Source organism: Hordeum vulgare, chromosome 7H (assembly GCF_904849725.1).
Source record: "Hordeum vulgare subsp. vulgare chromosome 7H, MorexV3_pseudomolecules_assembly, whole genome shotgun sequence".
NCBI lineage: Eukaryota > Viridiplantae > Streptophyta > Magnoliopsida > Poales > Poaceae > Hordeum > Hordeum vulgare.
In genome coordinates, this window is record NC_058524.1 from 566,531,559 (window position 1) to 566,603,647 (window position 72,089).

Below are 72,089 nucleotides of genomic sequence, written 5' to 3' on the forward strand. Positions count from 1 at the left end.
AGGTCGATGTGATCGCCGTCGGCACTCTACCTCTACATCTACCATCGGGATTAGTTTTAAACCTTAATAATTGTTATTTAGTACCAGCTTTAAGCATGAACATTGTATCAGGGTCTTGCTTAATGCGAGACGGCTACTCATTTAAGTCAGAGAATAATGGTTGTTCTATTTATCTGAGTGATATGTTTTATGGTCATGCTCCGCTGGTGAATGGTTTATTCTTGATGAATCTCGATAGTGATGTTACACATATTCATAGTGTGAGTACCAAAAGATGCAAAGTTGATAATGATAGTCCCACATACTTGTGGCACTGCCGCCTTGGTCATATCGGCGTTAAGCGCATGAAAAAGCTCCATACTGATGGACTGCTAGAGTCTCTTGACTTTGAATCATTTGACACATGCGAACCGTGCCTCATGGGCAAGATGACTAAGACTCCATTCTCAGGAATAATGGAGAGAGCCACCGACTTATTGGAAATAATACATACTGATGTGTGTGGTCCAATGAACGTTGAAGCTCGCGGTGGTTATCGTTATGTTCTCACTCTCACCGATGATTTAAGTAGGTATGGGTATATCTACTTGATGAAGCACAAATCTGAGACGTTTGAAAAGTTCAAGGAATTTCAGAGAGAGGTTGATAATCAACGTGACAGAAAAATTAAATGTCTACGATCTGATCGTGGAGGAGAATATTTGAGTCACGAGTTTGGCACACACCTAAGGAAGTGTGGAATCGTTTCACAACCAACGCCGCCTGGCACACCGCAGCGCAACGGAGTGTCTGAACGTCGTAATCGCACTTTATTAGATATGGTACGATCTATGATGTCTCTCACCGACTTACAGCTATCATTTTGGGGATACGCATTAGAAACTGCAGCATTCACTTTAAATAGGGCACCGTCTAAATCCGTTGAGACGACACCGTATGAACTGTGGTTTGGCAAGAAACCTAAGTTGTCGTTTCTTAAAGTTTGGGGCTGCGATGCTTATGTGAAGAAACTTCAACCAGAAAATCTCGAACCCAAAGCGGAGAAATGCGTATTCATAGGATACCCTAAGGAAACTATTGGGTATACCTTCTATCTTAGATCCGAAGGTAAAACCTTTGTTGCCAAGAACGGATCCTTTCTAGAGAAAGAGTTTCTCTCGAAAGAAGTAAGTGGGAGGAAGGTAGAACTTGATGAGGTAATTACACCCCCTCTCGAACAGGAAAGTAGCGCAGCGCAAGAAGTTGTTCCTGTGGTGCCTACACCGACTGAAGAGGAAGTTAATGATGATGATCATGAAGCTTCGGATCAAGTTACTACTGAACCGCGAAGGTCCACAAGGGTATGCTCCGCACCAGAGTGGTACGGCAACCCTGTAATGGAAATCATGTTGTTAGACAACGGTGAACCTTCGAACTATGAAGAAGCGATGGCGGGCCCGGATTCCAACAAATGGCTTGAGGCCATGAAATCCAAGATAGGATCCATGTATGAGAACAAAGTATGGACTTTGGTGGACTTGCCCGATGACCGGCGAGCCATAGAAAATAAATGGATCTTCAAGAAGAAGACTGATGCAAACGGTAATGTAACCGTTTACAAAGCTCGACTTGTCGCAAAGGGTTTTCAACAAATTCAAGGAGTTGACTACGAAGAGACTTTCTCTCCCGTAGCGAAGCTGAAATCAGTCCGAATCATGTTAGCAATTGCCGCCTTTTATGATTATGAAATTTGGCAAATGGACGTCAAAACAGCGTTCCTTAACGGGAACCTTAAAGAAGAGTTGTATATGATGCAACCAGAAGATTCTGTCGACCCTAAGGGTGCTAACAAAGTGTGCAAGCTCCAGCGCTCCATCTATGGGCTGGTGCAAGCATCTCGGAGTTGGAACATTCGCTTTAATGAGGTGATTAAAGCGTTTGGGTTCATACAGGTTTACGGAGAAGCCTATCTGTACAAGAAAGTGAGTGGGAGCTCTGTAGCTTTCCTCGTACTATATGTGGATGACATATTATTAATGGGGAATGATATAGAGATGTTGGCGAGCATAAAGGCCTATTTGAACAAGAGTTTTTCAATGAAGGACCTTGGAGAAGCTGCATACATATTAGGCATCAAGATCTATAGAGATAGATCGAGACGCCTCATAGGTCTTTCGCAAAGTACATACCTTGACAAGATATTGAAGAAGTTCAATATGGAAAACTCAAAGAAAGGGTTCTTGCCAGTTTTGCAAGGTATGAGATTGAGTAAGACTCAGTCGCCGACCACGGCAGCAGATAGAGAAAAGATGAGTTCTGTCCCCTACGCTTCAGTCGTGGGCTCTCTAATGTATGCCATGCTGTGTACCAAACCTGATATAAACCTTGCGATAAGCTTGGTAGGGAGGTACCAAAGTAATCCCGGTACGGAACACTGGACAGCGGTCAAGAATATCCTTAAGTACCTGAAAAGGACTAAGGAAATGTTTCTCGTTTATGGAGGTGACAAAGAGCTCGTCGTAAAGGGTTACGTCGATGCTAGCTTCGACACAGATCCGGATGACTCTAAGTCACAAACCGGATACGTATATGTGTTGAATGGTGGGGCAGTGAGCTGGTGCAGCAGCAAGCAAGAAGTCGTGGCAGCATCTACATGTGAAGCGGAGTACATAGCTGCTTCAGAAGCGGCTCATGAAGGAATTTGGATGAAGGAGCTCATCACCGACCTTGGAGTGGTTCCAAGTGCGTCGGGTCCTATGACACTCTTCTGTGATAACACTGGAGCCATTGCCATAGCCAAGGAGCCCAAGTTTCACCGGAAGACGAAGCACATCAAGCGCCGCTACAACTCCATCCAGGACCATGTCCAGAGTGGAGTGATAGATATTTGTAAAGTACACACGGATCTGAATATTGCAGATCCGTTGACTAAACCTCTTCCACGAGCAAAACATGATCAGCACCATAATGCTATGGGTGTTCGATACATCACAATGTAACTAGATTATTGACTCTAGTGCAAGTGGGAGACTGTTGGAAATATTCCCTAGAGGCAATAATAAAATGGTTATTATCATATTTCCTTGTTCATGATAATCGTCTATCGTTCATGCTATAATTGTATTGACAGGAAACAGTAATACATGTGTGAATGAATAGATCACAATGTGTCCCTAGCAAGCCTCTAGTTGGCTAGCTCGTTAGTCAATAGATGATCATGGTTTCCTGATCATGGACATTGGATGTCATTGATAACGGGATCACATCATTGGGAGAATGATGTGGTGGACAAGACCCAATCCTAAGCCTAGCACTAGATCGTATTGTTCGTATGCTAATGCTTTTCTAATGTCAAGTATCTTTTCCTTCGACCGTGAGATTGTGCAACTCCCGGATACCGTAGGAGTGCTTTGGGTGTATCAAACGTCACAACGTAACTGGGTGACTATAAAGGTGCACTACGGGTACCTCCGAAAGTGTCTGTTGGGTTGGCACGAATCGAGATCGGGATTTGTCACTCCGTGTGACGGAGAGGTATCTCTGGGCCCACTCGGTAGAACATCATCATGAGCTCAATGTGACTAAGGAGTTAGTCACACGATGACGTGCTACGGAACGAGTAAAGAGACTTACCGGTAACGAGATTGAACAAGGTATAGGTATACCGACGATCGAATCTCGGGCAAGTTCTATACCGACAGACAAAGGGAATCGTATACGGGATTGATTGAATCCTTGACATCGTGGTTCATCCGATGAGATCATCGTGGAGCTAGTGGGAGCCACCATGGGTATCCAGACCCCGCTGATGGTTATTGGCCAGAGAGGTGTCTCGGTCATGTCTGCCTGTCTCCCGAACCCGTAGGGTCTACACACTTAAGGTTCGATGACGCTAGGGTTATAGGGAATTGTTATACGAGATTACTGAAAGTTGTTCGGAGTCCCGGATGAGATCCCGGACGTCACTAGGAGCTCCGGAATGGTCCGGAGGTAAAGATTGATATATAGGACGGATGGTTTCGGACACCGGAAGTGTTTCGGGCATCACTGGTAACGTACCGGGACCACCGGGACCACCGGAGGTGGTCCCGGGGGACCACCGAAGGGGGGTGACGACCCCGGGAGGCTAGATGGGCTAAGTGGGGAAGGGAACCAGCCCCTAAGTGGGCTGGTGCGCCCCCCACCCAGCCCATATGCACCAGAAAAAGGGGGAGAGGGGAGAACCCTAACTTAGGTGGGCCTTAGGCCCACCAGAGGGGTGCGCCACCCCTCCTCCCTCATCTGGCCGCCACAAACCCCATCTGGGAGGGCTGCCGCACCCCCTAGGGTGGGAACCCTAGGGGTGGCACCCCCTCTCCCCTTCCCCTATATATAGTGGGCACTTTTGGCCTTTGGAGGACACGGTTTTCCCTCTCCCTCGGCGCAGCCCTGCACTTCTTCCTCCTCCTCTCTGCCGGCGCTTGGCGAAGCCCTGCTGGGAGACCTCGTCTCTCCACGAACACCACGCTGTCGTGTTGCTGGTCTTCTTCCCCAACCTCTCCCTCCTCCTTGCTGGATCAAGGTGCGGGAGACGTCACCGGGCTGCACGTGTGTTGAACGCGGAGGTGCCGTTGTTTGGCACTAGATCGGAATCGCTGCGAGTACGACTCCATCAACCGCGTTCTAGCAACGCTTCCGCTTAGCGATCTTCAAAGGTATGAATATGCTCTCACCCCTCTCTCGTTGCTGGTCTCTCCATAGGAAGATCTGAACATGCGTAGGAAAATTTTGAATTTATGCTACGTTACCCAACAGTTGGCACGATATCTCGACGAGTTATCGGGATAGGAACATTGCCGTGGCATCATTTCCGTCTTGCCGCCTTAGTTCCCCTTTCGCTCGCCGTGGCGACATATGTTACTTTCCCTTCTTGCCGTGATGTTGTAACTTGCATGCATGTCGCAATCGTGGCATGATATATTGTGTTGCATGCCTCTTGTGTCGTAGCTCTGTTCTTTTCTCCGCGAGTTAACCGTCTAGGATGCCATGTAGAATCACCGCTTCACCCTTGCCTTGTTAACAACATTTAATATTGTCATGTAAATAATAAGGAGTGAACTAATAATCAATTGTGGAGTTTCGTTGGTATGCAACTCGTTGCATATCGAGCTTCATTTAATGTGTAGTGTTTGCGTGAGGTGAATTGCCATGCCATCCCTTGCATTTTTGTTCTGATCATGCATCATCTTAGGTTGTGCTGCATGTCATGCATTTGCCATGGTGAATATTTGTGTTGATGTTTGTTTCTGGTTTGTTCATCTCGATAGAGTTCTGCAAGCGTGTCGGAATGTGAGGACCCGTTCGACTACGTTGGTCGGCGACTTCATAGAGTTGTTCTTATTCCAAGCGGGATCTCAGGCAAGATGACCATTTCCCCAGATACCATTACTATCATTGCCATGCTAGTTTTATTGCTTCTATCGATTATGTCTCGTTGCCTACCACATGTTAAATATCAGCCTCTCAACAATTCCATGATAATCTTCAACCTGTTCAACCTAGCAAACCACTAATTGGCTATGTTACTGCTTGCATAACCCTGTTGTTAGAATTGGTAGTTGCAGGTGTAGTTGCTTCCATGTGATAACATGGGTCCCTTGTCATATCACCATATTTAAATGCTATTTAATTTAATGCACCTATATACTTGGTAAAAGGTGGAAGGCTCGGTCTTTCTAGCCTGGTGTTTTGTTCCACCTTTGCCCCCTTAGTTTTCGGCTACCGATGTTATGTTCCATAAATGAGCGCTCCTAACACGATCGGGGTTGTTATGGGGACCCCCTTGATAATTCATTTTAGATTAAAGCTGGTCTGGCAGGGCCCAACTTTGGTACTAAATTTTCCTAACAACTAATGAACTGCATAGGGAGTAATTAACCCGAGGATAATTTAATCAACCCCCGGGCGAGTGCTCCTCATGAGTGTTGGTCCAAAATGGACAGACTGCACGGCCACCACGGGGCAACTCGAGGTTTGGTACCTGTAGGCTTTTCCATCCGTTGTGTCCTGAGAACGAGATACGCGGCTCCTATCGGGATCGTCGACACGTCGGGCGGCCTTGCTGGATTAATTTTACCTTTGACGAGATATCTTGTGCATCGGGATTCTGGTGATGCTTTGGGTAATCTCAGAGTTGAGGTTTTCCACTAGGGAATCCGATGAGATCGCGAGCTTCATGATTGAGGGTTTCTATGCGGCTTGTGGTAATTTGTGATGGACTAGTTGGAGCACCCCTGTAGGGTTAAATCTTTTCGGAAAGCCGTGCCTGCGGTTATGTGGCAACGTGGAAACTTTGTTTAACACTGGTTCTAGATAACTTGAAGTTAACTTAATTAAAATATGCCAACTGTGTGCGTAATTGTCGGTGAATACTCACAACATATGCCATAGGTAGGCTAAAGTCGATGAGAACCAAAGGGACAAAGGTGGGCGCTGGGAACGAGGTTGGTACACGCATGGGACGCACGATGTACCCAGGTTCAGGGCTCTCCGTAGAGATAATATCCCTAATCCTGCCAGAGTGTCTGATGTATAGGAACAGAGTACAATGTCGCTCCTGGAGCTGTGTTGGGAGGAGGAAGAGGGGAGCAGCCGGCTTGTCTCTACCTCTCTCTCTGTGGTTGGTGAATGTGTTGCGTTGAATGACTGGTGAAAGATCGGGCCCCTCGCATGGAGGGCGACCGGGGGGTTTTATAGACGAACCCGCCGGCCTACAATATGGATAAAGGGTACAAGTGTGGGACCCGGCTGGCAGCTTCGCCGGCTCGCCAGGGGCCCACAAAGGTCTTGTCTTGTCGATGGGGGGCCCGCCGGCTATATGGTCTCGATTGCCTGTGGGACCCGCCGGCTGGCCAATGAGGCTCTCGCGTAAGGTTGACGCTGAGCACGCGAGCGTCGCCCTGCGAGATTCTTCATGGGCAGGTAGTACGACCGCCTCCACTGTTCCCCACGCCGAGTGCAGTAATGGAGTGGGAGTGTGATGGTCCGACACTATGCTAGGTGATGGATCAGAGCCGGGGTAGGTCAGCGGCGTGGTCGCCGACGCTCGTACCTGTCAGGCGCCCTGATCCAGTACCTTTGCTAACGCGTAGCTACATTTAATCGTGAGGTCTCTTCCTGACCTACGACTGATGTGACTTGTGATCCTCGGCCGGCTAGCCTGCTTGGCCAGCCGGCTTAAGTGTGGTCGCCTCCTCCCCAGCCGGCTGGCGGGATCAGGCCGGCTTAGAAGAGGAGGCCGCCTGAATTCTAGCCGGCAGGGGTTGCCTGGCCGGCCAGAAAGGTGGCCGCCTCGTCCTCTAGACGACAGGTGATGCCTAGCCGGCCAGAAGACTTGGGCCTTGGGAATCTTCATACATCCATGTCCACTGGGCCGGAAATGAAGGAATAGGCTTGATGAGCCTACCCCGGGGTTATCCCCCCGACAGTAGTCCCCGAAGCTGGCGAGGTCTGCCATCTGCGGGCGGGCGGCCTCACCGGCTTGTTGATTTATCTTGATATTTTGACCGCTATTCACGGCGAACGACGCCGGCTTCGAAACCGGGTGGCTTCGAAGCGACGCCTCGGTCTAGTCGTAACTTGTTCGGAGAACGCCACGTGCTAGTCCCCGCCTGGCGTAATGATGGTGATTACTGCTGACGGGACTGGGCCTGGGCCCTGGGTCCCGCCACGACGCCCCCTCGGCCTCCGTGCGGGAGATCCTCTGCGGATTTACTCCGCGACGGTTGGGCTTCGGGAAGCGTTACCGCCCATAATACACGGGATTAATGGGGCCCGATGCGCACCGGATCCCCTCCCCACGATGCTTCGTGGGGGTTTAAATGGAACGCGAGGGTTCCGAGGAAGCCATTCGCCCCCTCTTCTCGCCCTGCATCCGTGCTCTCTTCCTCCCTGCGTCCTGAGAAGAAGAGCTCGCGCCCTTCATACTCTTTATCTTCGCCGTCGCGACATCACCGACTACTTCGAACTCTCGCCACCCGCAGCCATGGTCGGCGGTTCTTCCTCGAAGAAGTCATCGGGGCAGAAGGCGTCCTCGCAGGGAGCCTGGTTGCGAAGCCACGTCAATGAGGGGCACATTGAGGCACTTCGTCACCATCGACTGCTGCCCCCGGCCTCCCAAGTGTTGATGCGCCTCCCCAGCTCCGAGACCGCTCCCGCACCTGCCGCGGGAGAGGTCGTGGTCTTCGTCGAGCACTTCTACCGGGGCTTCGGGCTCCCGGCTAGCTCCTTCTTTGTTGAATGGCTCCAATTCTTCGGCCTGCAGCTGCATCATCTGGCGCCGAACGCCATACTACAGCTGGCCGCCTTTGTGGTCCTGTTCGAGGGCTTCGTGGGGATCGAGCCTCGCGTTGATCTGTGGCGCAGCCTATTCTTCTTCAAGCAGTAATCCATCGCCATGGAGAAATCCGAGGTGGAGAAGCTCAAGGGGCCGTGCCCCATGACGCCGTGCGGGGCCGCGTTGGTGCATCATCGCCTGAAGTCTGGCTTCCCCTAGATGCCTCTGCAAGAATCCATCAAGCATTGGCAGAAGGGTTTCTTCTACGTGAAGAGCGCCGACCCGGCCCAGGATGCCCTCAACATGCCCCCGTTCGCCATCGCTCCCCCGACGCGGCGAAACTGGGATGCGAAGACTCCCAGGCCACATCCTGAGGTGGCGCTTATCTCTGCCCACCTCGACATCTTAGAGAAGAGCGGCCTCCTCGGTCGCAACCTTCTCGCCACCATGGTGGTCCGCCGGATTCTGCCTCTGCAGAGGCGGCCGCATCTGGTCTGCCAGATGAGCGGCCGGCTTGATCCATGCCGGCTATCCACCAAGAGGTTTACCCCGGGCGCTGTAGCGCGAAGGGTGAACCTGATCTCCACCGCCCGCATGGACGAGGGCGGGGAATGGACGTGGGGGATGTCCCCGTTCAACAGGGCTCACCCGCCTCCGATGGTAGCTTTACTCCATTTTTCTTTGTTGTTTTGTCTCGAAGCCGGTGGCGTTGCTGAGCCTTTGGTTTAATTCTTTTTCGTAGCTGTTCGAAACCCTGCAGGGGTCCCTCCGTCAGCCCGCTCCCGATGTGGAGGTGTCCGACGCCTCCGAGATTGAGGACGAGGGCACGATGGAACCCCGCTCAGACTCCTCCGCTGGCTCGGAGGGTCCCCTGGAGTCGGAAGGGACCAAGCCGTCTGGTGAGTATACGCGGCCTGCCGTAGCAGACTGGACGAACGACAACGAGGTAGCCTCATTCTGTTCTGGTGCAGCCTTCGAGGAAGACTCTCATGAGGTGGAGGAGGTCACCAGCCCACCACTGACGCGTGGCCGGCGTCAAGGTGGCGGAGCGACCGCTGCTGACGAAGCAGCCGGGAAGAAGGGCAAGGGTTCCACAGCTTCCGGCCGGCCTCTAAGCGGTCGGCGCCTGGTCCTCCAGCCGGGCAGCGAGCAGGCGGCGCCAAGAGGCGCCGTGGTGCTGGCCGGAGGCAGGTCCCTGTAGTAGCGAGGTACGGTTTCCTCCTCGTTTCCTTTGTCCATCTTGAGATGAGCTTTGTTCCTTAGGAGCTTTACTTGACAGGGAGGTGGAGGATGCGGATGAAGACACCACCTCCGGAGTCGAGCGGGCTGGCTGGGCAGCAGCTGACGCTGCCCAGACGGAGCTTAAGATAGAGTCCAACGCCGGTGGGACACGGCTACGGGGAAGGCCGCCGTGGGTCAGCCTCGCCCCAGCCGGGTCGAGAGGCCGGTGGAGAAGCGTGCGAAGGCTAGACATGACCCCTCCGCACATGCCCGTGCGGAGGAGCCAGCTAACGAGGCCGCCTCCAGGCTGGCCCCAAGGACCGAGGGGGCCCAACCATCCGAATCGGCGGCCTCGATGCAAGTGGACCTGGAGACGATCCTGACTCTCCCAGGGCTGAGGCGGCCCCCGACGCGCTGGAGCTGGACTTGGCAGCGCCGGACATGGCCCCTGACGCCCCAGGGGCGACCATGGATGCGCCGGACGCGGCCCATCCGCCTCCAGCGGAGGAGGTAGCGCCGACCGGGACGGCGCCAGAGCCGGCTGTCGAGCCGGCACCAGGAGCCGGCGCCATCGTTGTTCCTCAGCACGGCCCTGTTGCGCCAGGAGCCGAGGGCCGGGCTGGGAGCCGGCCTATGAGGACATGGCGGGCGGCGAACTTGGCCCGCGTGCGACTGCCCGCTGGCACCGTTCTTTCCGGTGTACCGGAACTGGTGACGATGTTTTCCAGCAGTCGGTCGAAGGTGGACCAGTCGGCCCGCGTGGTATGCAGTGACATGGAGCGCCTGGAAGCCCGCACCCAGGTAGGCATTGCCTTCTTTGGTTTTTTGTACTTTTTTCTCTTCTCTTGGCGTTAGTGGGGGTGCGACAGCGCACCCACTGGGTGTAGCCCCCGAGAATCAGGCGGGTTGATTGTCGACCGGTCCGAATCTCTTGGAGGCCTTTTTCCCTGCGTAGTTTTCTTTAGTGGGGGCGTGCTAGCGCACCCACTGGGTGTAGCCCCCGAGAATCGGGCTGGTTAGGTTTTTAACCAGTTCAAATCTTAATCATGTTCCCTTTTTCTCTCTTTTGGCAGGCGCTTTATGATGCTCAGGTACACGCATACAAAGAGCTACGGACCCAGCACCTGGGGGCCGATAGCCGGATTGCCGAGCTTGAAGCCCGGCTGGGCAAGGTCGCCGCGGAGCGTGACGCCCTGCGCAACACCGGCGGCCGGCTCCAAGAGCAGCTGGACCTTCTTCAGGCGGAGAAGAAGGAGCTCGAGGCGGCCGGCCGTGTCGAGTTGGAGCGGCTGCGGGCCACGCTGCAGGAGAAGGAGGCCTCCTACTCTGCCGACATGGACCGTCTCGCGTCGCTTCACCTCAAGGAGGTGGACCTCAAGGACGCCGCCTTGAGGGAGAAGGATGAGGCCCTTGTCCGGAAGCCGACGCAGCTGGCCAAGGCTTTGGAGTCTGCGGCGACCCTCCAGGAGGAAGTTGCCCGCCTTACTCATGCGAGTAAGGTGCGGGAGCGCGAGGTCCTCGAGGTCTCTCATGAGACCGACGGCGCCTTCCATCGTGGGTCTCTCTTCCGTGTCTTATGGCTTGGTCTTTTTGCCGTCTCCTCCTTTTACTGTGCTCTTACGTCCTGGTTGCCGTCACTCCAGGTCTCTTCCCCGAGACCTAGATCGCGGCCGACACCGCCGTCAAGGTGTGTCGTGAGGAGGGCCGTGCGGCCGGGCAGGAGGTAGATACCACCTCCGGCTGGAGCGTGGAGGAGATCGGGGTGGGCCTTTGGGCCCACCAGCGCGCCCTGGGCAAGTTTGTGGCTCAACTTCAGGTCGCATGCTCGTCGATGGTGGCGGCCTTGTGGCCGGAAGGCGTGGAGCCGGCTTCCATGAGTCGGCTCGCCTGCTGGCTTGCAGTGGGTGGAGAGCGCCTGGATGTCTGGCGTGCCTCTACCGCGCAGTCTGGGGCTTATATGGCCCTACGCTTGGCCAAGTCATGGTATCGGAACCTGAACTTGGGCAAGTTGGCTGCCCAGCGCGACGGCTCAGAGGCGGAGCTGCAAGGCATTGAGGAGGAGCTCCATGTGAGAGCCAGCGCCGTCGTCGAGTACGCAGCCTGGGATGACTTTGTTTTGGAGCGGAGTGAAGATGGTGGTGTGATCGCTGAAGATCTGCACGGCCTTCAGCCCTATGACGCCGAAGGCAGCTCCGACGAAGCGGTCTAGGCTGTGGAATCTGCTGCCGCCTCCAGCGTTGCGGCGTACGCCGACTCCGGTGTTGACGGAGTCGGTGGCCTCAGCGAGGGAGACGGCGCAACCACCTCGGGAGCAGCCAGAGGTGGTGATGCTACCACATCAGGAGCAGCGGCCGAGATGACCAATGAGGCCACAGTCCCATAACCGGTGTCCTTTTGTGTTTTTTCTACCCTCGGAGGGATGTAATGAACGTGGGCCGTGGGCCAACGCTTTTGTGAATGTATATATTCAGCATTATATTCGTATGCCAAGCGTGTTGTCTTATGATCCTGTCTTTTGATTCCTGGTTGACTTCTCTTATCCGAAGCCATCAAGACATAAAGAACAAGACATAAGCCAATCAGAGGCCGACTTGAATGAGATCGTATATATGATCGAGCCAGCCCGAGCCGGCGACCCAAGTGTAGCCGAACTTTGCATGTATCCGACCTGACCTGCCGTCACCTTGCAAACTGAGCGGCCGGAGGCAGCCCGCAGGTTCGTACGAGGTGACCAGGGATCAGCCGGTACACTATGTGTTCATTTACAAGGGAGGGCGTCCGGGCGGCTAGCGATCCCCCGAGCTTGTTAAAGCCAGCAAGGGGCGTGCGTTGCGTAGCCTCCGAGCTTGATTAAGCCAGCAAAAGGTTGTACGCGGTGTAGCCCTCGAGCTTAATGAAGCGTGTCAGAGGGCGTACACTGAGTGAAAATTCTCAATAAAAAGAAACATGAAGCATGTTCTTTTTATTGCATTTGTTGTTCCCTGAAGAGGGACAAAGATACATGTGCATGCTCTTTCCTTTGCTTGACTTTTGCCTTTTAGCAATAGAATGGACGAAGCAACGCCGCGTTCCATGGACATTCCGTTTCTTGGCCGGAGTCGTCCCTCTTGCGCTTCCTCGACTTTTGGGCGTCAATCAGGTAGTAAGCATTGTTGTGCAGCACCCTACTGATGATGAAGGGTCCCTCCCAGGGGGATGAGAGCTTGTGCTGGCCGGCAGTGCGCTGGATTCTTCTCAGGACCAAGTCTCCCTCCCTGAAAGAGAGAGGCCTGATCTTTTTGCTATGGTAGTATCTCGGCTTCTGTTGGTAGATGGCCGTCCGGCTCAAAGCCAAGTTCATTGCTTCTTCGAGGAGATCCACACCGTCTTCACTGGCCTCCTTCGCCTCCATTTTTGTGTATAGGGTGACCCGAGGCGATTCGAACTCGACATTCGTGGGAATAATAGCCTCAAACCCATATACCAGAAAGAATGGAGTGAAGCCGGTCGACCGGTTGGGCATGCTGCGGAGGCTCCATAGCACAGCCGGTAGTTCTTCAATCTAGCAGCCGGCTGACCTGACCAGTGGTGCCACCAGCCTTGGCTTGATGTCGGCTAGGATCAGGCCGTTGGCCCTCTCTACTTGGCCGTTCGACTGAGGGTGTGCCACTGAAGCCAAGTCGAGCCGGATGCCTACCTTGGAACAGTAGAGCGCCAGGGCGCCCTTGGCAAAGTTGGTGCCATTGTCGGTGATGATGCTGTGGGGAATGCCATATCGGACAGAGATGTCTGTGATGAACCTGATAGCAGTGGGGCCGTCAAGATTTTTGATAGGTCTGGCTTCGATCCACTTGGTGAACTTGTCGACGTCTACCAAGAGATGTGTCATCCCTCCGCGAGCCATCTTGAAGGGCCCAACCATGTCCAGTCCCCAGACGGCGAATGGCCATGATAAGGGAATGGTTTTGAGTGCCGAAGGCGGCATGTGGCTCTGTGCACTGAAGCATTGGCAGTCTTTTCATTTTGTCGACCAGATCCACGGCCTCCTCGAGGGTCGTGGGCCAGTAGATTCCATGGTGGAATGATATGGCCACCAGGGTTCTGGAGGCGGCGTGATGCCCACACTCCCCCTGGTGGATGTCTTTGAGGATCTCCTGCCCTTTTTCTGATTCGACGCAGCGTTGGAACACGCCGGTCGCACTGCGTCGCACCAGTTCGCGATTGATGATGGCGTGGGCGGCGGACCTGCGCTGGATCTGTCTCGCCTCCACCTCATTCTGAGGAAGTTCGCCGCGAAGAAGGAAGGCCAGAATGGCTTGAGCCCATGATGGAGCCGACACAAGGGTCGCCTCTGCTTCGTCTTGACTGTTGGAGGCTTCTGCAGCCCCCGAACTTGATGGTGTCTCTGGTGCTATTACTGCAGCTGGCTCACCGTCTACCTCCATGATGTCCACCCACTGGGAGGATTCGAGCCCGGACAGAGCCGGGGTTGTTGTTGTAGCTGGTGCCGCCATTGGAGTCGATTGGACCAATCGAGCCGGTATAGGATCCGCAGCCGGCGTAGTTGGTGGAGCCGATGGCGCTTGCACCGTGGATTTAGTCGGTGCCGCATTCGGAGCCGGTGCCGCCAACGCAGCCGGCGTGGGGTCCGCAGCCGGCGTGACTGGCGGAGCCGACGGTGCTTGTATCGTAGAGTCGGCCGGTACAAAGATTGATGATGACTCGAGAGATGGCTTGATAGACAGTTTATGGAGTTGCTCAAGGGAGACGTCGGCTGGAATGCCCTGTCTCGTGGAGCCGATCTTTGCCAGTGTATCAGTCGCCTCATTTTCCGCCCTGGGAACGTGGTGGAACTCACAACCCTCGAAAGGGCCGCTGAGCTACTGGATGAGGAAGCGGTAGCTCGCCATGTTAGCGTCCCTGGCGTCCCATTCGTCAGAGACCTTCTGCACCACCAAGTCTGAATCGCCGAAGCATATGAGCTGCCGGATGTCGATCTCCTTGGCAAGCCGGAGGCCATGAGCCAGTGCTTCGTACTCGGCGACGTTGTTGGAGGTGGCGAAATTGATCTGGAGAGCGTACTTGAGCTGGTCCCCTCTTGGAGACGTCAAGATGAAGCCGGCTCCCAGCCCTGTCCGCATCTTCGAGCCGTCGAAGTGCATCCACCAATGCGTGGAGTCTGGAGGCAGTGGCTCGAACTGGATCTCGGCCCAGTCGACTAAGAAGTCGGCCACCACCTGTGATTTGATGGCGGTGCGAGGCTCGTACTGAATATCATGGTCCACCATGGCGATGGATCATTTGGCAATTCTGCCCATGGCATCACGGTTACCCATGATCTCTGAAAGCGGAGGAGTGCTCACCACAGTGATGGCATGCTCTTGGAAGTATTGCTTCAATTTCTTTGCAGCAAGGTAAACACCATAACACATTTTCTGATAATGAGGGTAGTTCTGCTTAGAGGCGGACAAGACCTCGCTAAGGTAGTTGTCACGCCCAAGATGCGACCCTATCCTCAATTTGGCACAAGGGCCTCGTCAGGGCTAGAAGCGCATCTCGTCGTGTCGCAAGAATGGATATCGTTACAAGTACATGTACTAAAAAGAAGATATATATAATAGAATTGGCTTACACTCGCCACAAGCTACATCAGAGTCACATTAGTACATTACATAATCATCAAGAGTAAGAGAAGGGTCTGACTACGGACGGAAACAAACGACAAAAGAAGAACGAAGTCCATCCTTGCTATCCCAGGCTACCGGCCTGGAACCCATCCTAGATCGATGAAGAAGAAGAAGAAGCAACTCCAAATGAACAATCAACGCGCTCGCGTCAAGTAACCTTTACCTGTACCTGCAACTGGTGTTGTAGTAATCTGTGAGCCACAGGGGACTCAGCAATCTCATTTCCAAAGGTATCAAGACTAGCAAAGCTTAATGGGTGAGGTATGGTTAAGTGGTGAGGTCGCAGCAGCGGCTAAGCATATATATATGGTGAATAACTTACGAGTACAAGAATAAAGAGGGGGGATGATCTACGCATAATAGACGTGAACTATGGTTGATCAAAAGAATGATCCTGAACACCTACCTACATCAGACATAACCCCACCGTGTCCTCGATCAAAGAAGGAACTCACAAAAGAGACAGTCACGGTTACGCACACAGTTGGCATAATTTAATTAAGTTACCTTCAAGTTATCTAGAACCAGTGTTAAACAAAGTTTCCATGTTGCCACATAACCGCGGGCACGGCTTTCCGAAAAGATTTAACCCTGCAGGGGTGCTCCAACTAGTCCATCACAAATTACCACAAGTCGCATAGAAATCCTCAATCACGAAGCTCGCGATCTCGTCGGATTCCCTAGTGGAAAACCTCAACTCTGAGATTACCCAAAGCATCACCGAAATCCCGATGCACAAGATATTCCGTCAAAGGTAAAACTAATCCAGCAAGGCCGCCAGACGTGTCGACGAACCCGATAGGAGTCGCGTACCTCGTTCTCAGGACACGACGGATGAGCTAGACGTCGGGATCGCTAAACCTCCGGGTGACCAGAGTGGCGCCGGACATCGCTCAGGTGGGACCAACACTCATGAGGAGCACTGGCCCGGGGGTTGATTAAATTTCCTCGGGTTAATTACTCCCTATGCAGTTCATTAGTTATTAGGCAAATGTAGTACCAAAGTTGGGCCATGCCAGACCAGCTTTAATCTAAAACGAATTATCAAGGGGGTCCCCATAACAACCCCGATCGTGTTAGGAGCGCTCATTTATGGAACATAACACCGGTAGCCGAAAACTAAGGGGGCAAAGGTGGAACAAAACACCAGGCTAGAAAGGTCGAGCCTTCCACCTTTTACCAAGTATATAGGTCCATTAAATTAAATAGCATATAGTATGGTGATATGACAAGGAACCCATGTTATCACATGGAAGCAACTGCACCTGCAACTAGCAACGCTAACAACAAGGTTAAGCAAGCAGTAACATAGCCAATCAGTGGTTTGCTAGGTCGAACAGGTTGAAGGTTTCATGACATTGTTGAGAGGCTGATATTTAACAAGTGGTAGGCAACGAGACATCAACGATAGAAGCGATAAACTAGCATGGCAATGATAGTAATGGTATCTCGGGAAATGGTCATCTTGCCTGAGATCCCGCTTGGAAGAAGAATAACTCCGAGAAGTCGGCGAACCACGTAGTCGAACGGGTCCTCACATTCCGACACGCTTGCGGAACTCTATCGAGACGGAGCAAACTGGAAACAAACATCAACACAGATATTCACCACACGATGCACAACATGATGCACAACCTAATATGATGCATGATTAGTTCAATGATGCAAGGGATGGCATGGCAATTCACCTCACGCAAACTCTACACATTAAGGGAAGCTCGATATGCAACGGGTTGCATATCGACAAAACTCCACGATTAATTATTTAATTCACTCCCGATTATTTAACACGCAATATTAAATGTTGTTAACATGGCAAGGGGTGAAGCGATGATCCTACGTATCATACTAGTCGATAGCACGCGGGACTTAGAACGGAGCTACGACACAAGAACATGCAACACAAGATGTATATGCCATGAATGCGTCATGCATGCGAGTTCATAACACGGGCAAGAAGGGAAAGAAATAGGTGTCGCCACGACGAGCGAGAGGGAACCATGGCGGCGAAACGAGAATGATGCCACGAAAACGTTCCTATCCCGATACTCGTCGAGATATCGTGCCAACGTATAGGAAGCGCGTGTGCGGGAACGCTAAATAAGGAATGGGGTGATCCCGTATATTGGGTTCCCATGTGTCGGGGCACAACATAAGAGGGACAACGTGCAACGGTAACATACGGTGCATACATACATTCAACTCATACATCTCATGCATTCATTACACGACACGTCTCATCGGTATACCTTCGACGCGTGCGAATCGGAGCGGTTCGGTTCGGTGAAGGGGAACAACGGTCGTCGTGGACGTCGTGGAAGTAATTGTCGTCGTGGTCGTCGTGGAAGTCGGGGTACTCGGTCTCGTCGATGGTAGTCGTACGCTCGGCGTCGTGGTTCACGGGTCTTCGGCGTCGCTAGTCGAACTTGTTTCCGGGGTCGTCGGGGATGTCGTTGTACTTGCGAATTTGTTGAGACTCACGGCAGGCGGGGATGGTGCACGCGGCGACGGCAACCAGCGACAGCGGCAACACGACTACAGCTGCTACGGCATCGCTAGCATCTATCAGCAAGCCTAGTAACTAGCAACTACACCTAGCAGCAAACACTAAGCTCGACAGCAGCTACTAGCAAGCAACGACAACATCATATGCAGGCAAGCAGCAAAGCAAAGCTAGCAAGCTCGGCCAGCAGCAAGCACCAGCATGAGCATCTCCAAGCAGTAGCCCGCAACAGCAAAGCAAGCAAGCATCGGGCACACATAGCAGCTACAGCTATCAACAGCAACAGGAACAGGCACACAAGCAGCAAGAGCAGCAGCGGCATGCAGGCAACAGCAACAGCAAACGGCTGCAGGCTTCGGCTCTTCAGCAACATCAACAGGCACAGCGGTAGGCAGCCTAGCAGCAGCTCGGCATAGCAACAGGCACGGCAGCAGCGGCGCAGCACCAGCAAGCTTGGTAGCAGCAACGGCGACACGACAGCGGCGCAGCAACTTCATGAAGCAGTAGCAAAACTTGGCAGGGCAGCAACAAAATGCACGAGGAGGAGGACGGGGCCCTGGAGGTCTGGGCGGACGATGCAGGCAGGCGCGCACCGGCAAGCACCGACCGAGGGCGAGGGGAGGCGGAGGAGACCACGGGGCGGAGCTTGGCGCGTGGGGCGCTGCTGCTGAGGCGGCGAGGTCGAGGGCGGATGGAAGGCGACCCCGGCGGGGGCGGCGCGGCTCGGGAGGAGGAGGCCGGCCATTGCGTGGAGGGGCGCTGGGAGGAGGAAATCAGCCATGGCGTAAAGGGGCGCTGGGAGGAGGAAATCGGGAGGAGGAGCTGGAGACGACGACGCTTGCGAGGGAGAACGAGAGAAGAGGGAGCTGGGCTCCTGTCGCTAGGTCACGAGGGGAGGGGAGGCCTTGGGCCGGCTTGCCTAGGGTTGGGCCCCTCCTCTCTTTTGTTTTTTTCCTTTAAATAAAAAAAGAGAAGAAACATAAAGGAAGAAAAATAGGGTTTTAACAAAATGAAGAAAATGCCTTTTACTCCTTTTAAAGAAATATACCCAACGTTAAAATAGATTGACATTTTTTAAACGAATAAAAACTAAAACATTTTAAAGAATTTAAAATTAAAACCCTTTTGTAGTATAAAATAAAACCTCTTTTATTTAAAGAATAAAATTAAAGCCCTTTAAAGAGAAAAGTAAATGAGACGGTTTTAAAATAAAACCAAAGGAGAAAATTAAAGAAAATCCAAGGGCTGCCCCCGCATTTAATAAAAGGACCTTTTTAAAAGAAGACGCTTTTTTTAAAGGGGATAAAACGGAAACTTTAGCAAAACCACAAAAATGAAAAGAGAGGGGAGAGGGGCGAGAAGGTTTTTAGGTCCTCGGTGCAACAGGGTTATGAGCTTGAACTTGTTGCACCCAATCACGTTGCAAGGCCCTAAGGCACATACACACATGTGCTCACACTCAAACAACGAGGTGCAACTAGCCACACCAGACAAGCACAGATGACATGATGCCATGCATGATGCGATGATGCAAACTACATGACGATGCAACGAATAAATCTAATCACACGACGGAAACAGAAAAGAAGGGGGAATCTTCTGGGGCGTCGGCATCGGGCTTTTACAACTCTCCTACACTAGAAGAGGATCTCGCCCCGAGATCCAAGAATGAAAGGGGGTGATGAAAAGAAAGAACAAGAGGTAAAAACTTAGTCGCTTCTTTGACAAACGAGTGAAACCAACGATCCTTGAAGGTTGCAAAGAGATGAGGACTGATATGAGAAAGAAGCAAGAATTCACGGAAAATTTTGGCAGCACTTCGGTAGGAAAATGGGACAAAAAATTCGATAAGAAGAGAGAATTACACAATATTCATAACAAACAACTAAATAGAGCAAGGGAACACCATGATCTTGATAGAACAACATAATAGACCGAAAAGAGCCACAACACAATGCCTCCAGAACAATAGAATAGGAACTAGCTCATACGAAAGAAGAGAATGAAGAGAGAATGACAACTACTAACTCCAATGAACTTGGCAAACATCCTTGGAAGAAGAATTGGATGGAGTTGTTGGAAAAACAACAACGAAAATAACAAGATAGTAGTGGGCTTATGAAAATCATCTCAACAAATATGAGGTGACAACCAACCACTAAAAGAAACAAGGGTAAAAGAAAGCAAAGATATCAAAACTTCTTACACCAAGAGGATACCTTGAGAACTAGGATTTATGAGAAGCACCATGATAGCACAATCCATAGGAAAATCTTTAGGTGAAGTCCAAACCAAGATAGCTCAATGAAGAAATCATGGGTTGGAAAATGTCTCATGATCATAGAATTGGTGGATTTCATTATCTCATTCTTGAAAGGAAAACTCTTCGAGGCTCCTACACTAACAAGAATGCTATAATACCACCTCAAAGGATAAAGGAGAACAAATGCACAGAAATGCAAGAGAAAGAATACTTGAGGTTCTCCAATAAGAATCTTGAAGAACACTTTGAGAATGAATGAAATCTTGACGAACCACCAAGAAGGACCGCCGTATACAAATGAATGATGCAAAGATATGAAGGTAGAAAGGAATAAGATTGTGACCTTGCCAAAATTAAGATGAAGCCTCACAAAGAGATACTTAAAAGAACTTGGAACTCCGGAAAAGAAAGATAAGCACCTGAGAAAAGAATCGATATCATGAGCCACTCCGGAAGAAGAATTCCGATTACTATGAACAAGAATAAGAATTATGTTATGTTTATCCTTCATCAAGTTTAAGGAATGAAATGAGAGAATGATCTGCAAAAATTTGAGAGGATTGAATTCACTGAAGAGAAGCACACCTGTTGAAAAGAATTAACATGACGACTCTGGTTAACAAGAATTGACAAGACAACTGATTAAGCAAAAGGATTAGCATTCACATAAAAATATGAGAGCACCTCTTGGAAAGGTCTGAAATCACCACTTGACATTGAAGCAAAACGAACTTGTTGGAAGATCGTCCTATAAGTAACTACTTGAATTCCCACCTAAGAATGCCCGAAATAACTCGTCATGCAATCTGGTACATGGATACAAGGAGTAAAAATCACACAACTCCTATACTAACCTGTCACCTGTATCACATCCATCAACACACGACCAGAATCTCGGACCTTCATCTACAACAGACCCTCGTGATCACAACGATACAAAGTATGGCAGTACTCCCGAACAATATGCACCAGTACTAGGGACATCGGGGTTATCTCGCCACTACTAGTATTGAAGCAATTACGAACATCCTTCATTGTGAGATACTAAGAAATCTGAATGATAACGATGTGCTCAAGAATCCCCTCGAGCTCAACTCCCCTGAAACTCAAAGCAGATAGGAGGCACCAAGACAGAACTCCGTCACATCGGCATCATATAGATCTCAAAAATATCCGCGTGATCCTAAAAAAATTGAGTGAGAAGAGGAGTAGAATAATTATTACGTCAAGATTCCTCACCATAGCATAGAAGAGGAGAAAAAAGAATCCTACTCTCTGACATATAACTAGACTCAAAGTATTTTTTTCACTAGACTCGACTCGGCCAAGTTCGATCAATCAAGGGGCTCCTAGGTCGGTACTGCTCTGATACCAACTTGTCATGCCCAAGATGCGACCCTATCCTCAATTTCGCACAAGGGCCTCGTGAGGGATAGAAGCGCATCTCGTCGTGTCGCAAGAATGGATATCGTTACAAGTACATGTACTGAAAAGAAGAGATATATAATAGAATTGGCTTACACTTGCCACAAGCTACATCAGAGTCACATCGGTACATTACATAATCATCAAGAGTAAGAACAGGGTCCGACTACGGACGGAAACAAATGACAAAAGAAGAACGACATCCATCCTTGCTATCCCAGGCTGTCGGCCTGGAACCCATCCTAGATCGATGAAGAAGAATAAGAAGCAACTCCAAATGAACAATCAACACGCTCGCGTCAAGTAACCTTTACCTGTATCTGCAACTGGTGTTGTAGTAATCTGTGAGCCACAGGGGACTCGCCAATCTCATTTCCAAAGGTATCAAGACTAGCAAAGCTTAATGGGTGAGGTATGGTTAAGTAGTGAGGTTGCAGCAGCGGCTAAGCATATATATATATATATGGTTGCTAACTTACGAGTACAAGAATAAAGAGGGGGGATGATCTACGCATAACGGACGTGAACTACAGTTGATCAAACGAATGATCCTGAACACCTACCTACGTCAGACATAACCCCACCGTGTCCTCGATCGGAGAAGGAACTCACGAAAAAGACAGTCACGGTTACGCACACAGTTGGCATATTTTAATTAAGTTACCTTCAAGTTATCTAGAACCAGTGTTAAACAAAGTTTCCACGTTGCCACATAACCGCGGGCACGGCTTTCCGAAAAGATTTAACCCTCCATGGGTGCTCCAACTAGTCCATCACAAATTACCACAAGTCGCATAGAAATCCTCAATCACGAAGCTCGCGATCTCGTCGGATTCCCTAGTGGAAAACCTCAACTCTGAGATTACACAAAGCATCACCGGAATCCCGATGCACAAGATATTCCGTCAAAGGTAAAACTAATCCAACAAGGCCGCCCGACGTGTCGACGAACCCGATAGGAGTCGCGTACCTCGTTCTCAGGACACGACGGATGAGCTAGACGTCGGGATCGCTAAACCTCCGGGTGACCAGAGTGGCGCCGGACATCGCTCAGGTGGGACCAACACTCATGAGGAGCACTGGCCCGGGGGTTGATTAAATTTCCTCGGGTTAATTACTCCCTATGCAGTTCATTAGTTATTAGGCAAATGTAGTACCAAAGTTGGGCCTTGCCAGACCAGCTTTAATCTAAAATGAATTATCAAGGGGGTCCCCATAACAACCCCGATCGTGTTAGGAGCGCTCATTTATGGAACATAACACCGGTAGCCGAAAACTAAGGGGGCAAAGGTGGAACAAAACACCAGGCTAGAAAGGCCGAGCCTTCCACCTTTTACCAAGTATATAGGTCCATTAAATTAAATAGCATATAGTATGGTGATATGACAAGGAACCCATGTTATCACATGGAAGCAACTGCACCTGCAACTAGCAATGCTAACAACAAGGTTAAGCAAGCAGTAACATAGCCAATCAGAGGTTTGCTAGGTCGAACAGGTTGAAGGTTTCATGGCATTGTTGAGAGGCTGATATTTAACAAGTGGTAGGCAACGAGACATAAACGATAGAAGCAATAAACTAGCATGGCAATGATAGTAATGGTATCTGGGGAAATGGTCATCTTGCCTGAGATCCCGCTTGGAAGAAGAATAACTCCGAGAAGTCGGCGAACCACGTAGCCGAACGGGTCCTCACATTACGACACGCTTGCGGAACTCTATCGAGACGGAGCAAACCGGAAACAAACATCAACACAGATATTTACCACACCATGCACAACATGATGCACAACCTAATATGATGCATGATGAGTTCAATGATGCAAGGGATGGCATGGCAATTCACCTCACGCAAACTCTACACATTAAGGGAAGCTCGATATGCAACGGGTTGCATATCGACAAAACTCCACGATTAATTATTTAATTCACTTTCGATTATTTAACACGCAATATTAAATGTTGTTAACATGGCAAGGGGTGAAGCGATGATCCTACGTGTCATACTAGTCGATAGCACGCGGGACTTAGAACGGAGCTACGGCACAAGAACATGCAACACAAGATGTATATGCCATGAATGTGTCATGCATGCGAGTTCATAACACGGGCAAGAAGGGAAAGAAATAGGTGTCGCCACGACGAGCGAGAGGGAACCATGGTTGCAAAACGCGAACGATGCCACGGCAACGTTCCTATCCCGATACTCGTCGAGATATCGTGCCAACGTATAGGAAGCGTGTGTGCGGGAACGCTAAATAAGGAATGGGGTGATCCCGTATATCGGGTTCCCATGTGTCGTGGCACAACATAAGAGAGACAACGTGCAATGGCAACATACGGTGCATACATACATTCAACTCATACATCTCATGCATTCGTTACACGACACGTCTCATCGGTATACCTTCGACGCGTGCGAATCGGAGCGGTTCGGTTCGGTGAAGGGGAACAACGGTCGTCGTGGACGTCGTGGAAGTAGTTGTCGTCGTGGTCGTCGTGGAAGTCGGGGTACTCGGTCTCGTCGACGGTAGTCATACGCTCGGTGTCGTGGTTCACGGGTCTTCGGCGTCGCTAGTCGAACTTGTTTTCGGGGTCGTCGGGGATGTCATTGTACTTGCGAATTTGTCGAGACTCATGGCAGGAGGGGATGGTGCACGCGACGACGGCAACCAGCGACAGCGGCAACACGACTACAACAGCTACGGCATCGCTAGCATCTATCAGCAAGCCTAGCAACTAGCAACTACACCTAGCAGCAAACACTAAGCTCGACAGCAGCTACTAGCAAGCAACGACAACATCATATGCAGGCAAGCAGCAAAGCAAAGCTAGCAAGCTCGGCCAGCAGCAAGCACCAGCATGAGCATCTCCAAGCAGTAGCCCACAACAGCAAAGCAAGCAAGCATCGGGCAAACATAGCAGCTACAGCTATCAACAGCAATAGGAACAGGCACACAAGCAGCAAGAGCAGCAGCGGCATGCAGGCAACAGCAACAGCAAATGGCCACAGGCTTCGGCTCTTCAGCAACAGCAACAGGCACAGCGACAGGCAGCCTAGCAGCAGCTCGGCACAGCAACAGGCACGACAGCAGCGGCGCAGCACCAGAAGCTCGGTAGCAGCAACGGCGACACGGCAGCGGCGCAACAACTTCACGCAGGAGCAGCAAAACTTGGCAGGGCAGCAGCAAAACACACGAGGAGGAATACGGGACCCTGGAGGTCTGGGCGGACTCCGGCGGACGGTGCAGGCGGGTGCGCACCGGCGAGCACCGGCCGAGGGCGAGGGGAGGCGGAGGAGACCACGGGGCGGAGCTTGGCGCGCGGGGCGCTGCTGCTGAGGAGGCGAGGTCGAGGGCGGCTGGAAGGCGACCACGGCGGGGGCGGCGCGGTTCGGGAGGAGGAGGCCGGCCATTGCGTGGAGGGGCGCTGGGAGGAGGAAATCGGCCATGGCATGGAGGGGCGCTGGGAGGAGGAAATCGGGAGGAGGAGTTGGAGACGACGACGCTTGCGAGGGAGAACGAGAGAAGAGGGAGCTGGGCTCCTGTCGCTAGGTCACGAGGGGTGGGGAGGCCTTGGGCCGGCTTGCGTGGGGTTGGGCCCCTCCTCTCTTTTTTTCCTTTAAATAAAAAAAAGAGAAGAAACATAAAGGAAGAAAATTAGGGTTTTAACAAAATGAAGAAAATGCCTTTTACTCCTTTTAAAGAAATATACCCAACGTTAAAAATAGATTGACATTTTTTAAACGAATAAAAACTAAAACCTTTTAAAGAATTAAAAATTAAAACCCTTTTGTAGTATAAAATAAAACCTCTTTTATTTAAAGAATAAAATTAAAGCCCTTTAAAAGAGAAAAGTAAATGAGACAGTTTTATAATAAAACCAAAGGAGAAAATTAAAGAAAATCCAAGGGTTGCCCCCGCATTTAATAAAAGGACATTTTTAAAAGAAGACGCTTTTTTAAAGGGGATAAAACGAAAACTTTAGCAAAACCACAAAAATGAAAAGATAGGGGAGAGGGGCGAGAAGGTTTTTAGGTCCTCGGTGCAACAGGGTTACGAGCTTGAACTTGTTGCACCCAATCACGTTGCAAGGCCCTAAGGCACATACACACATGCGGTCACACTCAAACAACGAGGTGCAACTAGCCACACCAGACAAGCACAGATGACATGATGCCATGCATGATGCGATGATGCAAACTACATGATGATGCTACGAATAAATCTAATCACACGACGAAAACGGAATAGAAGGGGGAATCTTCTGGGGCGTCGGCATCGGGATTTTACAGTAGTAGACAGGGTGCTCCACTGGCAGGGCCTTGCCTTCCTCTTTACGCTGAACTACCAACACTACGCTGACCACGCGAATGGTCATCGCGATGTATATGAGTATGGGTTCCCTTTCAGATGGGGCTGCCAAGATTGGCAGGCTCGAGATTACCCGCTTGAGGTCGCGGAAGGCTTCGTATGCCTGGTCGTTCCACTCGAACTTTGTCGTCTTCTTCATGAGCTGGTAGAGTGGAAGGGCCTTCTCGCCAAGCCGGCTGACGAACCGGCTGAGGGATGCCAAGCAGCCGGCAAACTTTTGAACGTCGAGGATCCGAGCCGGCCGCACCATCCGCTCGATGGTGCTGATCTTCTGAGGGTTCGCTTCGATGCTGCGGGCGGATACGAAGAACCCCAAGAGTTTGCCGCCTGGGACCCCCAAGACGCACTTCTCAGGGTTGAGCCGGATCTTGTATTCGCGCAGATTAGTGAATGTCTCCCATAGGTCGTTGAGGAGGCTGAAGTGTTGCTTCGTCTTGACGACGATGTCATCCACATAGACGTGGATGTTTCTGCCAATCTGTAGCAATAGGCACTGCTGCATGCAGCGTTGGAATGTCGCACCTGCGTTCTTCAGACCGAACGTCATGGTCATGTAGCAGTAGGCCCCGAAGGGCGTGATGAAGGAGGTCTTCAGGCGATCAGCTGGATCCAGCTTGATTTGATGGTATCCTGAATAAGCATCCAGAAACGATAGCAGTTCACAGCCTGCAGTGGAGTCGATCACTTGATCTATCCTAGGCAACGCGAAAGGGTCTTTCGGGCAGGCCTTATTCAGGCTAGTGTAGTCGATACACATTCGCCATGTGTTGTTCTTCTTCAGCACCAAGACTGGGTTAGCCAGCAAGTCCGGGTGGAAAACCTCCATGATGAAGCCGGCTGCGAGGAGCCAGGTGATTTCTTCTCTAATCGTGCGTCGCTTCCCCTCGGCGAAGTGGCGCAGGGGTTGTTTTACCGGCTTCGCATCTGGTCGTACGTGAAGTTTGTGCTCGGTGTACTTCCTTGGAACACCCGGCATGTCCTTGGGGGACCATGCAAAGATGTCCCGATTCTCACAGAGGAAGTCGACGAGCTCGCCTTCCTATTTGGGGTTGAGGCCAGCCCCGATGGTGACGCACTGCTTCGGGTTCGCAGGGTCGAGTGGGACCTGCTTGGTCTCTTTAGCCGGCTTGAAAGAGCCCTCGCCGGTCGATTGGGACGGAGGAGAAGGAATCGCCGGCTGCTCGGTAGCCTGGGCCACGAGCCGGTCGATCTGCCGCTTCTCCTCAGCAATCACCAAGGCGTCGACGAGCCGGCTGCTATCTTGGGCACACTCGAGCGACTTCTTGTAGTCGCCAACAACAGTGATGATGCCCTTGGGATCCGACATCTTCATCTTTAGGTAGGCGTAATGCGGAATAGCCATGAACTTGGCCAGAGCCGGTCTTCCCAACAGCGCGTGATACGGGCTACTAAGGTCTACTACCTCAAACCATATGGACTCTCGGCGGAAGTGGGCTTTGTCGCCGAAGAGGACGTCCAGCTGGATCTTGCCGATGGGCGAGCAGGACTGCCCCGGCACGATGCCATGGAAGACAGTGCTGGTTGGCAGGACGTCCGTCTCCTTGAGCCCGAGCTTGAGGAGAGTGTCAAGGTAGAGGATGTCGATGCTGCTACCGCCATCGACCAGCACCCAGGAGAATCGGCAGGTGAGCCTTTTGGAAGCGAAGGTGGGGTCGAGGACGAGTGCGTATGATCCCGGGTTGGGCATCACCGTAGGATGGTCCACCCGGCTCCATGTGATTGGTTTGTCAGACCAATGCATGTACTGGGGAACCGGAGGGACAGTGGCATTTACCTCGCGCCGCCTTTGGCGCAGACTGTGCTTGTCGTTGCCTTCGCTACTGAAGACAACGAACGCTCCGTCTTGATGAGGATAGTCATCTGGGTGATGACCGTCATCGCGAGGCGGCGGTGGCGGAGGCGAAGCGTGGTTGGGAGCCGGTGCACGAGGCGCCGCCTGTGCACCCGGAAGAGCTGGCAGGCCATCCCCTTGTGAAAGCCTGCGTGCAAAGCTGCACTGTCGAAGGGTATGGGAAGACGGCTGCGCCCCAGAATGTATCTTGCAGGGGGCGTCGAGCAGCTGCTCGAAGGACTGCTTGGGCAGCCAGTTGGGGTTGCTCCGGTTGGGACGCTTTCGTGGAGGGCCGGCTTGAGGAGCCAACGCCTCGCCCTCCACATTGGCCACCAACTTGCTGTTGGAGCGAGGATCCATCTGGTCCGCCTTGCGCTTGTAGTTGTTCTGGCCGCCTCGGTTGTCCCCAGTCGGCTTGGGAGTAGCCGGCGTAGGCACAACCTTGTCCGAGGCGGTCACCTTGATGTGCATTGCGGAGTCGGCCGTGGCGTACTTGTCCGCCTTGGCCATGAGCACCACCAAAGAGGTGGGCTCGGCGCACATGAGCTTGTGCTTGAGGAGGGTGCCGTCTCGGCAACCGTCAATGAAGTACTGGATGGCTTATACCTCATGCACCCCCTCACAGGAGTTGCGGAGCTTAGTCCATCGGGTGACGTAGTCGCGAAGGGATTCATCGGCCTTCTGGACACACATAGCGAGCGCGGGGCCGACCAGGGCGCTTGTAGGTGCCAGTGAAGTTGCGGACGAACGCCTCCTCGAAGTCTACCCAGGAGTTGACACTGCCGGCCGGGAGGCTGTTAAGCCAAGTCCGGGCCGAGCCGGCCAACATGAGTGGCACGTAGCAAACTGCTATGCGGTTGTTGCCCCTGGCGATGCCTACGGCCGTGGTGTAATCAATCAGCCATTCTTCTGGCTTGGCCGTGCCGTTGTATTTCGGCGTATCCCGAGGTAGGGTGAAACCTCGGGGGAACGGCTCCCCTCGGATCCGGGGGCCGAAGCAGGCCGGACCGACGGGTCCGTCTTCCTCTAGGAGGGCTGACTGGGCCAGGACGATCAGACGCCGGCGGGCGTCCCGCTCATCCTGGGTGGCGTGGGCGCCAGCCCCGGTGGCGAAAGGGGAGGCGCCTCGTGAGCCAGAGACGTGAGTTCTTCGCGGGGAAAGAACCTCACACTCCGAATCGCCCTCGTCGCCTCCGCGACGCAAGCCTGAAGTGTGCTCCCTCTGGCGTTGAGAGCGCCAGTCTTGGCTTCCCTCGCCCCTCTGGCCGGAAGGGCGATGCGAGGAAGATCCTTCTGCGTGGTGCTGGCCGCTAGGGTTGCGGTGTGCCCCCGAGTACGGTCACAGGGACTCCGATTGAGCCTGACCGGGATCAAGCCGAGCGTGTTGCTGGTTGGCGGCTTCAAGGAGATCCTTGACACGCTTCTCCTGGAAGGCGCGCTCCTCGCCTTCCAGGCTTGCGATCTCCTCCATGGCTGCCTGCGTCGCTCGCATGTTGGCCGCAGGAGTCTCGTAGGTGGGCAGATCACCACCTAGAACCTCGGCGATGAACCGGCCGCAGCTGCGGACCGATCCAAGCCGGCTAGGGGCCTCGGAAATCAGAGTCAGACCGTATGCAGAGTTATACTCGCGCTGCGTAGCCTCCAACCGACGTTTTGCCGAAGCTACGGCGATGCCCTCCTCCAAGATACGCTTGCGAGCCTCCTCCAGCGAGGCTCGAGCGTCAGCAGGGTCGGCGGAAGTGGTGATAGGTGTCTTCAGGCCGGCGATGGTGTCCCGAAGAGTATCAGCGGTGGCCGCAGCGGGCTCGCCAGCGCCAACGGAGGCCTTGCCGAGAGCCGTGCTGGTGCAAGCGCCGATAACCATCACCTCCACGGTGTTGGAGATGGCAGCAACGTGGTATGGGGTGAAGAACTCCACCGATGGTGGAGGGCCGTCGAAGATGAGGACGTTACTCAGATAAATGTCGTGGGCAGGCATCTCAGCGATAGAGAGCCTACTAAAGCTAGCGCAAAGCACCTCAATGTCGAAGTCCATGCCGAAGTAGCGCGGGCCGTCGTTGAGACGAAGGTCGCTGAAGAGAACGCTGAGGTTCTCCATAGCAGCGACGACGACGCTAGGGAGCGCCTCGTCATCAGAATCTTCGTCCGAATCCGCATGGCGGACGGAGACGTCGATCATCATGGGTGTCGCCTCATCGAAAGCGGGCTCCACGGGCATGCAAACTGATCTGGACGCGTTGCATCCGGTGGTGTAGGTGTGGGGCCCCGCCCAGTGCATAAAGCCAGCCGATGTCGCGATCGGCCCCACGGTGGGTGCCAAATGTTGGTGAATACTCACAACATATGCCATATGTAGGCTAAAGTCGGTGAGAACCGAAGGGACAAAGGTGGGCGCTGGAAACGAGGTTGGTACACGCATGGGACGCACGATGTACCCAGGTTCAGGGCTCTCTGTAGAGATAATACCCCTAATCCTGCCGTAGTGTCTGATGTATAGGAACATAGTACAATGTCGCTCCTGGAGCTGTGTTGGGAGGAGGAAGAGGGGAGCAGCCGGCTCGTCTCTACCTCTCTCTCTGTGGTTGGTGAATGTGTTGCGTTGAATGACTGGTGAAAGATCGACCCCCTCGCATGGAGGGCGACCGGGGGGTTTTATAGATGAACCCGCCGGCTTACAGTGTGGGACCTGGTTGGCAGCTTTGCCGGCTGGCCAGGGGCCCACAAAGGTCTTGTCTTGTCGATGGGGGGCCCGTCGGCTGTATGGTCTCGATTGCGTGTGGGACCCGCCGGCTCGCCAATGAGGCTCTCGCGTAAGGTTGACGTTGAGCACGCGAGCGTCACCCTACGAGATTCTTCATGGGCAGGTAGTACGACCGCCTCCAGTGTTCCCCACGCCGAGTGCAGTAATGGAGTGGGAGTGTGACGGTCCGACACTATGCTAGGTGAAGGATCAGAGCCGGGGTAGGTCAGCGGCGTGGCCGCCGACGCTCGTACCTGCTGGGCGCCCTGATCCAGTACCTTTGCTGACGCGTAGCTACCTTTAATCGTGAGGTCTCTTCCTGACCTACGATCTGATGTGACTTGTGATCCTCAGCCGGCTAGCCTGCTTGGCGAGCCGACTTAAGTGTGGTCGCCTCCTCCCCAGTCCGGCTGGCGGGATCAGGCCGGCTTAGAAGAGGAGGCCACCTGAATTCTAGCCGGCAGGGGTTGCTTGGCCGGCCAGAAAGGTGGTCGCCTCGTCCTCTAGCCGGCCAAAAGACTTGGGCCTTGGGAATCTTCATACGTCCATGTCCATTGGGCCCGAAATGAAGGAATATGCTTGATGAGCCTACCCCAGGGTTATCCCCCCGACAGTATTCGTGAATGTCTCTTTCATGAGTTCCTTCTCCGATCGAGGACACGGTGGGGGTTATGTCTGACGTAGGTAGGTGTTCACGATCATTCATGTGATCATCAGTAGTTCACGTCCGTTATGCATAGATCTTCCCCATCTTATTTCTTGTACTCGTAAGTTAGCCACCTCATACATATGCTTAGCCGCTGCTGCGACCTAACCACTGCTGCAGCCTCACCCATTAAGCTTTGCTAGTTTTGATACCTTTGGAAATGAGATTGCTGAGTCCCCTGTGGCTCACAGATTACTACAACACCAGTTGCAGGTACAGGTAAAGGTTACTTGACGCGAGCGCGTTGATTGTTCATTTGGAGTTGCTTCTTCTTCTTCTTCATCATCGATCTAGGATGGGTTCCAGGTCGGCAACCTGGGATAGCAAGGATGGACGTCGTTCTTCTTTTCTCGTTTGTTTTCATCCGTAGTCGGACCCTGCTCTTACTCTTGATGGTTATGTAATGTACTGATGTGACTCTGATGTAGCTTGTGGCGAGTGTAAGCCAATTCTATTATATATCTCTTCTTTTCAGTACATGTACTTGTAGCGATATCCATTCTTGTGACACGACGAGATGCGCTTCTATCCCTGACGAGGCCTTCGTGCCAAATTAAGGATAGGGTCGCATCTTGGGTGTGACAATGTTCCATCGAAATGATATGTTCAGTAATTGTAACTAATTCATGGTTTGATGAATTAGGCATCTCTGTTGGAAATATGCCCTAGAGGCAATAATAAAATGGTTATTATCATATTTCCTTGTTCATGATAATCGTCTATCGTTCATGCTATAATTGTATTAACAGGAAACAGTAATACATGTGTGGACGAATAGATCACAATGTGTCCCTAGCAAGCCTCTAGTTGGCTAGCTCGTTAGTCAATAGATGATCATGGTTTCCTGATCATGGACATTGGATGTCGTTGATAATGGGATCACATCATTGGGAGAATGATGTGGTGGACAAGACCCAATCCTAAGCCTAGCACTAGATCGTATTGTTCGTATGCTAATGCTTTTCTAATGTCAAGTATCTTTTCCTTCGACTATGAGATTGTGCAACCCCTGGATACCGTAGGAGTGCTTTGGGTGTATCAAACGTCACAACGTAACTGGGTGACTATAAAGGTGCACTACGGGTACCTCCAAAAGTGTCTGTTGGGTTGGCACGAATCGAGATCGGGATTTGTCACTCCGTGTGACGGAGAGGTATCTCTGGGCCCACTCGGTAGAACATCATCATGAGCTCAATGTGACTAAGGAGTTAGTCACACGATGACGTGCTACAGAACGAGTAAAGAGACTTACCGGTAACGAGATTGAACAAGGTATAGGTATACCGACGATCGAATCTCGGGCAAGTTCTATACCGACAGACAAAGGGAATCGTATACGGGATTGATTGAATCCTTGACATCGTGGTTCATCCGATGAGATCATCGTGGAGATAGTGGGAGCCACCATGGGTATCCAGACCCCGCTGATGGTTATTGGCCAGAGAGGTGTCTCGGTCATGTCTGCCTGTCTCCCGAACCCGTAGGGTCTACACACTTAAGGTTCGATGACGCTAGGGTTATAGGGAATTGTTATACGAGATTACCGAAAGTTGTTCGGAGTCCCGGATGAGATCCCGGACGTCACGAGGAGCTCCGGAATGGTCTGGAGGTAAAGATTGATATATAGGACGGATGGTTTCGGACACCGGAAGTGTTTCGGGCATCACCGGTAACGTACCGGGACCACCGGGACCACCGGAGGTGGTCCCGGGGGACCACCGAAGGGGGGTGACGACCCCGGGAGGCTAGATGGGCTAAGTGGGGAAGGGAACCAGCCCCTAAGTGGGCTGGTGCGCCCCCACCCAGCCCATGTGCACCAGGAAAAGGGGGAAGGGGGGGAACCCTAACTCAGGTGGGCCTTAGGCCCACCAGAGGGGTGCGCCACCCCTCCTCCCCATCTTGGCCGCCACTTCCCCATCTGGGAGGGCTGCCGCACCCCCTAGGGTGGGAACCCTAGGGGTGGCACCCCCTCTCCCCTTCCCCTATATATAGTGGGCACTTTTGGCCTTTGGAGCACACGGTTTTCCCTCTCCCTCGGCGCAGCCATGCACTTCTTCCTCCTCCTCTCTGCCGGCGCTTGGCGAAGCCCTGCCGGGAGACCTCGTCTCTCCACCAACACCACGCCTTCATGTTGCTGGTCTTCTTCCCCAACCTCTCCCTCCTCCTTGCTGGATCAAGGTGCGGGAGACGTCACCGGGCTGCACGTGTGTTGAACGCGGAGGTGCCGTTGTTCGGCACTAGATCGGAATCGCTGCGAGTACGACTCCATCAACCGCGTTCTAGCAACGCTTCCGCTTAGCGATCTTCAAAGGTATGAAGATGCTCTTACCCCTCTCTCGTTGCTGGTCTCTCCATAGGAAGATCTGAACATGCGTAGGAAAATTTTGAATTTATGCTACGTTACCCAACAATCTCGTGATTAGATGAGGTAGCTATATCTTTCATGGGAAAGATATCTTCGAAGAAAGTCGCATCATTCGACTCCATGATTGTACCGATATGCATGTCAGATACCTCAGATTTTACAACCAAGAATCTATATCCAATTCTATGAAAAGCATATCCCAGAAAAACACAATCCACAGTTTTTGGTCCTAGCTTGCGCTTCTTTGAAATTGGCACATTGACTTTCGCCAAACAACCCCAGGTTCGTAGATAAGAGAGTTTTAACCTTTTCTTTTCCCATTCCTCGAATGGAGTTATCTCTTTGTTCTTTGTGGGAACTCGGTTTAGGACATGACATGCAGTCAATATTGCCTCCCCCACCATGCCTTAGAGAGACCCGATGTGTCTAACATGGCGTTAACCAAATCAGTTAGAGTGGTCCCATTTGACTAAGGTGAATAGGGAGACGTCCTCTCATGGATTATACCATGTTCCGCACAGAAAGAATCAAATTCATTTGAGAAATACTCTCCACCATGATTGGACCTAAGCCTCTTCATCTTTCGATCAAGTTGGTTTTCTGCTTCAGCTTTATAGATCTTGAAAAAGTTCAAAGCCTCATCCTTAGATTTCAGAAGATACACTCGGCAGTATCTAGTGGAGTCATCAATTAGTGTCATGAAATATTTCTTTCCACCTTTTGTCAAAATACCATTCATTTCACATAGATCTGAATGTATGAGCTCTAGTGATGCAAGATTCCTCGTTTCGGCAGTCGTATGAGACTTACGAGGTTGTTTGGATTGCACACAAACTTGACACTTAGATCCCTTGACGGTGGTGAAGCTAGGGATTAAGTTCAATTTGACTAGTCGCGACATGCAACCAAAATTAACATGCCAAAGACGTGAATGCCATACATTTGATTAACTATTGTTGTAAACATGACTAACAACTTTATTGCAAACATCTGCCAAGGATAAACGGAAGAGGCCTCCTGACCCGTAGCCTTTACCAACAAAAGTTCCATACTTGGATATTATAAATTTATTAGACTCAAAGACAAGCTTGTAGCCAACTCTACACAAAAGAGATCCACTAACAAGATTTTTATTCATGGAGGGGACATAATGCACATTCTTCAGCTGCACGACCTTCCCCGAAGTAAACTTCAGATCGACCGTGCCAACACCACGAATAGAAGCACTTGAACCATTGCCCATCAGCACGGTGGAAGTCCCCTTCGGACTGATAAGATGAAAACATGGAAATATCACCGCATACATGCACATTAGCACCTGTGTCAATCAACCAATCGGGAAAATGACATACTGAAAGGATAGTGGGAAATATACCATACCAGCATCCTCCACGTCAGTGTCACCAATGACAACATTAGCGGACTTGCCACCTTTCCCATATTGACGCTTGTCATAACGATTAGGGCAGTTAGGTGCCCAATGATCAGGATCTCCGCACACATGACAAACACATTTATTCTTGTCATTCTTCTTCTTGAAGTTGGTGTGCTGTACAACCTTGTTCTTCCCATCGAACTTTTCTTTACCATCAAAGTTGCCCTTGTTCTTGAAATTGTGGGGCTGGAAGTTTTTCTTTTGTACCAGATTGGCACTAGAACCTCCCTCAATGCCTCGAGCACGTGTGTCTTTTGCTCTCACCTTTTCTTCCACATCAAGAGGACCTATGAGATCCGGAATGGAAAACTCCTGTCTCTTATGCTTCAGTAAGGTAGAAAAGTTCCTCCACGAAGGAGGAAGTTTAGTGATGATGCCTCCGGCAACAAACTTGTCTGGCAGCATGCAATTGAAGTGCTCAAGTTCTCTTGCAAATGACTGTATCTCGTGAGCTTGCTCAACCATGGAGCGCTCTTCAGTCATCCTATAGTCATAGAATTGTTCCATGATGTACAACTCAGTCTCCCACATATCTTTTCCATTATCAATTGATGCATAAGCATCAACTATGTTCTCACCAAGAACGCTCAAGAGAGCAGCCTTAAACAAGGTATCCATTTTTTTGAAAAGCTAGCTCCTCTTAAGCATCATGATCTCTTTCAGGTTTGCCAAGAGTGGCGTCATAGCAGCTCATGGTTTGAAACAACAAAACATCTCTCACGCGCCACCTCTTATAGTGGACACCCTCAAACATAGGAGGTCTCATGGAAGCAGCAAAACCACTCGGGGTAAATTGCCTATAATAAGGGTTTTGGATTGTTGGATATATGAGCAATTTACCATAGGATTTTATTAAAAGAAAAGCTATGGAAAACATGACTATCATAAAATAGATGAAACAAGACATGGAATATAAAGATGAGACGACGAAAGACATGTGCACACATGATCTAGAAGAGAACATAAGTAGAGCCGTTCTATATACACAAGGCATCATATGGAGTGATGAGATGAAACGGAACATGTCTAGAAGTGAAACTATAGCAAAAAGTTGCGGTAGGAACTCAACGGAAAAGAACATGAGTATGTACTGAGTTGCAACAGCAGCAGGGTTGGTGTTGGCGTTGTCGTTGGCCATGTTACCGAAGAGGTGGTCGACGTCGGGGAAGTAGTCATCGTCTGGGAAGAGATCGTCGGTGTCCGTGATGGAAGCCAGTAGTCGCGCTGAGCGCTCCCCCAAAACCTTATCGCCCTTCTCCCGTACAGGACTCGAAGAGAGCGACCTATCTTTTATAGGCGCAAGAGAAGGAGGCGAGAGGCCAACGACGGGAGCCGAAGAGAGCGAGGGAGACGAAATGAACAGACATCAGCCGAAGAGTGTCGCGTTCACTTTCAATATCCACTTCATCAAAACGTTTAGCTTTCGAGTGACCTTTCGTATACTAGTCGTGCATGGCAAAATTTTAGTTCGACTCGGCTCATTCCCGCAACCCGCGGCGAGGCGAGGCGAGGCGAGGCGGGCGGAGGAGGAGGAGCGCGCGTGTATGTCTCTCTTGTTCTCAAGCTCATACATGTATGGAAACATCCTCCCTTATAAGGAGGTGCAACTCCCACTAAACTAGCAATGTGGGGCTAAACATTTCCACCTCTTGCCTTGTACAAATGGGCTGCATGAGCCTCCAGGATTTATTAGGAATTTTCTGAAATTATATATTGGGCTGGCCCAAAAGTAGACAAAATTCCAGCATAAACTTGCATTTTCTCTGGAGATGCACTACTTGTCATTAACCTACCGCACCTGGGTTGCAACTTCGACCTCATCAGAAATCTTGTCCACTGGTGCAGCGGGCTATGGGCGACAAACAGGATGCTGCCCTGGGAATTGCAGCCACAAATAAGCAGCAGGTAAATGGGTGTATCTCTTTCACTGTGTACACAGAAAATGAGAAGAGTGAGGAGAGCAGAGTGATCGAGCTGATAGGAGGGCTTCAGTGGGCGTGAGAGGCACCACCGCCCCACGACCTCACGCCACCCACGGCCGCGCCCTCAGTTGCCGCTCCCACCGATAGTCGTCTTCCTTCCACAACAATAACAACTAGAATCAGAAAAAGACCGAGAGATCAAAACCCAGGGAGGAATAGAAGGACAGAGACATAAATCGAGCGAATTGCAATTACTTTCAGGCTTCCGAGGATTCTACTCACCTCCTTCGTCCACAACCGCACCACCAAGTCTGTTCGGCCGTGGGAGTAACATTTAGGCCCAGGTAGCAATGGAAGTTAATTTCGGCCTACTATGGCCCTGTGATGTTGATTGGGCCCAGCATAAATAACAATCTGATCCGGCCCAATAACAGTTGCAATCGTGACCGGTCACCACTACATAAGCCCACCCCGAGCTAGGGTTCGGGCCTCTCGCATCCCACCACCAAGCTCCCGACGCCCTCTCCTCCCCCGCCGCCGCCGCACTCCCCAGAGACCGCAGGCATGGGCGTCTTCACCTTCGTGTGCCGCGACTCCGGCGCCGAGTGGTCGGCCAAGCAGCACAAGGGCGAGCTCGAGGCCTCCGCCGCCACCCCCTACGACCTGCAGCGCCAGCTCGTCTCCGCCGCCTGCGCCGAGGACAAGTCCGGCGGCGTCCAGTCCTCCTTCACCATGGTCTCCCCCAACTCCGCCATCTTCCAGGTCCGGACCCCATCCCTCGCTCACTAAATTCCTGTGCTGTGTACTGCTGATCTGACTATATGTACTTAATTGGTTCCGATCCGTGAGTTCTGATGATTCGTTAATAACGAGCACCGCTCTTGTTGCAGATTTTCTGCGGTATGCATTTAGTATCGTATTAGTGATTTATGTAGATCCAACGGTCTGTTCTATTTAAGATTGTTGGCCTTTCTGGATGATTAACTTTTTAAATTTATAATAGTTATTACAGAACGCTGTATATTAAAGCTCTTGGAGTTTAGATTTTGATCAGTTAATCGACTCAAAAATTATTGAGATGTTTGCGTTGTGCTCTGCTCAATGTGTAGAGCGCGTAGAGCAGATTTTAGTAACAGTTTTTGGTCCTAGTTATCACTAGGAATCATAAAAGGTTGTTTGCATGTTATGCTAATGCAAATGTGATATGACACTCTTTGTTTTGTGTAGTTATATCATTTGCTTCTCTGTATTCCGTTTCTATTGTTCACCATTGCTCGAGATTGCAAGCTTGTTTATTCACTAGTCTGATGACAGAAATTACTAGCACATCAAGGTAGACCTTTTGTCAGTTATCTTCCATTTGATGCTGAACTAAGGGACCATTACACAATTGGAAGTCTGTCTTAAGTCATAATTATGCATGTTGTGCCAACCAGCCAAGTTTCTAAACGACTGTGATAGCTAGTCTTGCTTCAACTTGTTTTCTTGATTGTCGCAAAAATATATTTCTATTGATAGATAGAATTGAAATGCTCATATCTGAAACTTGATGCAGGTGGTCATTGGTGGTGCCTCTGCTGGTCCGATCGGTGGTGGTGCCGCTGCTGGTGCCGCTGCATCAGGTGGAGCTGCTGCTGAGGCCCCCAAGGCTGAGGAGAAGAAGGAAGAGGAGAAGGAGGAGAGCGAGGACGACCTTGGCTTCTCCCTCTTTGATTAGATCTTCTTCTTCACCCTATTGCACGCCAGAAATGACATGGTCCTATTGCCGCAGTAATTTTGATGCCATGCCTAGTTTGATTGTCAAGGGATGTATGTGTTACTTTCTGTTCATGTGAGGATTTGGTTATGTTATTCTGCAGCTTCGATATCCTACTATGGCTTTAGTCTTACCAGTTTATAGTTTTTGTCAAGTCCTGAAATTCTTGATGGTATCATTGCATTATGTGTTTTACGTCTTAAATCCAGTGTCCGTTTAAATCTCACCACTAGGATTGGTTTGGTGTCCATATTCCTGTGCCTTGACAGGAAAGAAAAGCGATTTGGCATATCCGGTACAGAAGATTTGATGTTTGGTAAACTTTGTACTCCAGGAACAACTGCAGCCCTGTAAGAGCATCTGCAGAAGGCCCTTTATATGCCTGCAAAATAATCGCCAGTTTATGGTTTTGTGTGAAAAAAGTGAGTGGCCCGAACTGATACCATAAACGCGTCCAACCTTTCAAAATTTGTAGGGCAGTACGACGCCGGTCGTGCTGCCACCGTTAGCGTAATGCAGCAATTTTCAACAACGGCTGCAACAAAAAAAAATTGTAGCAAAAAAATATCTACTTGATTGTAGTAAAAAGTGTCTACGTGTATCAAAAGTCAAATTGTATAAAAAGTTGTAGCAAATATATTCGTGTACGCAATATTTTTAGTGAACGGCCGCAACAAAAAATGATGTCGGTTGTAAATATTAGCATGGTTGTAGCAAAAGTCAAATGCCGGTTGTAGCAAAAATTCAACGAACTCGAGTTGCAACCAACCGTGAATGCAACTTTTTAAAATGAACAAAATATAGCAAAATGACTAACGTTTGAAGCAAAACTAAACGTGGTTGCAGCAAATCGGATAAAAAAATGTTGCATGGCTGCCAGCGAGGCGCGCGGCCCGCGCGCGATCGGCCGAACGATACGGCCGACGCGCCCGGTGGAAGCATTTACCAAATTTGTAAGGGGCGCGGCCAACCTTCCAAAATTTGTAAGGGCCGCGGTAAATATTTTAGCCGGGCGTGTTCCCCACTTCCATCCTGCCCGTTCGTTGCGTTTGATTCTAGCCATATCTGTAGACACAATCACGTTGTAGGGCCGCTTCAGACCTAGGTACGCCGTGTCGCTTCGCCCCCACCCCCACGCGGATCCGCCCAGCCGAGTTGCCTCGGGTCGTCGCCCCTTGGATCAACCGTCGATGAGTCGCCGCCGCCCCAAACCGAGAGCCGCCAATGTGTCATTTATTCCTCCTTTCTAGTTAATGATTTGTAGATGAATTTTCATTCGTGCGAGATCGAGTGCGATTTTAGATGGATTCGTTTCTCTCCCCCCTCCCTCTCACGGATCCGCCGAGCCGAGTTGCCTTCGGGTCGTCGCCCCCCTGGATCAACCGTCGACGAGTCGTCGCTTGCCCTGTATTCGTCCAGCCGAGCCGCCCCAAATCGATCCCCGCGGGTGTGTCCTTTTTTGCCCCCTTTTAGTTCGACTTAGCGAACAATTTGTAGATGAATTTCCGTTCATGCGAAATCGGGTGAGTTATGTAGATGGATTCGCTTCGCCCCCCTCCTCCCTCACGGATCTGCCCAGCCGAGTTGTCCCCGGGTCGTCGCTCCCTAGATCAACCGCCGACGAGTCGCCGCTCACCCCGGATTCGTCCAACTGAGCCATCTGTGGGTCACCGTCGCCCCAAATCAACCGCCGCCAGTGTGTCCTTTTTTGCCCCCTTCTAGTTTGACTTAGCGAAGAATTTGTAGATGAATTTCCGTTCATCCGAGATCGGGTGCCATTTGTAGATGGATTTGAGCCCTTGCGGAGAATTTTTGCCCGACAATTCGTCCTTGTATCATAGCTGTATCTGGAACAATTCTTGTATTGAATTATTAGTTTAATTCAGTGATTTAAATAATTATTATAATTTGGGTGATTGTTATATTATAATATACTACATTTATACTTATGTTGAATTCATAATTCTATGTAATATGTGATACATGTGTCAAATTCAGAAATACCACATGCTTTGTGAGCTGGCGGGTGCTGCGGCCGAACATACCCCGCATAATGGAACTATAAAACAGACCACGAACTTGGCGGGGTCTGTTCTGCAAAACATTTTTTTGCGAACTGTAAACTTACTACGAGGAAAGGGGTATGCTAGAGATGCTTTAACAAGCCTTGACCTTTGCAGATTCCATCTGTTGTTTTTGTTTAGCTCCTGCTAGTGACGTTATCAGTTTACTTCGCAGCATTTGTGTTTGGCACTATGGTCTGAATACATAAGAATCGTTTTGTACAATGGGAGGGGTGATGACTGCGGCTGGTGGTGAACTACTGCTTGCTGGTAGATCTTGGGCTGCGGAGAAGATCGAGGGGGTGGATCGAGGGAGGCTGAGATGGAGGTGACCTGGGGAAGACGGGTAGTGGTGGGAGGCGGACCTGAGAAATTCGAGGGAGGGGAGATTTCCTGTGAGAAAATTGGGTGTGGCTGGAGGAGAGAAATTAGATCTTAACCCACACTTTACTTTTCACTTTGATCATTTGCCCCTTCCCCCGAGATTGACGGGTGGGGCCGAGTCCACTTGCCATTCACACAATCCTGAGACAAATCATCAAACCCCTGCTAAAGTGTGCTAAATCATCTAATCCCCCGGCTGGAGGAGGCAGAGGAGAACGAAGGTGGGGGAAGTGGCCCAGATTTTTTGGCCGACTCTTTCAGGATTTTGAAAATCGACTCTTCACACAATTTCTCTCAGAATCTTGTATCCTTAGTTTTTTACAATCCTAGCTGTTCACATCCTAACTAGATATGATTGTAAAAAAAATATGAATTCAAGGTTTTGAAAGAAGCCGGATGAAGTGTCGATTCTCAAGACTATGGAATAATCGGCTAAAAGAACTGAACCTATATCTGTTACCCGGCGGCCGGCCTTAATAGATGTTTACAGAACCACTAAACAAACCCCTGTAAACATCAACAGAAAGGTGGGGTAAATGTTCTTCAAACGGTCACTACACACTGTTTGGGACTTGTATTGCAGATTGTGCTGTGCCGGAAGGAAATGATCCAGCTTACAGACTTGAATTTAACTACAAACCGTGACTGTTTTTAGAAACAAGTACAACATGCGGGCATCTGGCTTTCAACTGAGCCCAGTCCCTCATGGGATACAACCACCTCTAGAAAAATGGGCAACATAGAATGGAAACATTTATATTTAGTCATGTATTTATTTAGCATTCCAAAATCGGAATGTTTTGGGATGTTACAGACAGCTCTGCCGCAGGATCTTATTACCTTTTTGCTTGACATCCTGAAGCATCATCAACAGTGTTTCTTGCAGAGACAGAATCGGTAATCATCAAGTTCAAACTCACTCGCTTTACACTCCCCTTCAACGAAGCCCTCGTCGTGGCAGTGCTCGGCACATGGTCCGCTCGTGCATTCAGAAACGGTGTAGGTTTCGCTATACTCCTTGCAAATTTTGCCTTCGGATCCTGCAATTGCAATAGAACATGGATAACGTTTGGGCAACAACCTCACAACATACAACACCAGCAATCTGTTATACTGCTCAGGTAACTATTTCGGGCAAGGCTTACCGGGAAGCAACAACAGAGCCGCCATGAGCAACACCAAGCACAAGCCACGCATCTTCACCTTGTGGACGTCCATGCGTCCAGGGATGAACACCCAAGGAGAGAAGGAAGGGATCCAAATAGGTGAAGCTAGTAGTGTCATCGGTCCCTTCTTATAGATATGATGATGAAACCTTGCAGTAGACCAGAATTTTTTGTATTTTAGTGGACGATGCAGTCGCGTGTATATCTTGATGATGTAGTGATGTGTTTGTACACTGGAAAAAAGGACGCTTTGAGACGTGATAAAGAACGCCAGAGGTTGTTGGAAAGTGCGTGCGTTGTTGCTACGAGACATGTTATGATGCTTGCACCGCTCAAAATGGTGTCTTGTTGCTTAGGCGAAACCATACAAAAAGCCAAGCATAAAATGTCCTATTTATCTAGATGTGCACCTGTATATAACCAAATAATGCAAATGATGTGCTTTATATGAAAGAAGACACCTGGAGACATGAAGGCGTCCTAGGTTGGTGAATGGTGACACACATGCGTGTTATTGGTGTGAGGAATGACATAGTTTATATACCGCTCAAATTGGTTCCCTTGTTGCTTAGACGAAACCTAATGTGCCGGGATCACTAAATCAGAGGATGAATTGCTCAATTATTGTGTTTATTTAATTAATTTCCCTAATTTTGCATTCGTATTGTAGGATTGCATAGGGATAGAAGCATAAACTTGTTGGAAGCTATACCTAATAGTATTCGTGAAGAAAAGCAATTATGTTGATAAAGACAAAGTAAAGAAAAAACACTAGTGGAATTGGAAGACAACTGGAGCCAGGGACACAAGGGGTCGACTAGAGGTGTCTAGAGACCTTAGATGGAGGCCCATTCGGCCTAGGCTTAGGGCGTGTGGCCAGTCCATTTAGGGTCCTTAAGGACATCTTCTGCCTCCCCTTTGGTTATCTTATCCTCATCATTATTTCTATAGAGACACCCTGGTTTCCTTGATTTTTCGTGACGGTGAAAAACAGAGGACCTTAGTTCCTCTTTTTGGAGAGCCAATCCTGTCAAATCCGCCTTCTGTGATACGGGAAATTTACTTTCATCATCGTCACTAACAGTTGTGGGGACCATCTCTATCCAAACAATATTGACCTATAACACCTTCTCCTTCATCTTCACCTTCATGAATGGAATATCTAGTTTCTTTTTTGGATGCTCGGATTCTTGATATTCATCCTTTTATTTCACCTTTATAATTATTTGCTACCCAATAAATTTTTAGCATCCAGTTACATGAGTTTTGTATGCAGATATACCATAGGCAAAGTGCTTGTCTTTTATGGCATGTGTGTGCACTATGCAATATGCAACATCACATTGAATTTTATGTTTTTTTCTTTGGCTGTTGGCATTATTTCTTGGCCTCTACATAACTGAATGCTTGAATGTGCGATAGTCCTGAGAGTAGTTGAACTATATTGAAATTCTTGGCCTCTATATAATCGAAGAGGTGGTGAAGACGCGTGGGAGCACACGGAGGCACACGACAACGGGCGCGCGTGTGGCTCGCGGAGGCGCGAGAATAGGCGCGGCGAGCTGGCGACGGGCGTGCGGGGGCGCTCGTCTGCAGGGGAGCGGAGGTCGTGACTTGGCACGAGGGCCACATCCGAAGGGGTTGCGTGTACATGGTGCTTAGGCACCGCTCCCGTGCGGACATGTGGCATGCCGGTCGTGGGAAGCGTGCATGAAGCTTCCTGGGTATACCAAGAACGGAGATTAGCCGTCTCCAAGACAATTGGGGTCGACTGGCCCCACAGGTCGGCTGGCGATAGCCGGCCCATTCGGCCAACTCAAGGAAGGCCGGCCGGCTGGCGATAGCCGGCCCCCTTCAACCAACCTGTAACGACCAAGATGCGGTCCTTTCCGATCTGGGGGTCGAGGCCTCCGAATAGGAAAGAAGCGCATCTAAGCGTTTCGCAAGCAAGTAACATAGCACAAATAAATATAAAAGTAGACAATTCGGGATTCAACTGTCTTCTTATTAAACTCAGAGTACAACACAGATACAATGAAGGTAGTTCCCCTACGGACTACAAAACATGGAAAAAGCTATGCTACCCTGCTGCACGCCCACGATCACAACCACGCCCCAGTCCTCGGGATAGTTCATGTAGAGGCGGTCTGTCTCCTCGTCGTACTGCCACGCCAGCTGGGTGACGTCGGGGTCATCTGTCTCTGGGGTACCTGTACCTGCTGGGAGTTTCGGAGGAATCCGTGAGCCACGGGGACTCAGCAATCTACGACCTTGGTGCCAGAACTAGTCATGTTATTGGGTAAGGTAGGGGTAAAGGGTATCAGGCTGCTGCAACCTATGTTTGAATAAGTGGCTAACTTACGCAGAAGAGAAGTGAAGGTGATCTACGCTAACGGTCGGGACTACTTGATCAGTAAGTGATCCTGAACACCTACCTACGACATTCATAACCCCACCGTGTTCCCGATCGAAGAGAGATCTTCGAAGGGACGGTCACGGTTACGCACACAGTTGGCAGTTTTATTAGTTTATGTTTAAGTTCTCTAATACCGGATGTTAACAAAATATTCCAAGTTGCCACATAACCGCGGGCACGGCTTTCCGAAAGATTAAACCCTGCAGGGGTGCTCCAACTAGTCCATCGCAAACGAACACATGCCGCAAAGGCATCCTCTATCACGAATCTCGTGATCTCATCGGATTCCTTAGAGGAAAACCTCAACTCTGGGGGAAACCAAAGCTTCACTGGGATTCCTATACGCAAGATATACCGCTAAGGTAAGGCAAGGCTAGCAGGACCTCCCGACGTGTCGACGACCCCGATAAGAGCCGTGTATCTCAGTCTCAGGACATGCCGGATGGAACTAGCTACAGGTACCAAACCTCAAGTTTCCTTGTGGTGGCCCCGCAGGCAGACCAGTTTGGACCAACACTCATGAGGAGCACTGGCCCGGGTTGTTGATTAAAGATCCTCGGGGTAGCTACTCCCTATGCAGATTATTATTAAGTTGTTTAGCAAATTAACACCAATGTCGGGTCCTGCCGGACAAGCCTTAGCACTATGCGATTTACCAAGGGGGTTCCCATAACAACCCCGAACGTGTTAGGAGCGATCATTATGGAATCAAACACCGGTAACCGGTAACTAAGGCGGCAATAACAGAACAAAGCACCCGGCAAAAGGCTAGGCCTCCCGTCATTTACCAAGTATATAGGTGCATTAATTAAACAACAGAATTTAATATGATGATATCAAGCTCATGTTATCACATGAGTCAAAAAAACACCTGCAACTAGCAATGCTAACATTAGTAACTGAGCAAGCCTACTTAGCCATGCAAGTTTGCTAGGAAGGAGTACGGTGTTTGGGCTCATGGCATATGAAGAGGCAATTTAATTTCAGTGGTAGGCAGCGAGCAATATGACATGGAAACGAAACTAACATAACAAGTCTAGAGATGGAATCAAGGTCATATCATCTTGACTGTGATATCCTCAACTTGGAATGGTTCTGGATCGTCCTGCACGTACTCTCCTGACTCCACGTATTCGTTCTCCGCTCCCGGTGCTACCCAAGATAAGAATAACAGCCAATGAACAGCAGCACCACAATATGCAACAATCACATGATGCATGAGATGAAAGTTGAGCATGCACCACTATTTCTATCACTAGCACAAGCAAAATAAACTACTGCAAGTTTCTGGACAGAACTGTGCACTAAGCTATTTTGACACGCATGGGAATGACATGAACAGATGCGGCTCATGAAAACGGTGGAAAACCATATAAAGAACTTTGCAGACGGAGCTACGGATCAACGGGAATCAACGAAACAAGATATGAAGCTCTACGTGGAAGTTTCAACACCACACTCACATTTGGCACAAATCTGGTATTCCCAGGTTGCCAAGACCTGTAACAACCCAACATGAATGAATTTGAGCAAGGAAGAACACCACAACATCAATTAAGCACACACATTGATCAAAATGACAAAACTGCCTAATCTGCCATAATCTGCATCTTAGCTCTTTGGGAGCTGCATGCAGCATAGCTACAGGTCTTCAAACATGACAAATAATATATGTGGCTGTTTCCAACCAAGAACACTACAAGCACCAGCAAGAATCACAGCAAAAGGAATTAAACTCTAGAAGATACAAGGCCACAAACTTTCCCAAAACCATCAGATCTCACGGACTTGGTGAAAATTCCTGCACCTGAGTTTCTGTCTCTGTTCTGAAGCTTTTTGACAGCAATAAAAACACAACCTACTGGACTCCAAATGCTTTGAAATTTGACAGGAAGCTTCAAAAACCTACCAGGTTCAAAATCCTAGCACTGAGCTAGGGCTAGTTCTGAACAGAATGACCAGCACATCCTCATCTATAGGGGAAGAAAATGTTTCCAGAATCCCAGACTTAGTGAAATTTCAGAGTTCACTAATCTGGAATTTTTCAGCCACAAGCCCACTTTGTCTAGGCTTAGTTTGCACACACATAACACCAAGAGGTAATTGACACCACTATGGTGTAGAGCAAAACCCCTACTACTAACACACAAAAACTCATGCCCTTGGGCTCCACCTATTCCATGGAATCAAGGATCAAACTTTCAACAAAACTGTATATGCACCCCATAAAGTACCCTTCTAAGATAACAACTACATAGGTTGAGTTCATGTGCACAATGACAAAGTGACATGAGGGTTTGAACCCCATGTTTGTGTCATGCACATCAACAACACCAACACATCTACCACACTATCACTAGCATCAAGCACAACAAATAATATAACTCCTATGCTGACAAGAGAGTATGCACACCCTCACATATGGGCATGTGATGGTGCACACTCTCACATGTACCACAAGGAACACCCTTGGAGTCATGTCACCCACAAGGTGCAACCCCCATAAGAATCTACCCATGCTTAACTAGCAAACTCCTCCTACACTTGCTAATCATAGCTAGCAACCTAGTTCAACTCACACACCTTAATGCACACCATCTTACAAGTAACAAAACAACCTACATAAACTCCTACCAAGTGTATCTACCCACACACACACAAGTGCAACCAACATGGGTATCACAAGGCTAGCAAAACACCACTCCTACTAGCTAAAGTGAGAAGGAAAACAACAAGCTCTCATGTGCAAGCACACCTCAAATACTACAATGAACAGGGCTGCAAGAAAATCAAAACAACAAAGGAACAAAAAATAAATACAAAATGTCATGGCCACCTTTGGTTGGCACAAGATCAGCAATAGTAAGAAGGGAGTAAAAAAATTACAGCAGAAGGAAAAAAAACAAAAGGGAAAGAAAAGAATAGCAAGAGGGGTCAGGATTTGAACCCTGAACCTCCTGGAGTCATCATAGAGGAAGCTCCACCCTGCTATTGTCATGGTTCGATAGAGCAGAGGGGAACATAGCAATCTACCCTTCTGCTGCTACTACTACTAGTGCATAGGGTAAATAAACACCAAAAAGGGGCGGTGCACCACCGGGGACTTGAACCCTGCACCTGACAAATCACACCACAACAACACGCGCTACACACCACTAGGATACACGACAGGAGCTTGACAGAGGAGGGTGATCTCGCAAGAAATAGCACCACTACCATGTTCTGCTCTGCACAACAGAGAGATGCGCCACGACAGGGAAGGAGCGACGGCTCTCTGCTGCTGCTGCAGATCCGACGAGGGGAAGACCCTGCTGCCGATGCTGCTACGCGGGGAAGGAATCCCTGCTACTGCTAAACACATGTATGGCACCCTAGACAGAAAGAGAACACGCACAACTCGACGCTGCTGCTCTGCGTCGACAGAGATCAAGGCGACAGGAAGGTCGCTGCATCCGCTGCTACTGCACGTCGGAGGGGATCCACTTCACACCTACACACCACTACGAGGGGAAGAAGCCTGCTGCTCAACACCTTGCGCACTAAGCTACTGCTCACCGAAGACAACCTACTGGCCTGACGAAACCGCAACATACAGGAGGCACGACGAGCACACGACAGATCCGGCCGATCTAAGGAGGAAGAGGCACAGGGGAGACGTTCCTCACCTTTGGGAAGGAAGAAGGGGTTCGAGTCAGAGACGTTGGCGCCACTGGAGAGGAAGAAGAAGGCCGGAGAGGTTCCTGTCGCCAAACCGAAGAAGAGGGAGAGGACGCCGTGGGCGCGCCCTTGACGAGCTCGGCCCCGTCGGTGTGGTCGGTCCCCGGGGCTCCTAGCGCCGGGAATGGATCACGGGGATCCACCCCGAGCTCCCTGGCATGGCGACGGCGGCGAACGGATATGGGGGCGCAGCGGACGCCGGCGAGGAGCTGCTGTCTACTGTGCCTGTAGCTCCTACAGAATCTTACCTTGGGGAGGAAGGGAGAGATGGAGGGGAAGGAGAGAGATGGCGGCGACAGGAGGGAATGGAGGGAACCCTAGGCGAGGGGGGGGAGGCACGGACGCCCAGGCTAAATAGGGGCCCTCGACGTTTGTGCCACGACACCGTCAACTTCCTCTCTCTCTCTCTCATTCTGACGGAAAGGTGCAGCGAGGGGGACGGCGTTAGCAGGTGGAGGAGGGAGGCCGCGGGCTGAGGGGAAGAGAGAAGTGGGCCGGCCTGTGGTTAGAAGCCCACAGGGTGGCGCCAGACAGGGGAGAGGAACTCTCCTAGCTCTATCCATCTACAGGAAACAATTAAATGACAGGGAGAAAACAAAATCACAAGGAAAAAAAATACAAGTGCTAAAAAAATAAAATAGCACTTGTTTTGGACATGTAAAAACAAGACTTATGTAATAAAAATGAGAACAAGAATTTAGGAGCAAGCATTTATTTAGCAAAATACCCATGGTAGGGGCTGTTTGTAGTTGCTTACCCATTTTAAACCCGTGATCAAAATCAGCAAATCACACATCTCATCCACCATAATTCTAAGCTAACACATGAGCATTTTCAAAAGAGGAAAGGAAGAAGAGAATCTTGACATAGGGGAAATAGAGAGAGGGGTGATGATGATTTTTGAAACCTAAGCACATACTATCACTTGCATCACCTCACACAAGCTATATATCACATGCACACAACACAAGGCAACACATGGAATCATAAGAGCACGTTGCAACCACAAGAACACATGGCATGAAACAACATGGTATGCATGCATGCAAGGGAGAGACATTAATAAGGTGACAACTCATGAAATCATAGTGCAACAACACAAGGAGAGGACATGCAATGGTATGCTATGCATCATGCCTGAGAAGGAAATAGTAAGGAATACACATGAAATCATGGAACCAACTTAACATCATAATCTCTGACAAGGTGGTCCCACATGAAGTAGGTTCCAAATAGGGAAGGTTTACACTTGGGGCATTACACAACCCAAGCACAAACCTGCTTAGGTGGTTATTGATACTTGATGTGGGTGTTTATTGGGCTAAGGAGAGAGTGATGAGTTATTCTTTCATTGCTTTTGGGCGAGTTTTTCTTCCCTTGCAAACCTGCATACAACACATGAGCATGTTTTCTAGTTATACAAATAGACGTGTGTGGTAACACATATTACAAACACAAAGTGCAAAAAAGGGAAAATCAAATGTTGGGCTTAACAAAAAGGGAACCTAAATGAAAATGTGCACACGTGTGATACTGATGGCCCAAACACAGTTAATATCGTTTGATTCATTTACACGAATATTAAAACATTTGTCATCTAGGTCGAGAGCCAACGTAAGCACTCAACCTCGTGTGGGTGATATCATTTAATGCCACACGTGTGGGCGCTCCTCATCCGAACGGACATACGACGCTCGCACGGTGATAAATGGTAACTACCATTGTGCATATATGGCAACTAGTTAATCATATATGGCAACTATATTTATCATACATGGCAATTATGGTTTGATGACACGTGGCAACTCCAATTAGTCTTACATGAAAACTATATTTAATGATACATGACAACTACAGTTAATTAGACCTGTCAATTAAAGTTAATCACTCATGGCAACTAAAGTTGATAAGAGGGACACATGCGTCTGTGCTCATGTGATGGGGGTGAGTAGTTGCCACACAGGATCATTTGGGTCGTCTTAGTTGCGCCCACACGTATGGAAAATTTTAATATTCGCCCATACATAATCGTATAGACGGTCTCCTAGACATATCACACATGATCGTATAGTTAGATGTCCATTGTGCTACATGTGATGAATATCGACATAAAAAAGAACCGGAGAAGATGTGAACGCCTGATCTCGGCCACAATGACATCATGATGAGACGACATAAATGCTTCAAAGCTGACTTATTTTTTCTTTGGTGAGAACCTTCGAAGATCTGAGTTAGAAGAGGAACACAAGCCCCCCCTACCGTCTCCCACACCACAGATGAGTAAGAAAATTCCAAAAATTATAGTCTTGTGAAACACATATCCGGGTAGTACTCTGCGCCGGTTAACCGGCCCAAATCCTGGCCGGTCACCGTGCGAGCGTTGGATGAGGTCCCAATCAACGCACATGATGTTGGCTCAATCATCGTTCTCACTTGTTCCTCCTGCAAAATGTGTGGCCACGCGTGAGGGAAAAACTAAAGCACATGTTGTCAGCGCCACGACGACTCCTCATAGCTCCATCCTAGTGACCTCGAAGCAACACTACACCTCAACTCGCCTCCATTCGACGTCGCTTGCCGCACAGACACACATGATAGATGCAACTCCGTCGTTCCTGGCCAAAACCAAATCTGTCCATAGCGCCCTAGGCCTTTGCTACTCCACATACCTCCACATCACCACTGAGGATGGGGTTGAACATCGGCGTCGGCCGCTGACAGCGCGTCGCGCGTCCGTCGTAGCATCCCGTGCACTACCGCACAACTTCCATCGTCGCAGCTCGCCGTTCTTCAGTTGAAGCTTTTTCAAAAGCCGGTTGCAACTTTCTCAATGTGGGTTGTAGCTTTTTTGTAGCTGCGTGGAGGCCGATCTCCAACTACCCCGTCTATGGTTGAAGCTTTTTCATAAGTCAGATGTAGCTTTCTCGGACGTTGGTTGTAGAACGTGCAGTGCGAAGGGATATGGAAGAAACACATAAAGAAGTAGGACAATTTGTGGGGTCACTGAGAAGTGACATGGCGCAAAATGGCGCTGGTCGCAAAATAAATGTACGCTCCGCACGTGGCCAGTCTGAGCATTCCACGAGCGCATCGTTCGGGAACATTTTTTCTGTTAAAGTAAAACGAGATTAAATGAAAGGGAATGGGCGATTAGTCCCGATTTCTATTGATTCTCAAGTATGTATACATCTAGAAGAGGTGGGTGTTCGGATGCATCCCTCCAGAATAGGTGCCTGTTGGCAATAGAGAGAGAGAGAGAGAAGAGACATGATTGTTCGGGGTTGGACACCCTTTGCTAATTAATTTCCAACACTCCCCTTGTACAACACTGTTCCTTGATTTTTTTCATTATTGAAAGCCTCTTGCATATAGATCTTTCACCTTGAGAAATCTTCCATATAATCTTGAGACTCTCCCCCAAAAACCCTCTAGGGAAATATGAGGAGAATAGAGTAGATATGTTTCTAAAACACCTTTAAATCCAGTGGGAAAAATAAGGAGAAAATGATGCAACATATGATGATTGTTGTCTCTTGATAACTCATATGAGAAAAACCTTTGAAGAAGGAGAAAACTCATTGGTGAGTTTAGAGAACAATTAATATGTCTTTAGTACTTCCTTTAAAAAACCCGGTAGGGAAAATAGAAAGTAAGATATGTGATCTTTGATGAGATATTGCCTCATTAAAAATCGTTATGAGAAACTTTGATATAAAACTCATAAGGAAAAGAGTGCGATCTGATATGTCATTGAAAACTCCTTTAAAACCCAACGGGAAAAATATAAGGAAAAACTAGTATTGGAAATATGCCCTAGAGACAATAATAAAGTGATTATTATTATATTTCCTAGTTCATGATAATTGTCTATTATTCATGCTATAATTGTATTAACCGGAAACCGTAATACATGTGTGAATATATAGATCACAATGTGTCCCTAGTGATCCTCTAGTTGGCTAGCTCGTTGATCAATAGATGATCATGGTTTATTGATCATGGACATTGGATGTCATTGATAACGGGATCACATCATTAGAGAATAATGTGATGGACAAGACCCAATCCTAAGCATAACACTAGATCGTGTTGTCCGTCTGCTTTAGTAGATATGGGTATGTCTACTTAATGAAGCACAAGTCTGAAAATTTTGAAAAGTTCAAGGAATTTCAGAGTGAGGTGGAGAATCAACGCCACAAGAAAATAAAGTTCTTACGATCCGATCGTGGAGGAGAATATTTGAGTCACGAGTTTGGCACGCACCTAAGGAAATGTGGAATTGTTTCACAACTCACGCCACCTGGCACACCGCAGCGCAACGGTGTGTCTGAACATCATAATTGCACTCTATTAGATATGGTACGATCTATGATGTCTCTTACTGATTTACCGCTATCATTTCGGGGATATGCATTGGAAACTGTCGCATTCACTTTAAATAGGGCACTGTCTAAATCCGTTGAGACGACACCGTATGAATTATGGTTTGACAAGAAACCTAAGTTGTCGTTTCTTAAAGTTTGGGGCTGCGATGCTTATGTGAAGAAACTTCAACCAGAGAAGCTCGAACCCAAGCGAAAAAATGTGTTTTCATAGGATACCCTAAGGAAACTATTGGGTACACCTTATATCTTAGATCCGAAGGCAAGATCTTTGTTGCTAAGAACGGATCCTTTCTAGAGAAAGAGTTTCTCTCGAAAGAAGTAAGTGCGAGGAAAGTAGAAGTTGATGAGGTAATTGTACCTCCTCTCGAATCGGAGAGTAACAGAGCGCAAGAAAATATTTCTGAGGCGCCTGAACCGGCTAGAGAAGAAGTTAATGATGATGATCATGACACTTCGGATCAAGTTGCTATTGAACCTCGAAGGTCGACAATGGTACGTTCCACACGAGAATGGTACAACAACCCTGTCATGGAAATCATGTTGTTGGACAAGAGTGAACCTTCGAACTATGAAGAAGCGATGGCGGCCCCAGATTCCAACAAATGGCTTGAGGCCATGAAATCCGAGATAGGATCCACGTATGAGAAGAAAGTATGGACTTTGGTGGACTTGCCCGATGATCGGCGAGCCATAGAAAATAAATGGATCTTTAAGAAGAAGACTAACGCGGATGGTAATGTAACCATCTATAAGGCTCGACTTGTCGCTAAGGGTTATCGACAAGTTCAAGGGATTGACTACGATGAGACCTTCTCACCTGTAGCGATGTTGAAGTCGGTCCAAATAATGTTAGCAATTACCGCATTTTATGATTATGAAATCTCGCAAATGGACGTCAAAACAGCATTCCTGAACGACTTTCTTAAAGAAGAATTGTATATGATACAGCCGGAAGGTTTTGACGATCCTAGCAATGCTAACAAGGTATGCAAGCTCCAGCTCTCCATCTTTGGGCTGGTGCAAGCATCTTGAAGTAGGAACATTCGCTTTGATGAGGTGATCAAAGCGTTTGGATTCATACAGACTTATGGAGAAGCCTGTATTTACAAGAAAGTGAGTGGGAGCTGTGTAGCATTTCTCATATTATATGTGAATCATATATTGTTAATGGGAAATGATATAGAACTATTGGAAAGCATAAAGGCCTATTTGAATAAGAGTTTTTCAATGAAGGACCTTGGAGAAGCTCCTTACATATTAAGCATCAAGATCTATAGAGATAGATCGAGACGCCTTATAGGTCTTTCACAAAGTACATACCTTGACAAGATATTGAAGAAGTTCAATATGGAGAAGGCTAAGAAGGGGTTCTTGCATGTATTGCAAGGTGTGAGGTTGAGTGCGACTCAACGACCTGCCATGGTGGAAGATAGAGAAAAGATGAGTACCGCCCCCTATGCGTCAAACGTAGGCTCTATCCAGACCTGATGTGAACCTTGCCATAAGTTTGGTAGGGAGGTACCAGAGCGATACATGAGTGGATCGATGGACAGCGGTCAAGAATATCCTAAAGTACCTGAAAAGGATAAAGATATGTTTCTCGTTTATGGAGGTGCCGAAGAGCTCGTCGTAAAGGGTTACATCGATGCTAGCTTCAATACAGATCCGGATGACTCTAAGTCACAAACCGGATATGTGTATGTTTTGAATAATGGGGCACTTAGCTGGTGCAGTTGCAAGCAAAGCGTCGTGGCGGCATCTACATGTGAAGCGGAGTACATAGCTGCTTCGGAAGCAACACAGGAAGGAGTCTGGATGAAGGAGTTCATCACCGACCTTGGAGTGATTCCCAGTGCGTCGGGCCCGATGGCTCTGTTCTGTGACAACACTGGAGGTATTGCTATTGCAAAGGAGCCCAGGTTTCACAAGAAGACCAAGCACATCAAGCGCTGGTTCAACTCCATACGTGGATACATCCAGGATGGAGATATAGATATTTGTAAAGTACATACAGATCTGAATGTCGCAGACCCGTTGACTAAACCTCTTCCACGTGCAAAGCATGATCAGCACCAGAACTCTATGGGTGTTCGATTCATCACAATGTAACTAGATTATTAACTCTAGTGCAAGTGGGAGACTCTTGGAAATATGCCCTAGAGGCAATAATAAAGTGGTTATTATTATATTTCCTAGTTCATGATAATCGTCTATTTTTCATGCTATAATTGTATTAACCGGAAACCATAATACATGTGTGAATATATAGATCACAATGTGTCCCTAGTGAGCCTCTAGTTGGCTAGCTCGTTGATCAATAGATGATCATGGTTTTTTGATCATGGACATTGGATGTCATTGATAACGGTATCACATCATTGAGGAATGATGTGATGGACAAGACCCAATCCTAAGCATATCACTAGATCGTGTTGTTCGTCTGCTAAAGCTTTTCTAATGTCAAGTATCATTTCCTTGGACCATGAGATTGTGCAACTCCCGGATACCGTAGGAGTGCTTTGGGTGTATCAAACATCATAACGTAACTGGGTGATTATAAAGGTGCACTACAGGTATCTCTGAAAGTGTCTGTTGCGTTGTACGAATCGATACTGGGATTTGTCACTCTGTGTGATGGAGAGGTATCTCTGGGCCCAGTCGGCAATTCATCATCATATTGAGCTCAGTCTGACTAAGGAGTTGGCCACGGGATGATGTGTTACAAAACGAGTAAAGAGACTTGCCGGTAACGAGATTGAACAAGGTATAGGGATGCCGACGATCGAATCTCACGCAAGTATCATACCGACAGATAAAGGGAATTGCATACGAGATTGATTGAATCCTTGACATCGTGGTTCATCCGAGGAGATCATCGTGGAACATGTGGGAACCAACATGGATATCCAGACCCCGCTGTTGTTTATTGGCCGGAGAGATGTCTTGGTCATGTCTGCATGTCTCAAGAACTCGTAGGGTCTACACACTTAAGGTTCGATGACGTTGAGTAGTAAAGAGAATGGTATGTGGTTACCGAAGGTTGTTCGGAGTCCCGGATGAGATCCTGGACGTCACGAGGAGCTCCGGAATGGTCCGAAGGTAAATATTGATATATATGAAGTCCTGTTTTGGTCGCCGGAAAAGTTTCGGGCTCATCGATAGTGTATAGGGAGTGCCGGGAGGGTGCAAGAGGACCCCCGGGAGGGGTGTGACAACCAAAGTGGTGCATGGGCTGTTAGAGGAGGTGAACCATCCCTTATTGGGCTGGCCAAGGCCTTCCCTAAAGGCCTATGCGCATAGGGATAGAGGAGATAAGGCAAAAGGCTTAAAAGGAAAAAGGAGGAAGAGTCCTACCAAGGTAGTCCACCTCCCTTGTGGGAGGTGGACACTTCCCTAGTTTCGGTCGAAGCTCCTCCTGCTTGGAGTAGGGGCCAAGGCATCCTCCCTCTCCCTCCTCCTATATATAGTGGAGTATCTTGGCCTTTTGGAGAGACACAATTCATCTCCCACGGCGCAGCCCTACTCCTCCTCCTCGTCGTCCTCCGCAACGCTTGGTGCTATGTCAACAAAAGTCCTTCCCCGAAAGTGGTGCCAGAGATCCTTCTATCGTCTCTTGAGCTTGCGTTGAGTTTTTCCCTTGAAGAGGAAAGGGTGATGCAGCACAGGAGCAGTAAGTATTTCCCTCAGTTTGAGAACCAAGGAGAATCTCGTCAAGTCCAGAGTACCTGCACAAACACAAAGAGCTTGCACCCAACGCTATAAAGGGGTTGTCAATCCCTTCAAGATTGTTTGCAAAGTGAGATCTGAAGGCGGAAAGTGCAACGAAGTAAAAAGTGCAAGGCTGAACATATGGTGTGGAGTAGACCCGGGGGCCATAGTGTTCACTAGAGGCTTCTCTCAAAATAGCAAATATCACGGTGGGTGAACAAATTACTGTCGAGCAATTAATAGAACCGCGCAAAGTCATGACGATATCTAAGGCAATGATCCTACATATAGGCATCACGTCCGAGACAAGTAGACCGATACTTTCTGCATCTACTACTATTACTCCACACATCGACCGCTATCCAGCATGCATCTAGTGTATTGAGTTCATGACGAACAGAGTAACGCCTTAAGCAAGATGACATGATGTAGAGGGATAATCTCAAACAAATTATGAAAACTCCATCTTTTTACCCTTGATGGAAACAACATGATGCATGCCTCGCTACCCTTTCTGTCACTGGGTGAGGTCACCGCACGGTATGAATCCAAAACCAAGCACTTCTCCCATTGCAAGAATCATAGATCTAGTTGGCCAGACAAAACCCACAACTCGAAGAGAATTACAAGGATATGAAATAATGCATAAGAGAGATCAGAAGAAACTCAAATAAGATTCATAGATAATCTGATCATAAATCCACAATTCATCGGATCTCGACAAACACACTGCAAAAGAAGATTACATCGGATAGATCTCCATGAAGATCATGGAGAACTTTGTATTGAAGATCCAAGAGAGAGAAGAAGCCATCTAGTTACTAGCTATGGACCCGTAGGTCTATGGTGAACTACTCACGCATCATCGGAGAGGTCATGGTGTTGATGAAGAAGCTCTCCGTATCCGAATCCCCCCTCCGGCAGGGCACCAGAACGTGCCCAGATGGGATCTTGCGGAGACTGAAGCTTGCGGCGGTGGAAAAGTCCTTTCGATGATCTCTTAATTTTTTGTGGAATTTTTGGGGATATATAGGCGCAAAACCTAGGGCAAAGGAGGTCTAGGGGGCCCACAAGCCTGTGGGCCGCGGCCTCCCCCCTAGCCGTGGGGTGGGGGCTTGTGGGGCCCCTGGGGACCCCTTGCCTTGGCTCTCAAGTCTCGTGATGTTCTTCCGTTACGGAAAAAATCTTTTCGGGGATTTTGTTCCGTTTGGACTCCGTTCCAAAATCTCCTATGAAAGGGGTCTAAAACATGGAAAAAACAGGAACTAGCACTTGGCACTGAGTTAATAAGTTAGTGCCAAAAAATATATAAAAGGCATGCAAAACATCCAAAGTTTGACACGATAATAGCATGAAACCATTAAAAATTATAGATACGTTGGAGACGTATCAAGCATCCCCAAGCTTAACTCCTGCTCGTCCTCGAGTAGGGAAGTGATAAAGAATGAATTTTTGATGTGGAATGCTACCTAGCATAGTTGTCCTTTGCAACTTCTTTCACGTGGCATGAATGTTCAGATCCGTAAGATTCGAAACAATTGTTTGCTATTGACATGAGAACAATAATACTTCAAGCAAACTAGCAAGGTAATCATGAACTTTCAAAATAACAAGGCCAAGGAAAGTTATCCCTACAAAATCATATAGTCTGGCTATGCTCCATCATCCTCACACAACTAATGTAAATCATGCACAACCCCGGTATTGGCCAAGTAATTGTTTTCGCACTCTTACTTTCTCAAACCTTTTATAACTATCACACAATACATGAGCGTGAGCCATGGATATAGCACTATAGGTGGAATAGAGTGTGGTGGTGGTTGTGAGACAAAAAGAAGGAGATGGTCACATTGAATCGGCATATCAAAGGTCTATGGAGATGCCCAGTAATAGATATCAATGTGAATGAGTAGGGATTGCCATACAAGAGATGCACTAGAGCTATAAGTATGTGAAAGCTCAAAAGGAGAACTAGTGGGTGTGCATCCAACTTGCTTGCTCACGAAGACCTAAGGCAATTTGAGGAAGTCCATCATTGGAATATACAAGCCAAGTTATATAATGAAGATTCCCACTACCATATGGTGGTGACAAAGCAAGAAGCTCTCAATCATGAAGAACATGGTGCTATTATGAAGAACAAGTGTGGAAAAAGATAGTATCATTGTCCCTTCTCTCTTTTTCTCTTTTTTATTTGGGCACTTAGGCCTCTCTTTTTTCTCTTTTTTTGTTTGGGCTCTTTGGCCTATTTTTTATTTCCTCACATGGGACAATGCTCTAATAATGATGATCATCACACTTTTATTTAGTCACAGCTTCAAAGCTCAAAATGATGATGACTCTATAGGAAATGCCTCCGGCAGTGTACCGGGATGTGCAACGATCTAGCATGGCGTATGACGTTGAAAACATCTCGCTAGCTATATTATGATCATGCAATGGCAATATGAGAGTGACGGCACAAGTCATGAGACGGAACGACGGGAGTTGCATGTCAATATATCTCGGAATGGCTATGAAAATGCCATAGTAGGTAGGTATGGTGACTGTTTTGAGGAAGACATATGGTGGGTTTGTGCACCGGCGAGAATTGCGCGGCACTAAAGAGGCTAGCAAAGGTGGAAGGTCAAAGTGCATATATACCATGGACTCACATTAGTCATGAAGAACTCACATACTTGTTGCTAAAGTTTTTATTATTAATCAAAACAAAGTGCTAAGCGCATACTCCTAGGGGAAGGGTTGGTATGTGTTAACCATCGCGCGATCCCGACCTCAACACAAAGGATGACAATCAATAGATCAATTATGCTCCGACTTCCTAACATAGTGGTTCACCATACGTGCATGCTATGGGAATCACTAACTTCAACACAAGTATTTCTAGATTCACAATACCCTACTAACATAGCTCTTACTATTACCAAATCCACGTCTCAAAACTAATTGAGAGGAATCAAGACTTCTCTTTCTACTCAATGCACATGAAGATGGAGTTTTTTGCATCCTCTTTGGGTACCTATCACCTTTGGGACTACTTTCATAGCATAAGCCAACTACCAAGTCACGCACCGCCGTGCTCTAAAAGATATATGTGAAGAACATAGAACAAAAGTATCTAGCTCAAAAGATATAAGTGAAGCACTATGAGCATTCTAGCAAAATCACGATGAGTGCATGTCTCTCTCTCTCAAAAAGGTGTGCAGCAAGGATGATTGTGACACAACAAAAATAAAAGACTCCTACGATACAAGACGCTCCAAGCAAAACACATATCATGTGGTGAATAAAAATATAGCTCCAAGTAATGTTACCGATGGATTGAAGACGAAAGAGGGGATGCCTTCCCGGGGCATCCCAAAGCTTAGGCTTTTTGGTGTCCTTGAATTTGGATTGGGATGCCTTGGGAATCCCCAAGCTTGAGCTCTTTCCACTCTTTATCTCTTTGTCCATGAGAACATCACCCAAAACTTGAAAACTTCACAACACAAAACTTAAACACAAACTCGTGATATCATTAGCACAAGAAAAGAAACTACCACTTCTTTTGGTATTGTAGCAAACTTGAATTCTATCTATATTGATGTTGGGCTACTGTATTCTCACTTTTCCATGGCTAGTACCCCCCGATACTAACCATAGTTTCATCAAAACAAGCAACCAACTAAACAAAAACAAAATCTGTCAAAAACAGACCAGTCTTTAGCAATAAGTATACTTCGTATACTTCTCGTACCTCAAAAAATCTGAAAAATTACGACTGCCTATGCAAAAGGCATATAAACTAGCAGCAAAACGAATCAACTCAAAATATATTTCTGAATAAAAATGAAAAATCATCTCGTGAGCGAAAAGTTTCTGTCTTTTTCCAGCAGGATCAAACAACCATTACCAAGACTAGTCATAAAGGTTTTGCTTGGCTCAAAAACAAAAAGAAACACAAAAAACACAATCACAACAGAATTATGATGGTGTGGACGCAACAAAACAGAAAGAAAAAGATAAATTCATTGGGTTGCCTCCCAACAAGCGCTATTGTTTAACGACCTTAGCTAGGCATAAAAGCGATAGAATCACGTATCGTCGTCTTTGGTGCTCAAGCCATAAGTGTCCCTCATCATGGATTCATAAGGCAATCTTATTTTCTTTCTAGGAAAGTGTTCCATGCCCTTCCTTAGAAGAAATTGAAATCTAATATTCCCTTCCTTCATATCGATGATAGCACCAATAGTCCTTAGGAAAGGTCTACCAAGAATAATAGGGCATGCAGGATTGCAATCAATGTCAAGCACACTAAAATCCATGGGTACATAGTTCCTATTTGCAATAATAAGAACATCATTGATCCTTCCCATGGGTTTCTTGACAGTAGAATCATCAAGATGCAAATTAAGAGAACACTCTTCAATCTCATTAAAACCCAGAACATCACATAAAGACTTTGGAATCGCAGAAACACTAGCACCCAAATCACACAAAGCATTGCATTCATAGTTTTTGATTTTGATTTTGATGGTAGGTTCCCACTCATCATGAAGCTTTCTAGGGATAGAGACTTCCAATTCAAGTTTCTCTTCAAGAGATTTTATCATAGCTTCAACGATATGACCGGTAAAGGCCTTGTTTTGGCTATAAGTGTGTGGAGAGTTTAACATGGATTGCATCAAAGAAATGCATTCAATCAAGGAGCAACTATCATAATTGAATTCCTTGAAATCCATGGTAGTAATTTCATTACTACTCAAAGTTTTAACATCTTCTACTCCACTTTCAATGCTTTTAGCATCAAGATAGATGGACTCGGAATCATTGCGGCACTTTTCAACCAAAGTGGATTCATATCCAGCCCCATAATCATTAGGTTTGACACAAGAAAACAAAGATTCAATGGGAGTCACACCAAGCACTTTAATATCTTCGTGATTATTATCACGAGAACACGCCTTTTTAAGCCATTCATGTCTAGCACGAATTTGGGCGGTTCTTTCTTGGCTCTCAATCATTGAAACACGCATAGCTTTCAAAGTTTCATCCATGTTGATCTTGGGAGGAGCACATCTAACTTCCAAAGCATTAACATCACTAGACATTCTATCAACGCTCTTAGCCAAATCGTCAATTTTGAGTAGTTTTTCCTCTATGGACGCATTGAAAATCTTTTGAGAGTTGATGAACACTTTGATATTACTCTCTAGATCAGAGGGTAATTTATTATAATTTCCATGAGTATTGTTGTAGGAGTTGCCAAAATTATTAGAGGAGTTACTAGGAAAAGGCCTAGGAACATAGTTTCCTCTAAAAGCATTGTTGTTGCCAAAGTTATTCCTACCAACAAAATTAACGTCCAAGCTAGCGTTGCTACTCTCAATCAAAGAAGACAAGAGCATATCAATAGGATCTAAAGGAGCACTTCTACTAGCAACCAAATTCATTAACTCGTCCATCTTAGCACTCAACGAGTTAATTTCTTCTATAACGTGTACCTTCTTACTAGTAGGTGACCTTTCAGTGTGCCACATAGAGTAGTTCGTCATGATGTTGTCTAAGAGCTTTGTGGCTTATCCTAACGTGATTTCCATGAAAGTTCCACCTGAGGCGAAGTCCAAGATATTTCTAGAAGCGAAATTCAAGCCAGCATAAAAGATTTGAATAATCATCCAAAGACTCAAGCCATGAGCGGGACAATTTCTAATCATTAATTTCATTCTCTCCCAAGACTGTGCAACATGTTCATGATCAAGTTGCTTGAAATTCATGATATCATTACAGAGAGAGATGATCTTAGCCGGCGGAAAATACTTGGATATATAAGCATCTTTGCACTTATCCCAAGAATCGATACTATTTTTGGGCAAACAAGAAAACCAAGTTTTTGCGCGATCTCTCTTCTTTTGCATATCGCAACGAGAAAGGAAAAGGTTTCAATTTAATCACGTCATTATCCACATCTCTCTTCTTTTGCGTATGGCAAAGCTCAATGAAGGTATTGAGATGGGATGCGGCATCTTCACTAGGAAGGCTGGAGAATTGCTCTTTCATAACAAGATTCAGCAAAATGGCATTGATTTCGTATGACTCTGCACTAGTGGCGGGAGCAATCAGAGTACTAATAAAATCATTATTATTAGTATTCGAGAAGTCACAAAGTTTGGTGTTTTCATTCATGGTGACTTCGGCAAGCAAGCAAGCACACGAGCGAACAAAGAGCAAGCGAGAAAAAAAGGCGAACGAAAAGGCAAACGAAAAAGGCAAATTGTGAAGTGGGGGAGAGGAAAACGAGAGGCAACTGGCAAACAAAGTAAATGCAAGAGATGAGTTTGCGACACCTACTTGGATGAGTTCTTGACTTGATCCTCCCCGGCAACGGTGCCAGAAATCCTTCTGCTACGTCAACAAAAGTCCTTCCCCGGCAGTGGTGCCAGAGATCCTTCTATCGTCTCTTGAGCTTGCGTTGGGTTTTTTCCTTGAAGAGGAAAGGGTGATGCAGCATAGGAGCAGTAAGTATTTCCCTCAGTTTGAGAATCAAGGTATCAATCCAGTAGGAGAATCTTGTCAAGTCCAGATTACCTGCACAAACACAAAGAGCTTGCACCCAACGCTATAAAGGGGTTGTCAATCCCTTCAAGATTGTTTGCAAAGTGAGATCTGAAGGCGGAAAGTGCAACGAAGTAAAAAGTGCAAGGCTAAAAATATGGTGTGGAGTAGACGCGGGGGCCATAGTGTTCACTAGAGGCTTCTCTAAAAATAGCAAATATCACGGTGGGTGAACAAATTATTGTCGAGCAATTGATAGAACCACGCAAAGTCATGACGATATCTAAGGCAATGATCATACATATAGGCATCACGTCCGAGACGGGTAGACCGATACTTTCTGCATCTACTACTATTACTCCACACATCGACCGCTATCCAGAATGCATCTAGTGTATTGAGTTCATGACGAACAGAGTAACGCCTTAAGCAAGATGATATGATGTAGAGGGATAATCTCAAACCAATGATGAAAACCCCATCTTTTTACCCTTGATGGCAACAACATGATGCGTGCCTCGCTACCCCTTCTGTCACTGGGTGAGGTCACCGCACGGTATGAACCCAAAACCAAGCACTTCTCCCATTGCAAGAACCATAGATCTAGTTGGCCAGACAAAACCCACAACTCGAAGAGAATTACAAGGATATGAAATCATGCATATTAGAGATCAGAAGAAACTCAAATAAGATTCATAGATAATCTGATCATAAATCCACAATTCATCGGATCTCGACAAACACACCGCAAAATAAGATTACATCGGATAGATCTCCATGAAGATCATGGAGAACTTTGTATTGAAGATCCAAGAGAGAGAAGAAGCCATCTAGTTACTAGCTATGGACCCGTAGGTCTATGGTGAACTACTCACGCATCATCGGAGAGGTCATGGTGTTGATGAAGAAGCTCTCCGTATCCGAATCCCCCTCCAGCAGGGCACCAGAACGTGCCCCAGATGGGATCTTGCGGAGACAGAAGCTTGCGGCGGCGGAAAAGTCCTTTCGATGATCGCTTATTGTTTTGTGGAATTTTTGGGGATATATAGACGAAAAACCTAGGGCAAAGGAGGTCCAGGGGGCCCACAAGCCTGTGGGCCGCGGCCTCCCCCTGGTCACGGGGTGGGGGCTTGTGGGGCCCCTGGGGACCTCCTGCCTTGGCTCTCAAGTCTCCTCATCTTCTTCTATTACGGAAAAAATCTTTTCGGGGATTTTATTCCGTTTGGACTCCGTTTCAAAATCTCCTCTGAAAGGGGTCAAAAACATGGAAAAAACAGGAACTGGCACTTGGCACTGAGTTAATAAGTTAGTCCCAAAATATATATAAAAGGCATGCAAAACATCCAAAGTTTGACAAGATAATAGCATGAAACCATAAAAAATTATAGATACATTGGAGACGTATCACTTGGCGAAGCCCTGCCGAAGAACCACATAGCTCCACTACCACCACGCCGTCGTGTTGCCGGAGCTCTCCCTCAACTTCTCCTCTCTCCTTGCTGGATCAAGAAGGAGGAGACGCCACCGGGTTGTACGTGTGTTGAACACGGAGGTGCCGTGATTCGGCACATAGATCGGAATCCACCGTGATCTGAATCATTGCGAGTGCGACTCCATCAACCGCATTCATAGTAACGCTTCCGCTTAGCGATCTTCAAAGGTATGAAGATTCTCCACAACCTCTCTCGTTGTTGGTTTCTCCATAGATAGATCCTTGTATGGCGTAGGATTTTTTTTTGAAATTACTATGATCCCAAACAACTAGTATGACATATGTGAACACTTGTATTTATATTGTCTCACTAAAAACCTTTTATGAGAAACCATTAAGTAAAAACTCATGAAGGGAAAAATAGTACAATATATGCAATCTAATGATTGTTAATAGGTTATACTTTGGGAGATTACTACGCGTGAAATTTGCGAATCTAGAGGATGTGTCAGACCAATTCCATTGGCATGATCATACATTATGAATAATCCATTGGATTTTCCAATATTTTATTTGCAAATTGTTTCCTCACTTTATATAATTCGCGAGGATAAGTGAATTTTGAGCAATGTGCTTTATGATATTGCTTTTCATATAACCTATGCATATCGAGTAAAACAAGTGCTAGAATCTTGATAAAATCAAGTTATGTGATTCTGATGAATCTCGACCACATGATTTTGAGTGTGGTTAATCATTCTGCGAAATCATGCATATTTTGCAATGCTTTTAGATAAAGTAATTATGTCAGAATGATAAGTGGAAATAACCATTAAAGTCCATTTAGATGACTTCCATATGAAGGTTATTCCAGCAAATTCAGTCATTGATATGGCATTTTGGGGATCAAATAAAAAATCCAAAATCATTACATCATATCATAGTCATATCTTGTATTTTCTGATGGAATTGTCCAAGATTTACTGTGAGCTTTAGATATAGGATGATATTCCATATATCAAGCATGTATCTTTTATTGGGGGTTGCACTCTAAACAAACATAGCAAATATGGTGTCAGGCCTGACATAGTTTGCAATCATATGAGTGCTCTGATATTAGTGAGATAGAACTTCAGGTCTGTATATCACTTCATTATCACCCATGGGTAAGAATATATTTGTACCCGATCAAGGAAGTATGACCATACATGTCATTTATTGATATGATATATCCAAATTGAACTTCTCGTATATGTTTTGGATATATGTAGACTGATATGTATTCTTGAGAGAATGCACAAGTTGTAAACTTAAGCTAAATTTGGTTGAATCCAAATTTTTCATCTTGAGATGATTTTGTGCGTGTTTATGTCTTGTAGAGACATTGATGACGAAATCATCAATATACACTAAGGTGATATAAGAAATTCAAATTTGGGATTCCTTTGTTAACACATAAACAATCATCATTCTTTGAGTAATCCTTTGAAAGAAGAAAATCATTTACTCGGTAGTACCATATGATTTCCGACTATTTTGAGCCATAGAGTGACTTCTGAAATTTTACATAAATATGTTGCGATTTATTTTGGATTCGGAATTGTAAGCCCTTTAGGGACTTTGTTAGAAATTTCTGAAACAAGTGACCCATACGAGTATGTAGTCACTACATCCATTAACTGCATGGATAATATTATTTGTACTGCCAATGATATTTATTATTGAAACATAATTCCACTCATACCAAGAGGGTATTTTACATCATAATTGATGTTGGGTCTCCGCGTGAACCCTTTTGCTACAAGCATCGCTTTCTCACCACCTCATTTACTTTGTCTATGAATGAGAAGTTTTAGCATTTCATATGGAAGATACTTATGAGGAGTAGGTATTACTGTGGTAAATACCACCCATTTGCACAGGGAGTGTTATTCTTCATTACTTGCTTCATTTTATGTGAACCAATATGAGTGCAAGAGGCACTCTACCATGGATTTTGGTTCAGGGCCCAAAAGGTTTTAGCAATTTTTAGAAGAAATATATGTCGACAAATGTAGTCTTTATTTTATATGATTCTGGTGGAATCGATGAAATTTGTGGAAATGTATTTATTCCTTTTAACTCCTCATGATTTCCTACAACAATGGAGTCAAGGTGTTTCGACGTCCCGACATCAAAACATTTGTGCAAATTTACGTCGGGCTTTGGATGATGAGCATCCAGTGAGGTGTCTTTCAACTTGATCTTGAATTACATTTACTAGTAGAGGATTTGATTTCCTGTATGTCCCGAAAGCATATGTGAGGTTATATCTCGTGTGGTCAGATTTGTCCCCCTATTGCTCTCATTTGGGGACAAGAGTGGTTTATCAGGTACCTCCACTCTTTTTGACACTTTACTGCAGGGATATAAAGTTGAGTGACACCGTTGTCATTAGTAAACGTATGTGGCAAATTTGCAATGAGTTGCAAATATGTGATTCTAAACTTTTAGTTCAGATTCTTTGAGTACATGGATATAAGGACTGAATGTCCATAACATTTTTAATTTATTTCTTGACATTCTTTGTGGTACTAATTTCCCTCTAATGCCGGAAATGTCCTTATTGCTGATGCAATCAGCATACGGGCTATGAATAATTTTGATTGACGGATACATAGTTATTCCTCATATAGATCCCAATTTTCTGTGAGAGCCCATTGATGTACGCTGGAGTGGTGATACTGGTATGTAACCGGATTATCGCAGATAGGAAATACTTTGTTGATTTCCACGTAATTACTACAAGGGGAAATTAGTATGCTATGCAGTTAGTATGATTTATATCATACTTACGGTGTGTAATGTCGTATTTGCTTAGCAAGAGGCTAGTAAATTAAAATTCTATAAGTTTGGTCATGTTATTAATTTCACTATCTTTGATAAGATATTTAAATAAACCATTCTAGGTATGCACATAAAGTATTATGTATAATCAGACATTGCTTGTGAAGTGAGTTCAACAAAGTTGTCCATTCGAATGAATTTATCCCTTTTTTAGGATAGTTTGCTCTTACTTTGAGAACTTGAGCAATTAATTTAGTTATATCATTCATGGTTTTGTGTGACAAGAGATACACCTGAAGTCATTTTATAAATGTTTCCATGAATACCATGAAGTATCAATATAATACCACATAATGGTTAAGTAGTCCACATATATCTTCTGAATGTGTTCTAGGAAGAATGAGTGGCTCATTTAGAATTGTAAGGTGAGAGTGCCTTAAATTAATTTCTCCTATGACACATGTGGTGCACATAAAATCTAATGATTTGGGAAATTTTGCAACTTGTTAAGTTGTGACCAACATAATTGTCAACAATTTTCTAATCATCCCCAAACCAGGATGGCTAAGGCTATCAAGCCTAATATATAACTTATTAATATTTAGAAAATCATTATGTACGCAACAATATTGAGTATGTAATTGAAACATACATTCAAATTTATCAAATATTGTATCCAAGGGATATGATATTAGACATTTTACTACATGTAGTAGTACAAGTATAGGTTAATAATATGTTGGGATAATTAGGAGATTACCTCAGGTCTCCGATATTATTGAGTGCAAATGAATGCATCCTCCATTTACTGCACTAGACTTTAGTTCTCCTTCTGAAGAAGATTCTAAGAGCAAGCATCTACCAGAATATTTTGATTGTTATTTGTAATTTTTCAAATTTATCCCGTTGAATTTATTAGCCTTTTCAATAAATTTGTGATGTGGTTTGACCATATGTTTGAGGGTTTGGTAGTCATATGTACGATATTTATGTAACCACATATTTGACAAACTTGAGAGTTCTCTTTGTGACCGCTTGAAAATGATCTATTCCCTATTAAGAGGTAATTCTCTCTTTGGTTGACTTTTAGCCGCCACTTTAATTTGAAGTCCTCATGGCTATTTTTCGTCGCCACTCACTTGGCGTTCAGTACCAACAAGATTTTTAAATGATGGTATAGCACATGTGGGGTGAGTCTGATGATTATAAGAAATTCCATGTTTCTTCATCATGAAAAATGGTAATACCATCACATGAGGATGTAAAGTGTACCAAGGGCTTTTCAACCGGATCTGCATATGAAAATACTTGATCATGAGATCTCAATTTAAAGTTTATTAAGTGACATAATTATGAGTTGTCACAAACTGGAGGTCTTGAAAAATGAATGGTTGATCTTTCATGATGTGCTCATGGTAGCATTGCTTCTCTTAGGGAAATATTCAAGATGAATAAGTATTTATGCATTATGTACTTAGCTTGAGAACTAAGTGAACTTGGTGACATATAAAATGCAATATGTACATACTTAACTATTAAGATAATGGCCATAACACATTTTCCTGAAGGTGGAGTTATAGTGGCAATAATACCACAAATGGATACAATGAGTGATGTCATGAATGATCTTAAAATAAATACTCTCACCTAACATGAATTTGAAGCATTTGAAAATGTCATCTATGTGTTACATGAAAATGCTATTGCATTCATTTTAATTTACTTCTATGAGTAAGAGATCTATATTAATAAAATGATTTGTTTGATAACAATCATGGCCAAGGTGATCCTTGGTGAACCTGGGTGTATCCTTCAATACAACACATGTGATGAGGTAATTGCTAATGTTTTGGACTTCATTCTTGAGGAAGTGTGTGATTTTATTTCACTGCCAAAATGTATAGACTTTGCATGTTTAACATTGTTAGTTAGTATGAAAGTATAACCATAATCTGACGTGGACCTTGCGGAAGTGTCGAGACACCCAATCGTTGCCATAAATTATGGTACCCGTCTTAATGGACAAACGACACTATAATTAGAAATAGTGACATCGGCTGCAGTGCCATGCATTTTACCAATGTAATAAAAGGTAATAGTTGGAGTATGCAAATTTTTACATAATTTCCCATGACCTATTCAAGCAAATTGAGGCTTGAATAATTCATATTGGCAAAAAAATACTATTTCAGCCTGTAGTGACTATGCATGAATGATATTTGACTATGAGAGTAAAATATTTTAGTGAACAACAACAATAAATGCTTCGGAGGAGCAAATTTTAGTACGACTCATGCCTTATAGCCATATGTGTAGACCTCAATTTATATAGGATAACACTTTGAAGATAATCACCAATATGGTGTAGATCTCGCGGTAATAGAAAACATAGTGTGACTTTTGTCAGTAGATGTTTATAAATCTATTACCTTATGTTACGCTATATTTACGAAAATCACTTTGAAAGTAGTCATATGTCAAGATGACATGATGTAAATCTTGCAGTAATAGTGGATAGTTGATACGTCCATTTTGCATCATGCTTTCATGTTGATATTTATCGCTTCTTGGGATGTTATTTCACTTCACGGTATAATAATTATGCCTTTTCTCTCTTATTTTGCAAGGTTTACATGAAGAGGGAGAATGCCGGCAGCTGGAACTCTGGCCTGAAAAAGGAGCAAGTTTGAGATGCCTATTCTACGCAACTCCAAAAGCCGTGAAAATCAACGTGGATTTTTTGGGGGATTTATAAAAAATACTGGGCCGAAGAAGTGCCGGAGGGGCGCCAGCAGGGGGCCACAAGCCTGCTAGGCGCGGCCACCCCCCTAGTCGCGCCTGGGGGGCTTGTGGGCTCCCTGCTGGCCCACTGGCCCCCCTCTTTTGCTACAAGAAGGGTTTCGGTCTGAAAAAAATCAAGAGGAGGCTTTTCAGAGGATTCGCCGCCGCCACGAGGCGGAACTTCAGCAGAACCAATCTAGAGCTCCGGCAGGGCGATCCTGCCGGGGAAACTTCCCTCCTGGAGGGGGAAATCGTCGCCATCGTCATCACCAACACTCCTCTCATCGGAGGGGACTCATCACCATCAACATCTTCATCAGCACCATCTCATCTCCAAACCCTAGTTCATCACTTGTAATCAATCTCCATCTCGCGACTCCGATTGGTACTTGTAAGGTTGCTAGTAGTGTTAATTACTCTTTGTAGTTGATGCTAGTTGGATTACTTGGTGGAAGAGTTTATGTTCAGATCCTTGATGCTACTCATTACCTCTCTGGTCATGAATATGATTATGCTTTGTGAGTAGTTACTTTTGTTCCCGAGGACATGGGATAAGTCATGCTAATAGTAGTCATGTGAATTTGGTATTCGTTCGATATTTTGATGTGTTGTATGTTGTTTTTCCTCTAGTGGTGTTATGTGAACGTCGACTACATAACACTTCACCATTATTTGGGCCTAGAGGAAGGCATTGGGAAATAGTAAGTAGATCATGGGTTGCTAGAGTGACAGAAGCTTAAACCCTAGTTTATGCGTTGCTTCGTAAGGGGGTTGATTTGGATCCACTAGTTTAATGCTATGGTTAGACTTTGTCTTAATTCTTCTTTCGTAGTTGCGGTTGCTTGCGAGAGGGGTTAATCATAAGTGGGATGCTTGTCCAAGTAAGGGCAGTACCCAAGCGCCGGTCCACCCACATATCAAACTATCAAAGTAACAAACGTGAATCATATGAACATGATGAAAACTAGCATGACAGAAATTCCCGTGTGTCCTCGGGAGCGTTTTACCTCCTATAAGACTTTGTCCAGGCTTGTCCCTTGCTACAAAAGGGATTGGGAAACTTTGCTGCACCATTGCTACTTTTGTTACTTGCTACTTGCTACCAATCATCTCACCACACAAATACTTGTTACCGATAATTTCAGTGCTTGCAGATTTTACCTTGCTGAAAACCACTTGTCAGATCCTTCTCCTCCTCGTTGGGTTCGACACTCTTACTTATCGGTCATCAAGACTCTTTTCTGGCACCGTTTTCCGGGGAGTGAAGCGCCTTTGGTAAGTGGAACTTGGTAAGGAAACATTCATGTAGTGTGCTGAAATTTATTGTCACTTGTCACTATGGAGACTAATCCTTTGAGGGGCTTGTTCGGGGTATCTTCACCTCGAACGGAAGCACAAAGAGTTTCTCCTCAACCTGCTGGACCTACTGAAAATGTTTGATTTGAATTTCCTTCGGGTATGCTTGAGAAACTGCTGGCTAAATCTTTACAGGAGATGGAACATCACATCTAGACTTGCATCTAATCTATGTAGATGAAGTTTGTGGTTTATTTAAGTTTGCAGGTTTGCCCGAGGATGAGGTCAAGAAGAAGGTCTTTCCCTTATCTTTGAGGGATAAGGCATTGACATGGTATAGTCTATGTGATGATACTGGATCATGGAACTACAATCGGTTGAAATTGGAATTTCATCAAAAGTTTTATCCTATGCATTTAGTACATCGTGATCGAAATTATATTTGTAATTTTTGGCCTCGTGACAGAAAAAGCATTGCTCAAGCTTGGGGAAGGCTTAAATCAATGTTATATTCATGCCCCAACCATGAGCTCTCGAGAGAAATTATCATTCAGAACTTCTATGCTCGGCTTTCTCATGATGATCGCACCATGCTTGACACTTCTTGTACCGGTTCTTTTATGAAGAGAGATATTGACTTTAGATGGAATTTATTGGAAAGAATTAAATGCAACTCTGAAGATTGGGAGCTTGAAGAAGGTAAGGAGTCAGGTATGAATTTCAAGTTTGATTGCGTTAAATCCTTTGTCGAAACAAATACTTTTTGTGACTTTAGCGCTAAGTATGGACTTGACTCTGAGATAGTAGCTTCATTGTGTGAATCATTTGCTGCTCATATTGATCTCCCAAAGAGAAGTCGTTT

At 47.2% G+C, this 72,089-nt stretch overlaps 1 protein-coding gene and 2 long non-coding RNA genes across 3 annotated transcripts; 2 read left to right on the plus strand and 1 right to left on the minus strand.

Annotated features, from left to right (window-relative positions):
* The first annotated feature begins 37,247 nt into the window (after window positions 1-37,247).
* Window positions 37,248-38,723, plus strand: LOC123407760 (60S acidic ribosomal protein P3-like). The gene is made up of 2 exons (XM_045100961.1): window positions 37,248-37,525; window positions 38,319-38,723. Exons 1-2 carry the CDS (start codon window positions 37,328-37,330, stop codon window positions 38,478-38,480), a joined length of 360 nt encoding a protein of 119 aa, XP_044956896.1. The 5' UTR covers window positions 37,248-37,327; the 3' UTR covers window positions 38,481-38,723.
* An 879-nt stretch (window positions 38,724-39,602) lies between these two features.
* Window positions 39,603-40,426, plus strand: LOC123409869. The gene is made up of 2 exons (XR_006612925.1): window positions 39,603-39,966; window positions 40,056-40,426. It is a non-coding gene; the product is annotated as an uncharacterized LOC123409869 (long non-coding RNA).
* Window positions 40,427-41,706: 1,280 nt separating this feature from the next.
* On the minus strand, window positions 41,707-42,507 carry LOC123409868. The gene is made up of 2 exons (XR_006612924.1): window positions 42,112-42,507; window positions 41,707-42,006 (listed from the first exon to the last, which is right to left on the minus strand). It is a non-coding gene; the product is annotated as an uncharacterized LOC123409868 (long non-coding RNA).
* Window positions 42,508-72,089: the final 29,582 nt, after the last annotated feature.

Coding starts and splice junctions, on each gene's coding strand:
- LOC123407760 (XM_045100961.1), top strand. CDS start 37,328: ATGGGCGTCTTCACCTTCGTGTGCCGCGACTCCGGCGCCGAGTGGTCG. Junction 37,526..38,318: donor CCAACTCCGCCATCTTCCAG/GTCCGGACCCCA, acceptor AACTTGATGCAG/GTGGTCATTGGTGGTGCCTC.